The following is a 72,089-nucleotide window of genomic DNA, read 5'->3' on the forward strand; positions in this document are numbered from 1 at the left end:
CCTGTGTCGACGGCTAGGTAGGGGAGCACACGAACGATCAGTTCGCTATTTACGTGTATATCTTAGGACAATCAACACCAGAGGTCATATTGTCTTCATTCCCACTAACATACGCCACGTGCCCAGGAGACAGCTCTCAGATGACGCGCCATCCGCGACCACAATGGACTCTCTCAAGTGGCCAACAGGTCGTGTGTCTATTCGGGTGAAAGGCCATTCTACATAACTTACTCATAAAACCACGGTGGTTGTGCAGGGTTGAAAACAACGGGCCGCAAAGAGATCCGTCTTCAATAAACTTTGCAAGAGCTGCGGCTTCAGGGATGCTACAGCACTTATGCACCATGCGTAGTGACACTGGTGAATAATTTCATCCAGCATATTTAACTAAGTCTGTGCCCGGAGGGTGTCATTGGTGGCAATTCTTGGGAGTCCCGTAATAGAACGCATTGCTGCTTGACTTCAAGCTACTCAACTTCAATACTTGAATAGATTTCAAGCGTTCCGGCACTGCTCGTTTCATGTGATGTAATTGCGCTTAGTACGTATTAATGTTGTCTATTACCCCGAAAGTATGAGCCGGCGGGCGACGCCGGACCTTACTTTTGAGCAATCCCACGTATCAGAATCACCTTTTAGATGCATTAAATGTGATATGCGAAGCCAGAAGCTTGCTCTGCCGAAAACAGCGTAGCTAAACGCACGCTAGTCATGCGCATTCGCGACGAGAAACACAACTGTCTTTTGAAGTGACAGCAATAGTCCTACTGAAGAGCACCCTATATCTGTAATTGTGAGCCATTCGAAGTTTGGAGGAGTGCTATGCAGTAACCACGCAAAAGACAGCACGTCTGAATAACCGCGGAATGTTTTATTTCGACTATTTATTTTCTTCAATTCTTGCAGCGTCACTAAACTGTACAGCTCATTAGTTTCATTTTCACGCATTTAAAACATCGACGTATGCTCGCACTAATCTGTGGACACTTTGTAAGTGCTGACAACAAAGGACTGAAATGCCGCCTTTTCTAGTTTCCTCATTTCTTCCTTCTCCAGTGATACGAGGGTGTTATAGTGGTTAGTCTAGTTCCAACTATAAAGCGTTACTAAATGAACTGTATACTCGAAAGTTGGAATAGAAACCGCTGTGGGGAAAATCGGGAAGAGAAAGACAAGCAAGCCTTCCCCGCAGTTGCTTCTCAACCAGTCGTTTCGGCCGTAATGCGGTTCAGATAGAGATTTTTTTTTTTTAAATCAAGATTGATGACCACATGAGGGAATAGTGCTAACCAAACTAAAGTTGCCTGTCCTCTTCCCTATTGAAGGGAAGGATGGGAGCGACATTGCAATTGCCTCCTGGAAAGCGTGCACATCTGGGCTTTTTGTTGCACTAATCGATGAGAATTTGTGATTTATGCTGTCCTGTATATATACTAACTTATACAGATACGCCCCACACAAGCGCTCTTAATCGCCTCAAAGTACGCTGCGGGTATTAGCTTGCATGATGTGCATAACTGTGCTGTTTCGGCACACGACCCTCGCATGGAGATGGGAGCCTGGACGTATATTTCTTTCCATTTAGTTATTGTCTTAAGCACTGTTCGTGGCCAACATGTATATACCGGAGAGGAAATGTGCCAGCCAGAAATTTAGCAATGTCAGGGACCAGCAAGGGTGGTGTCACTTACAACGCCTTTCTGCTAACTGTACCAATAAATAAGCAACAATTGCATTCTTTGTAAAGCCCATCGATTGAAGTGAGTTGCTTTAACGAATGCGACCCCTCCTCTACTCACTAGTGTCTCTTCCTGTACTCGCTTTTCACGTTTCCTCAACTTGGTCAATATGTTGTAAACAAAATGTTGAAATTATTGATGAAAATGTGATATGAAGCTACCCTAAAGTGTCAGTTACGGCTGTTCAATAGGTCAAAAATTTTCGCTCAGCTGAATAATTGTAGAAATTTTACTGATTACTTTTTACAACTCGACAAAATAAGCACACAGTTCTATTTCGTTCCAAAGACCTATAGCTGATGCAGAGTAAAGCGTTGTGTAGTTCAAGCAGTTATGGAAAGTTACGCCACATGTGGCTGGATCACGCCCAAGAAAGGTGCTTTTCAATGATCACATTTGAGGCAAGATAGTCTTTCCTTCGCACAATGTTAGACTTCTGAAACTGTCCGCTAAGAGAATTACGCAACTCGTCTTGAGAATAGATGGGGTCTGGAGGGGAAATAATACTGGCGGTTGCTGCTACGCCTACGTTTCTCTACTGTTCTAACTAATAACCAAACTAATTTTCGTACTTTTGAGAGTCAAGTTTCGCCTGTGGACATTAGTTGGTATCATTTAAACAGAAAGCAAAGTACTACCGCAGCAGTAAGCGTTTTCGTCTCCGCTCGTTCAGAGGAGAGCTCAGTCGGGAACAGTAATCGTTGGTCCACACAAATGATGACCAGTTGAGGGGAAAATACATCTAGCACTCGCGGTTAAAAAATACTGTCGTGGATATTATTCGACTGAAGAAACAGATAATGACGGATATTTTTTTTTTTCTGTCTTAGATGAAAATTAAGGGATATGGTAGGTCTTGCTTAAAGTTTGCGTTCGTTTTTATTCAGGGATTGCTTTGCGCATTTTTAGTGAAAACTATATTAGTTATCGTCTCTGAGCTACTAGAAGTTAGAAACCCAAGCATAGTCAGCTGCTGGCACGGACACAGTGGCAACTGAAAACATTTCAAAAGCTCAAACACGTGGAAGTTAGTTACAGGCAACTTTATTCAAATCAATTCAGTTCTTGCGTTTCTCAGTTGTAACACTGTAGGTATGGCTAAGACTAAACATCTTGATAATTGTCACTAGCAAAACTTCCTGACGTTACCTGCTCATATTTTGCAAGTTCGTCTGTAATACTGCCAAAGGATATCACGGGATATTTGAGGGTTTCATTTGTTGCTGTTAGAAGGAACATTGCTAATTTCAAGGTAGTGCTACTAATGATTGCTGTAACCTCTGGAGCCTCTTCAATCGCCGTGCTGTTGTGTTCCAATCATGTTTGGCGCAAACACCACGTCTGCATGTCTGTGGAGAAGAAGGGTAAGTACATAGGTTTTGGTAGTTCATAAGTAAGGAATAAAAATCACCTAACACATAGTTTTGAAAGTAAAGCCAGCTACTAGTTAGACTGTAAAGGGTCGTTAAACTTGCCTAACCTTAATATCAGTGTAATAGAAAACATAGGTTTGTATTCTAGCATTGTAGGAAATGTTTCAATAAAGGCGCTGTCGTATGGCCAAAAAGAATAAACACTAGAAGGAGAAAAATGAAGTTTGAATCGGTCCTCCAGTGACATTCACAATCTCCATTAAAGGTCAGGAGGAAGTTTGATGGCGTTCTTATTACTTGTGACTCCTGGAACTCAGATAATGGGAAAAGAAATGAAGTAAATGAGGCTATTATCGCGGCACGTGATTCTGAAAATTGAAGTTTCCTAGTGGCAGCGCACAAGTGAAATGCTTAAGCTGAGCTACTGAAAAAAGTTTCAGAAGCAACAACGCTAGTACTGACGTAGCAAATGACAGTTTGCTCCATTCAGAAACTGCAGCTCGCATGGTAATGCGCAGATTACGAATCATATTCTTCAGCTTATCTTCTTTAAGTCCGTTTTAACAAGTGGCTATTCATAAGCGCCGCATCTTTTTGGCTGAACCATGCGACTGTAAGGATTGGAATCAGCAAGTAAACAAGCCAGAAAAACTTTCCAGTGGAGTCTGATTACAACCACAGAATCTATGTAGCCTGTTTGGCTAGAACTTGCTGATTATCTAACTCCGCCGACTTCATCGGAATTTTTCCTGTTCTGGGGTTGGATAAGAAAAATAATAGTCAGAAGCAGATCAAGAAGGCAAAGGTAATGAACTATGAATGTCTGTTTTAAAGGACGAGGGTATCAAAGACTTCCTATGCCGATGGGCTTCCTGTGTGGGACACGGGTTACAATGTGGACGGATAGGGAAGCCTTTGCGGCTCGTGCTTCCTCACTATAGAATGGGTACGCGTATGCTCCATCGCTTGCTTGTAGAAAAACGCCTTCATCAATGTTTGGTTTCGATCATCATGAGAGGGAAGTAACTGGAAGAATAAGAATGGGGTGGAGCCAATATGGCGGGCTCTCTCAGATCATGAATGGCAGTTTATCAATATCCCTCAAGAGAAAAGTATGCAACACTTGTATCTTAGGAGCACTCAACTATGGGACAGAAACCAGGAGGCTAACAAAAAGTACAGCTTAAGGACTGCACAGCGGGCTGTGGAAATAAAAATGATAAATATAAAATTAAGAGACAGGTAGAGGGCAGAGTGGGTCAGGGAACAAACTCGGCTTAAAGACATCCTAGTCGAAATCACGAGAAAGAAATGGGCCGGGTTACTGCATGTAATCCAAAGGCAAGATGACCACTAGTCCTGAAGGGTAACTGAGTGCATTCCAAGAGAAGGCAAGCGTAGCAGGGGACCACAGAAAGTTTAGGTGGGCACATGAGGTTAGTAAGTTCGTGGGAAAGCGGAGTGCGCAACTGGCAAAGGACAGAATTAATTTGAGAGGCATGGGAGAGGCCTTTGCTTTGCAGTGGGCGTAGCCAGGCTGCTGATGATTATGATCGATTATCTAATAGCGTACTTTGATGGCACAGAACAGGTTCTCGGGGCGTTGCCATAGAAGAATTAGAACATGCAGAATAGCATTAAGCTGGCGGTTCATCCAAAACGATTAAACGCCTAGCTGACTTGTACCCTTCATCCAAGTACCCTTTTTTGCATATGCTACTGCAGAGGCTTTCAATAATACGCATATCAACTGTAAATTCAGGAAATCATCATGCCGAACTGACACACAGTCTTTGAGAAATTTCATTATGAAGGGCCGCGAATTAGTTTAACCAACTGACTGGGGTTCCTTATTATAATCTAAGTACGCTCGTAAAAATACCCATGTATCACAGTTAATCGCAATATAGACAAATTACGAGCAAGTGAAAGAGATGCTCTGTATGAACCCTATGTGATTTTAACAAGATGGCGTCAATCTTCGATATTTCTTGAAGTTGATTAAAGTCGAAGGTTTTAAAAGGATACGCCAAGAGACCTCTGAACAAAATTTGATGATCATGACGTCATAATTGCTCTTGAGGCAGAGTATTGGACTATACGAGAGAGGAATCTTCGTTTCCAAATATCAATTGTTCAAGTAGCCTCTTCGCGCTGTGGTCGATTGTCGATTGATACCACCGCCGATTGTGATCGCCTTTTACCTTCATCATACTTCTTGGGATGATTTGATTTTTTTACATTTGTTCTGGCATTTCAATTACCTGCAAAAATATTCGGTCCAGGCGGTTTTGCAACTGCATAAATTTTCATCAATTTGTTACCATGTGCTAGCGCGTTTATCAACTATCGCGGAGTCGATAGCACAGTTTATGTGATCGCATGTCGCCGTCAATTCTTCCAGGGTCTAATTGTTTACTCGGTCATAGTGCTAGGTTTTCATTAAAGAGTAATAATGAAGATATCCCTCCTGGTTACATCTTTTCATGCAATTAGCGTTCTCAGGTCATGGAATGCGCACCTTCGTACAGCTGTGCAACATGAAATCTGTTTCTGAAAACTGCGCAACGGAGTACGCCAGAGAAACCTGCGACATTGAGGATGAAGCTGCTTTTCGTTTATAGAAAACAAAAACAGGGGGACATTTCTTCCATTTATCGGCGTCACGCTATCATGAATAACGTAGGTAAAAAATGCGCTGGCAACCATGTGTGGACAGCAAAAGGAAAAGCTTTTCTAGAACATATTCAACGCCATTTAGGCCAACCGGTAAAACAATGTCGAATTCATCAGTTTTGCAGCCCCGCTCTCCTTTGCTTCGAAAAGTTCATTTGCAAAGGGGACGACCAGCGTTCCGTTGAGAACCTAAATACAAGTAGCTGATGCAGCCAAAGTGTCATGTTCTGGTGGTGCAAAATGCTCGATGCTTTACATCAACGATATCCTGGACGGACAACAAATTGGCGTTGATTCTAACAAAGACGAACGGGCTAGGTAGGGTCAGGACTTTTTCCTTCGACCCTCCGAAAAAAGTCCCGGGATGCTGGTCAAGACAAGAACGATTTTATATTTCGTCAATTATTGCCAGATCGTCATTATGCGCCTTGTTTGAAAATTTAAATTCAGCACGCGCCCATGTCCGGAAGCACCGCGCTTTGAAGGGCTTGAAATAGGTAAACAGGAACAGCCCTCTGGTGCTCTTGGAGATCCCTCTCTTCAGAAAGACAACGAAACCACATTAAGCAGTTCCCTGACATTTCCCACTTGACGAATCAGCTCATGCCTGGTGAATTTGCGGCCATTTCTTCATCGGTAGCGGCATCAAATATCACAATACGCTTTAGGCGCTCTACCTGCATTCGCAATTTTCTGAGCTTTTATAAACGTGGTGATCTACCTGCACAAACAATGTAGGTCTCTGATCTGGTCTGCTGGGAGTGACGGCTCCGGTCACATTGCGGAAAGCAGAACGTCCTCAGTTAAGGGCCGAAATTAAAATAAACTCGCAAAACGCTGACGGCATAGAAGACGTGTAAAAAAAATTGGCGGTGGTTGTGCTTTGGTTAAACCTGAAGTGACGCGACAGCTACCGCTGCCCGAGTGGAACTTAGTCACGTGACCAACCACGTGACGAACCACGTGATCAGCCACGGCGCCGCGCCGCAGCTGCTCCGCACCACGTGACCAACCACGTGACAGCGTGGCGGCGCAGCCACAGGGTGGCGCCGCACCCGCAGGGTGCCAGCGCAGCGACACGGTGGCGGCGTCGCCACGCTTAAGTCTCAAAATGCTACCGTAATGCTATCGCTACAAAAGAAGGACTTTTGAAAAAGTAGTATCTAAGTTTGGAAGGGTAGATGTGCAGGCCAGTTGGTGAGAAATCAGGAGGCTATACTCCGCAGCAGACACAGGAGACAGGGACTGTGTAGCCACTTCTCTCTGTCCTGTGTCTGCTGCGGTCTGTCGCCTCCTAGTATCTAAGGTCACTCCATACGCCTACGCGCTGATAGGATGTGGTTTAATGCTCGTGTCTGGGACTGTGTGCATGTTTAATCAGAAAAGTGAGAAAAAAATAGTTTTTTTCGCCAAAAAATAATCGAGTTACGTGTAACTGTGCCAGAACAACATGCCAGAGTAATCAATTCAGGCTCACTTTTCCAGGCTCACATCGTAATCCTTCCGCCATATAGCGTATCCGGCAGATTTTGAAGTCCATATCATATTCATCCCATTTCTCTTTAAAGCAGCACTTCATCAAGCATCTCTTATGAAGGTGGTTACGCTTCTGTGGGTATAGAAATAAGATAAGTCATAATGAATATTCAGCTATATACTATGCAGGTGAAAGCAAACACTTTTTTTTACGCGAGAAAAAATTGACTCCTTTCAAGAACAGTGGCGACAAGTATTGAATATTTTTCATCAAGGTAGAAATTTTGTTTTCGTGAAGAGTTCAGCTCATTTCTCGGTGTTCATCTCAGAAGAAAGTTATGGGTTTCAAGTTTACAAACAGCATTATGAAAAAGAGAACCAGTTTTGATTCCAGAAAAAAAGACAAAAACGTTCGCATACATTTTTACAGGCATAAAAATATAGCGCACGAAACACGAAATGTATCACTAGCGGGCATTTCAGCTCACGCCTTCCCAGATGCAACCTCTCAAAAACGAAAATCTCGTGACTCTCTAGCAATTTAATCACTGGGGTTTGCTCGTTGGTGGTGGTGGCATAATCTGCGGGAGGAATTCTAGACAAGCTCAGAAAAACAGCGACCTGTAATTTGACTAGACGAAGTTGTGAACGTGAGTGACAATACCATAATTTCGTTATCTTGCGAAAATATTTATCAGGATAATATTCCTTCGCGCCATACATCACTTCATGTACATCACTTACATGTAGTATATTGCGTTCGTACTTATTTAACAGCGGAACATTTTTCTAAACCAAATACGATTTATTAGCGGTAGCTTGAAATGCGACGTATCTTAACCACCCCTGCTAGCATTGTACGTTCCTTAGTAACGGATTACAACCGCTCATTCGACGAGCCAAAAGAGGTTGCACCGGTGGCATCAGCAGCAAACATCGCAGAGCTGAAGCCTCCTCAGCTCAGAGCTGGAAGCACGAAAAGATTCAAATTTTTCAGAAGGCGCCTGAGCGCGCTGATGTCTTGTATATTTGATTCTTCTTAATTAACAGATTTGGTTTCTATGCTACTTATGGCAAATTCAAGTTGCAGGTTCGATGCACATTTTTTGTAATATTTTTCTTGTGCAAGGCTATCCTAATCGCAGACTGGGCTGGCGGATTGCTGGTCGCTTCTTCCAGTGGCAGATCGGCAGTCACCGAGCCAAGGCCGTTGCATGGAGTACTCACTTCGCGAGGGTCCCCGCCAGAGCTCTGCACTGGCCTGGATCAGGCCAGAAATCACGTAACCAGCACTTCCCGTGGGCCGCGCACATGTCGGTGGGATGCCTTCTGACTCGGTCTCAAGGCATGCCAGGGCTGGAGTACATGCATGATGTTTCAATCCAGACACACCTTTTTGAGGATAAGTCTGTGTTTCAAAATTGTGACCGCGGCAGTTGCAAATGTTAAAAAGAGCTATATGTTCTATGATCTATTTAATAACGGCCGTTAGATGCTTGTTGCTGTCTCGAAATTCGGCGCACATTTGGAATGCCGGCGTGGTGCGGAAGCAATCTCGCCAGCGCGCCTGTACAGAATTCTGGAATATTGGAGGAACGAACCCGGGAGAACCCTTAACACTGTGTGTGTTGCTGCCCCCTCCACTTTGCTTCCCTGCGTGACACGAAAGGAATCACGTCTGTGCGTGCCGCCGATATTTAGAGAAATGAGGAGAAGCGCCCGGTACGAAGATGAGAGCGAAAATGTGCCTTTAATAGCGTTTGTGCGCGCCTGCCTTGGTGCGAAGAAACGAAGAGACGCGGCGGGCGCTCATAAAAGAAGGCCCTTAACTGCTACCACAGCCCGTAACGCCGTTTTAGCTTCAGAGAAGCGCGCTAGCACCATGCCGGGTTTGATGCCAATCGCTCATCACAGATAACATAGGCAACGTGCGCCAGTCTTCGGGACAGCCCCGTCGTGATCCTCCGGTCTACAGACTGTCGCAGTGACGTGTTTGTGTTGTGTTGGGTTTTATGGCACATAGGCAACTGAGGCTATCATGCGCCAAGAACAAGCTATAGGAAAAGTGTTTTGTTGAATATTGTAGAAATGTAAATATCATGCTTGGATATAGGCCCTGAAACGTTAATAATACCCAGTGAACACATACACAAATTTTAGAAAAGGCTACTAGTAAAAGCATTAAAGAGAGCTGGGTAGCTAGAGTAGCTGTCCTTGGCTGCGCAAGGATATCGAGGCTCCCAACGAATCAAAATAAAGGCCTCAGCCTTTTTCTCAGGCATGAGAAAGTGGCTGAAGTGTACTAAAGTTCACACTTACCAGTGGGTAAAAAATTTAGAGTCTCTTGAGAAATCCCGTTTCTTTCAAAAACTAAAAACACATGACATATCAATAATGGCATCATCTCCCAAAAGCAGTGCAGGATGAAAAGGAATGCACTTGTTATAAAACTGAGTAAAGTGCTTTTTTTCTTATTTTTTTCAGTTTCGTAAAATAAATTATAATGTGGTTAATAATAACTTCATCTCTGCATTCTTCGCAGACAGGTAGATCTTGATTTGTCAGCAGGAAGTTCTGTGTGAGGTGCGTGCGTCCTATACGAAGACGGCAGATAGACACTTCCTTAAAACGTTCCTGGTGGGTGCTGGACTTCCATTCACTTATAACTGGTTTTACATGTGTAGTTTGTTTTCATTTCCTTGTTCGACGCGGACTGCCATTTCTGTCTTATGACACGATGTATTGAGTTAATGCAATATTTTAACGAAATATTTACTTTCTTTATTTGCTTGTCACGTGCTGGAGCAGCGCATACGTCTGCTCGCTCATTGCCTTTAATTCCGATATTACTTGGTACCCAGCAGAGTTTTAAGTTTTGTCCTTTAGCTTTGGCTATTACTATGTTGTTATGATATTACCAAGTACAGGAGTGACTGCATTTCTAGAGTAGAAAGTTGTGTGTAAACTTAGCGAGTTGGTGTAAATAAATCTGTTTTTGAGGTTCTCCTTACTATTTGTTCAATGGCTACATAGACGGGTTAACATGTGGCACTGAAGAGTGATGCACACTGTGTAAGCCTTACTATTTGACTGCAGTTTCCTTGTACCAGTGCACTTCCAACGTAAAGATCTATTTTTGAGCGATCGGTATAAAAAGCTGCGCATGTAGTCTAATTCTCCTCGAGTGCAAGAAACTTGTATTATATGCGGTTGTGGAGTTTGCTTTTAGCTGAAATGTGTAAGAGTGAACTCCCAGATTTCCGGGAAATTGTACCATGGCGGCGTGGATCTCGTCTTCCAACAATGCCAGGCAATGTGTCCAGTACTCCGAGATTTTGGCACATCTCTTCGAAACGCAAGGGCAGTGGCCTGGTACATTGTGGTTTGTTGTTAATATGTATTCTGGATGGGCACTTTGTGACTATTTGGTTACAGATGTGTTTAGGTAGTGAACGAATTTTTAGAATTTTGGAACAAGTGAGCATCATTGTTCTGTCTGTAAGTGATGGTTCGTTCGTTTCTACATGCAGACTGTTCATGGGCGACGTCTTGTATGCACCAGTAGAAAGACTCAAGCCAAAATATGGATCGGATCCCGCAGTTTAAGATGCGATGGTCTCGCTGAGCCATAAACTATACTTCCATAATCTAAGGTAAAGCATATTACGGAGCAATAAATTTGTAGAAGACATGCCCTATTGGAACCCCAGCATTTCCGGGAAAGTATTTTGAGTATGCCCAGGGACCGAGTGGCTTTCTTTTTCAAAGCATTAATGTGAGGCAGGAAAGTGAGCTTTCTATCAAATGTCATACCTAGAAATTTATGCTGATTTTTCAAGGGTAACTCTATTTCATTAAGGTTTAGGGTGGGATCTGTATGTATGCCTCCAATTAGTGAGAACAAAATTTCCACCTATTTTTGTGGGGAAAACCGGAACCTATTTTTGTTCACCCATGTTGCCAGTTTATTTATTGTTAATTGTATTTGTCTTTCACATGTTGATACATCGGAGAATGTAAAAGCTATTTGAAGGTCGTCTACATAGACTGGGTACATAATGAACCTTGGGATTATTTTACTAAGAGAGTTCATTTTTACAACAAATAGTGTAGTGCTTAAAATGCACCCCTGACGTACTCTGTTTTCCTGGCTGAAATTCCTCGAAAGGGTTGTACCTTGGCGCACATGAAATGAACGGTTGGATAAGAAGTATTTTAAGCAATTCAACATTCTACCTCGAATGCCAAGCTCGGCAAGGTCACGAAGAATCCCGAACCTCCAGGCGGTGTCGTATGCCCTCTCAAAATAAAAAAAAAACACAGCAAGATAGTGTTGTTTGTGAACAAAAGCCTCTCGGAGAGTATTTTTCAGACCAACTAGGTGATCTGTTGTGGAACATCCCTTATAAAAGCCGCACTGGTGGCTGTGAAGTTCACAGGACTTAAGGAAAAAAGTTAATCTCATATTTAGGACACATTCAAAGGATTGGGCTAGGCAAGTGGTAAGGGCTATGGGTCTTTAACGGCTAGGAGATGCTGGTGGCTTGCCGGATTTAAGAAATGACACAATATTTGCTTTCTTCCAGGCTGCAGGTATTTTCCTTGATACCGATACTTTACTAAAAGAACCTTAAAAGCGCCTCTACAGCAGGCTAGGAAAGGTTTGCCAGCATTTCATAATGTATTTGGTCGAGTCCTGGAGCAGTTTTTTTTTCAGCAGGCAGTACTGTAGGGATATCCTGGGGGTAATTAATCTACTGTACTGTTCGTTTGCTCCTCCACTTGTGGGGAGACTTTGCTTTTCGACCATAGTTTTCTATTTTATGAATGACCCGGTATTATGTGAGGAACTAGAGACTGCAGTGAAGTGATCTCCGAATATGTCTGCCTGTTCCCTTATGCTTGTCTGCGTGCCAGGTGTCGTTAATAGAGGAATTCTGAATGGTGAAAAGCTGCCATGTAATTTCTCACCTGCTCCCACATTTTTTTTCAAATCTGGTTGAGGTGTTTATGGAAGAAACGTAAGCATGTCAAGTTTTCTTGGCCTTGTGTGTAATAGTTCGGGTCAGTGCTCTCGCTTTTTGGTCGTTTTTTTTGTCTCCTTACATTCTCGTGAGTACCACACTCTGTGGTTCGGGCGTACCACTCCTGTGTATTTCGGAATTGATACATGTGCAGCAGAAAGATTGCATGTTGTGAACATTTCATCAATCTCATCTATGCCATTATTTTCTTGAATTATATCCTCTAAACTGGCTTTTTTGTAAACAATGCTCAGTCAGCTAATTGCAATTTCCAATTCCATGTTTTCTCAGAAAAACTGTTGGCGATGATGACACACTTAATATTACAGGGAGTTGATCTCTTCCAAATAAATTATCTAAACTACTCCAGATAAAATCACTGAAAGCAGACGGTGAACTAAAAGATAAATCTAAAAAAATCATTTTACCCAAGATTGCGGAACAGTATGTTGGTTTACCGGACGTTAGCAGACATATATTAGTGGTTAGAATAAGATCCTCTGTAAGCTGCTCTCTAGCGTCAGTTTTCTCGCTTCCCCAAAACAAGAATTTTCATTGAAGTCTCCAATTACCAGGTATGGCTCTGGTAGCTGCTCTAAAAGAACCTCTAAGTCATGGAATGTTACCTTCAGCTGTTGCTCAATGCATACAGAGCACACAGTTATGGTTTTGTGTGCAAGCAGAGTGGCTGCTACAGCTTCAAGTCTTGTTTTAGTTTTAGCTCACCAGCCGTTACACCATTTTTCACTATGATGGCGACACCTCCTGACAGCCTGTTCGCCTCATCTCGGTCACAACGAAAAACAGTATAATTCTTGAAAAAATTATTTTTTGAGGCCCTAACTTTGTCTCTTGTAGACATAAAGCAACAGAAGCGTGTGCTCCAAGGATATCTTTGATGTTGCTGCAGTTGTTCAGAAGTCTTCTACAGTTCGATTGAATTATGAAAGTCATCTTAATTTTGTGTCTCTGTGGAGTGAACAACTCGATAAAATTGTTTATGACCCCGTAACTCGGAGCCTGCCTTTCTTTGGCGCATCTAGAGAGCGCCACGACCACCCGACGTGGACGGAACGGGGCTGCCCTGAGTCTTGTCCATCGCTTCTCCAGAGGCGATGGACGAGCGTGCAGAGGGCACGTGGAGGTTAGAGTTAGACCTCGAAGTGTGGGAGGAGGCCTTGAGGGCCACCGACCCTGTGTTCTTCGAGGCCTTTTTTTGGGTTGGCGGAGTAGTGTTACCTACTCAACCCGGGAGCTCGGATGGCCCGCCACACACACACTGTGAGTCGCCTGGGCAGTTGCCGAAGACTGTTGTGGTGCGCCGCGGCGACGCACCACATCAGCGAAGTTTGTTTTCGCCGTGAAGGAGAATGCGCTTTTTTGTGTTTGAAACAAATGTTTTCAGAAGTTTTGAGTGTGATTGTTTCTTTTTCTTTCTTCCAGGACCCACAGGCCCTGGAGTATGCAGCATGGTCTCCTTCACAGTCTGTGCAGCGTGGGGTGGCGTCGCAGTTATCAGAGGAGTGATCTTTTAAAGCACATTTCGCGAAAACTTTGCGACCGCGGCCACCTTTGAGCCATTGCCGAACTTGTGGCTATTGAAACATCTGCGTTGGGTATATATGGTCGTACATTGATTTTCAGGCATGCCAATTCAATGGTTTCGGGCAATTTTTCTGGTGTTAAAGGTCAGCATCATATGTTTGGTGTCTATTTTCCTTGTCAACCGTCCTTATCTTGATCCGGTGTACATCTATTACATCTTGGTCAGAAAGCCCATTAAGCCTTTCTTCCTCAGAAAGGTGGACAAAATCAAATTGAGAGATACCGACTCGCGCAGTATTCAGAGACCGGTGTGAAGTGATAGAGACGTTGATGTCCCCGATAGATACGATGGTTGAAAGTTTTATGTGTTGTACGCTGTCGCGCAGTTCTAGAAGTAAATCTCCGCTAGCTATTTTTAACACTTCATAGCCAAAGCCCAAAGCATCCGTCAAGGAATTGCGATATAAGTCTAGCTTTTTTATCCTCTGTTTCACTCTGGAAAATATAGAATTTGGGGAAAGGTACTTTTCTTTTCTGAAAACAGTTATCTGCCTCGTTCCGCCCTCTTCTGAGAGAGCGATCTGGTTTTGAAAGGAGGGGAGGCATAAAAAATTTAGTTTTTCGGTCGTGCTGCCAGACACTCACCACGGAGTCCAACAAGGGGACGCGACAAGAACTTGAAAGCAAGTCCTGACCACGCCAGCTGTGCACCTCAACTATTACCAAATATGACGCAACTGAGGGTAGTTGGTCACCCAAGGTTAATCCTCGCCACCAGGAAAAAGCGAAAACCAAGAAGTGAGTAGCATATAGAAGAGTTGTGAGAAAGACATAGGAAAGTGAAGGATGAAGGGGAGGATAGAAAAAGGCGACTGCCGATTCCCCCCAGACGGGTCAGGCCGGAGGTGCAATCTACAGGAAGCTGGGGCCAAAGTGGTGTGCTGCCACCGCCGTGGGGCCTTAAAGGTCCAAACGCTCGGCATCGGCTCAACCGCCAGGAACCCCTTTTCCCCGGACACTGCGATGCCACGCACGGCGAAGCGCGGGTGCTCGGGTCCATGCTGATGCACTGTTCACCATCATCTCCGGCGGTGATGTCCCTGCGGATGCTCCGGAACCCGTGGTGTCGCCATCCGCCAACGCCTGCAAGCTGCAGAGGCCCCCCTGCAGCGCTGTTCCAGTGGCAAGTCACTGAATTGCGTTTTGTTTCTTTGTCTCTCTGCGGTGTTAGTTCACGTTAGGTGTAATATCTCTCTTGTACTGTAGTCTCTCTCTTGTGTTACTTCCGTATGTGTCGCTTTATACTGTCGAAAAAATTGTCTGTGTTATTACGAGTGCTTCGAAAATCTTCTGTATCTTTTTTTTTGCTGTAAGAAGATTGTTTTGTTTCTGCCCTTTTGGCTTCGATTCATTTTCTCTCTTGAAACCGGCGAAACCTCAGACGTATCTCGCGTTTTTTTCTTCGTCTCCAATGATGAGAAGCGGCGTTCCACCGGTCACCGTTTGCAGCAACCTCCTAATCCGCCAAAAAGTGACTTGTCATCTCAAGCGCTTACTTCTGGTGTGACACGCGCTTGCATTGCCCGGAACCAAAACTTTTTGCAGTGTGCTGTAATCATGTCGATGGACATTTTTATAACATGCAACTACCCTTCTCTTTAGCGAGGAAATGGCATTCGACCTCTAAAGATTTTCAACTACTTATAGAGAAAGAGCTTTAACCGTATCATACTAATCTCATAACAAAATATGGCGGTATTCATCCGAATGTCGATGCAGGCATAGCCACTCTCTCCGAATCAGTGCAATTTACAGATAACAATGGTCGTGTGAACGAATCCTCGTAGAAGTTAAGAAAAAAACGATCGAAATACAGGTGGTAAAAAGCAGGGAGGTGACTTACGGTTAAAAGCGAACGATTAGAAATTTTATTTGAACAAGATGGTAAATTTTTAAATCATTTCATCAGCTGACGACACCTGCAAATGAATAAAAATATAAAAAAAATGGGAGCCACATCGCGTTTCTTAGAAGACGTTCCTACATTAAATCCATCGTTGATAAAAAAAGGAAGCGTCTGGGAAAGGACGGTAAGGCTGCGCACAGGGCGGCGCGGTGTTCGCCTTTTCGACGCACATGAATTCGGCAAGGAGCGGCATTCCGGAAACTTTTCGAATAAACAGGGGTATTGCTTCAGGTCTGGTCGTTGACAGAAGTTGGCAACTGGAACAAATCTCCACCACCGCAGTAAAAAAAATTTGCTTGCTTGAAGCAGGGCCTTCTGAAAGAATTAATTTGTTCGACTACCCATTGTCAACATACACCCAATGGAAAGACAGGACCTCTCTTGGCATTCTCGAAAGACGCTTTGCGAAGCACTGAGGGCAAGCTCAGCCTCACCGATTGCCTCTTCGTGACCCTCTATCTGGTTGAAACAAGTAGCTATTCGTTGTCCACAGCAATATTCGGCGCTGTCCAGTGAGAATGTCCGTCGTCAAAGGGCGTACAAGGGTGCCCCTCCACATGAATGAGTCCAAAGAAATGCCGCCGTAGCCTCCTCTGTCGCTGGTTCTTTTCCAGGTGCAGTCACGGTCCTTGCAATCATCATGAGAAGCCCGACTACGACCACTGCAGCTCACAGGCTTCTCGCGTACCCCTCCAACTAACCCTGTTCTGTGGGGTGGCAGAGGGCTAGGTGGGCAAATGAGATTAGGAAGTTTGCAGGCATAGGGTGGGCGCAGCTGGCAAAAGACAGGGTTATTTGGAGAGACATGGAAGATGCCTTTGCCCTGCAGTGGATGTATTCAGACTGATGATGATGATGATGATGATGATGATGATGGTGGTGGTGGTGGTGGTGATGTTGATGATGACCCGTCGGCGAACAAAAGAAGGCACCTCTTTCTCGTAAACAGCCAAAGCTGGAACGCCACCTACCCGCCGTGGTGGCTCTGTGGTTAGCGCGCTCCGCTAGTGAACCGTAGCTCCCTGGTTTGAAACCGACCGAAGCGGCCGCGTTTCGATGAAGGCGAAACACAAAAAGGCATCCGCGTGCTGTGCGACGTCAGTGCACGTCAAAGATCTCCAGCTGGTCGAAATTATTCCGGAGCCCTCAGCCCTCCACTTGAACATCTCTTTCTTCCATCGCTCTCGCGCTCACGTCTTTATTTCTTACTTTATGGCGTGGTTCAGGCGTCCATCGAGATGTGAGACAGACACTATACCATTTATTTTCCACAAAAACTAATTTTACATTTTCCATTCAAAGAGGTCACTGCCACATGAGTATTGGCAGGTGTTCGCACTGTGCTTTGCGATCACTGTTGGCTTGTTTGCTTTGACAGCACAAAATATTCCTCTTGAATGGGTACTCAAACAGACCCCCAGTTGCGGAAATATATCTGAAGCTTAGGAGATCACGCCTCCAGGGGGGTGAAACTTTCTATACCTCTCAGCGGCCACGAAATTCGGACGGTAGCGCCACGCCCTCCTTCAGTTACAGTTCTAGCGAATGGTGTACGGCTTATCTCCATGACAACAGACGACCAAAACACGTGGGCGCGGGGGGGGGGGGGGGAAGGGGAGGTCGCATGTCAGCTGCTTCAGGCACAGACTGATCACAAATCGGGTCAGCTAGAGGATGTTGGAAGATGTACCGCTGCCCGCCTGCTGCACGCGGCCACGCGCCGCGCTTTGTAGATGGCTTTTCTTACACCTTTTTTTTATTGCTGTTGTCGCATGTTAAATTGGCTGCGCTGCTTGCATACAATGATAACTCAGGCGCTGGGAAATTTTTTGGAGAACAGAGCACATAGAACATATTTTTCGTCATTTTATTGACACATACAGGGTGTTGCACCTAAGTCTTTTTTTTTTGAAAAAAAAGGCTTTCTGACTTAGAAGAGCGCTTTTTCCGACATCGCGTAGTCAGTGCGGCATCACATCAGAATACAGCTAAGGCGTGCTAACCAGAAGGTTCTTTAACTAGTACTGAATAGCCATCTTTCTAACTATTATTTTGGGGTAATTAATTTTTTGAAGACCTGTAGTCAACCGCAAGCAAGATTCATATCCTTTTAAAGAATTTCAGAAGCGTGGTTAGCGTCGGCGCTATTGCACAGGAAATTTTGCCTATTTCAACGAACTACGTGAACTGGAGAGGTGGCTTTGCCTGGAAGTCTTTCAAAAGATCTTGTATTTTGGCACGTTGTAACCAACATTTTGTACCCAATTAGTTTTAGCTGACATATTCGTAAGAGTCCAGTCATCAAAATGGTTCATTGTGACGAATATCATGTTCCAAAACTCGAACACCTTTGCATACCCCAAAATACGTCTTTTGAAAAATGCGAAACTTAGTTATTTTGAAAGCTTGTACTCGACCCTTTTCACTTTTCTTCTTGCAGTTCTTGTATTCGAGAGAGACTAACAAGAGTTAAGCAACAGCGTCACCGCAGGAGCTTCTATACGGACCCTAAAACCTTCACCTTAAATTGCAGGAGCCGAATCCGTACGCCTAGCCTGGATGAGCTACCGAAGAATGGCTGGCTATCGGAAACGTGCCATGGAAACTGGCTGCTAGTATCAACGTAGCTTCGGACACAACCACCCAACAGCTATAAAAGTAGCGCGCCACCGAAGACCTGCTTCACAAGCAATGAGCAGCAGCGGCACCGCAGGAGCTGCTATCCGGACCCTAAAACTTTCACCTTACATTTCAGGTTGGTTTTTCTTTTTTGTTGCATTTTTTGCAATTTTTTTCTGGTAGCCGCTGCTGCTGACTGCTCGGTCTGTCGTGATGATAGGAAAAATGACTGACACATGACTTGCAGGCAACAAAGAGCTTTCTGAGGATGAAGTGTTTCTAACGTGATCAGAATGTCATTACATGTATCATATTGGCACATGTTCAGTGGTAAATGAAGCCAGATACAAAAAAAGGCAGAAGGTGCAAGAAAAGCATGGAAATGCCCACATGTAAAACAGCTAAGGCTCGAAGCAACCAGAGTGGTACGAAAACAAGCGAGGAACCGGAAGCAAATCTTGCAAGTGAAATTGCGGATTTTCGTCTCGTGCTCACAGAAGTACTTGAGGTTCAGTCAAAAATCGACACGCAAGGAGAGATAAAAGCCACTGTGGATGGTATTGAGCACTTTATGCAGGAAATGTCCACAAAATACGACAAAGTATTGTCAAAAATGAAACACCAGGATGCAGACATATCTGCCCCCTGAAAGCGAGTGGAAAAACTCGAGGCTCAGGTAGCAGAACAAGAAAACCAGGGATTAAGGTAACAAGCTAACAAGCTAGAGCAGTACGGCGGACGTCAAAATTTAGAAATACTTGGGTTGCCCAACCATGATAATAAAAACCTACTGGAAAAGCTTAAAGTCTTGGTCACTGATCGCGAACTTCCGCTCCTTTCCGAGATGTTGAGGCTGTTCATCGATTGCCCTCACGGTCTATCAATGACAATGAAAATGAGTTCGGGGAAAGTGCTTAAAAGGTTGCACTTGTTCTTGTACGCTTCGTACCGCGTTCAACCAGAGACGCATGTCTTGAAAAAAAGGACAGCTAAAGGAAACGAAATCTAAAATATTCTTCAATTAAAAGCTGACAGCACGCAACAAGACGCTCTTTTGAAGAATGAAGGAAGCGGCAAAAGAAATAGAGTATGAGTTTGCCTGGCTAAATAATGAAAAAATGTTTGTTCGTCGCGGCCCCCGCAACCGCGTTATCAGGATTAGGATGACAAACGATCTGGATAAGATATGTTGAGTAACGGGCGGTACGCGCATCGCGGTAACTGATAGCGCTGGCACCCTTGAAAGTCACAGTCCTGTTCACATATTCTTACCATGATGCTGATTCGTTCAAACATTCAAAGCATCTACGAAAAAAAAATAAATTTCCTTTATTCCATCTCAATGCTCACAGCCTTCGGAATAAACAAGATTATGTGGTAATCGTCCTAAATGCATTAGACATAAATTTGAATTTTTACATCCGACCGCGGCGGCTGCGTTTTTATGGAGGAAAGGCGCCCGTGTGCTGTGCGATGTCAGTGCACGTTAAAGGTACCGAGGTGGTCGAAATTATTCCGGAGCCCTCCACTACGGCACCTATTCTTCCTTTCTTCTTTCACTCCCTCCTTTATCCCTTCCCTTACGGCGCGGTTCAGGTGTCCAAAGATATATGAGACAGATACTGCGCCATTTCCTTTCCCCAAAAAACCAATTATAATTATTATTAGCTTTCATTGAAACTAGGATCACCAACGATTATGATGTTATACAGTTTCCAGGATACATATGTGTATCAGTTTCACGGAGTGATAAGAGAGGGGGAGGTGCGGCTATTTATATAATGAACTAAATAGATTATGGCACCATAGAAGAGTGTTGTGTAAGAAATCAGCACTTTGAGTGCATCATGTTAAAGCATGTTGGTACCATATTTGCCGTTGTTTATAGGCCGCCTTCTGGATCGCAGGTTATTTTTTTAGCATTTCTTGAAAATATGTTAGAGCAGTGCATGCAGTTTAAGTTGCCTGAAGTTGTTGGTGGTGATTTCAATATCGATCTTTTATTGTTTGATTCTGATCAGCAAAGAATGCTTGATATTTTTCTGTCCTTTGGTTGTGAAAATGTAATACATATGCCAACTAGAGTGACAGACTTGTGCCATACTTAACTAGATGCGTGTTTTACAAGCTATAGAAAGGATGATGTGCAAGCAGGCGTATTAATAGCTGATATTAGTGACCATGTACCTATTTTTATGTTCTTTAAACCCTACTGTACACCACTGAGTCATTCCAAAACATATTCACCCATTACATACAGAATCAATAATGAAGCTAAGACCACAATATTTAAAAACTTAGTAGCAGAAACAAGCTGGACAGATGTTCTTCAACTGTCTGACCCCGTCGCAGCATATGACGTCTTTATTAAAACAGTTACCGAGCTCTACAATCGAGCCTTCCAGACAATAGGATTTAAAAAGTGTAAAGAGGCCAGAAAGCCATGGATAAATGCCGACCTTCTGAAAATAATTAGAGAACGTGAGAGATTATTTGCCTCTTTTATCAGAACGAAAAATATGGAGTGTTTGACTGAATATAAACGAATTCGTAATAAGTTAAGCTCTGATATTAAAAAAGCCACGACTAGTTATTACGAACATAAGCTTACTGATATCTGCAATAACCCTAAACAAGTATGGAATACAGTAAACAAGCTAATGTCCAACAACATAGAGACGGAATCTCTGAACTCGTTATAAATTGTGTGTCTTACATAGGGGCGTCGCTTGCTGACGAACTTAATGAACACTTTCTCGCATGAGAAGCATCAAGTAAATCTCAGGCAAGTAACTGGGTTTTTACAATGTATATCACGTCCAACATCCAAAGCTCAATGTTCATATTTCCAACTACACAAATAGAAATCTACGCAGTAATCAAACACCTAAAAATAGCAGTGCATGTGGTGCTGATGACATTACCTTTCAACCTATGAAATCCATTAGTCACATGATTAGTCAGCCACTTACGCATATATGCAACCTGATTTTGAGTACCAGAATATTTTCAGAAAAATTAAAAATTGCTAAAGTCTCCGTCTTACACAAGGGAGGTGATAGAAAGGATATAAATAATTATACGCCAATTTCACTCCTACCAATCCTCACGAAAGTAGCTGAACAAGTTGTAAACATCAGGCTACTAAACTTCTGTAAGCGAAACGATAGCATCGCCAAACAGCAATATAGATTCCAGAAAGAGAAATCTACTAAAATGGTGCTAATAAAATTAAAGACAAGATAATAGACAATTTTGAGAAGAAAATATATACAATATATGTTTTTCTAGACATTAAAAGGCATTAGACTCCATTAAGCGCCCTATTTTGCTGTACTAGGTATATAAATATGGCATTAAATGAACGGCTCTCACAATAAAAAAGAATTACCTCTTAAATCGTCACCAGTACACAAATATTACGAATGCAAAGTCCAGCTTAGGTCACATACAGTACAGAGTTCCACAAGGATCAATCCTTGGCCCGTGTTATTTCTGCTTTATATAAATGATATCATTAACGTGCCGTCTACACCAGAAATAATACTGTACGCAGATGATATCAATGTATTCACCTGCGGACAAGATATAGAAGTCCTCGAAGCATTAACCAACGTATGGCTGGAAAATTTGTCGATGTGGCTCCACGGTAATGAACTAGAGTTAAACACAAAAAAAGGTAACTACATTATATTCCGCGCTCGTAACAAGTGTATAAAAGAAGAAATACTTATCCAATTTCGCGATGAATCTATACAACGTGTAATATCACATAAATTTCTTCTTGTCATATTTCAAGATCATCTAGACATTGAAAAGGTTCGCATTGGTATCTATAGGTCCATTGGTATCATGTATAAAATGAAGGACCTTTTGCCTATCTGGCTAAAAAAACAACTATACTACACAGTGGTACATTCGCGTTGCCACTATTGTCTTCTTGTCTGGGGCACAGCACCTAAAACAAGCATAGAAAACATATGCTTATTACAAAAGAAAGTTTTGTGACTAATAGATAATGCACCATACCTTAGCCACTCGGCCTCATTGTTCAGAAAACACCAACTGCTTACACTGTGGAATGTTATAAACAAGATAGCGTTAGCTACTTACGTACAAATGCATTTGGATCCTACCGCTTTTTGTCATCAACATCTAACGAAAACACACACCTACAACACCCGGCACATATGTTATAATAAGGAAAAAATATGTACAAACTACGGCACCCAGAAACTTAGCTACCGAATTTCCAGCTTTTGAAATGATCACCATAGTGCTGTAAGCATTATTCAGTAAAGTAAATCATTGAGAGCTTTCAAAAATAGCATCCCTACGTATCTGTTGTCACTGAAGGTATGACCCCTCTTTTCGTTTTTATTGTTGTTTCTGTTGTTTCTCACAGCATTTGCCCAAATGCTATACGTAAATGTTGAATATGAAATAACTGGGGTTTAATGCTAACAAACACTCTGTATTTCCTCGTTTAGTGTTTATTTTATGCGCTGAATATCTTCTGCTCTCAGCTGGAAGCCAGAAGGGCGCAGTATCTTTGTCAAGCATTCATTTGCCTTTTGGTCTGCGCCCTAGGCAACTGCACCATGCGTTGTCTGAATAAACTCTTTGACTCTTTTACTCTTTGAAATTCAGACCTGACGCAAATCCTTCCCGCAAGTCCTAAAATGCTGTAGTGATCCTCAGTACATGGATATTGTTATTGTTACCCGCCAAAAATATATATATTATTTAATGCGTTGAGAAGGTTTGACAAAGTACGCACGGATTCTGGCTTCACGCCGGCGACTCCTCTATGCACCATTTCACAAAACCTTTTGCGGGTCATATTCTGTCCAGGGTATATTTCGCTGTCATAGTTTACTTTCTCTTTGACTTCAATGCAAGACCTCGATATCCATCTGCGAGAAGAATTGTCAATCATTGCTGCTGTAAAGAGTGCAAGCAGTGTCTAGAAGAGTGGCTGTAAAGTCCCATTTAAGAAGCAATATAACAGTCCACATTGCGCAATAAACGCTTGCAGTAACGTTGCCTTATTGTGCTTTGAAATGATTCACGCGCCATATATGAACAATTTTCATTGGCTCTCCAAGCAAATCGCTTTTACCCCAATAAACACGACCAAACTGTGTTTGGGGTAGAAGCAAAATTAAATAGCTGCAGTCTAGTTACATCCGCCACTCAATTTGTTTTCTCGGGTTCATTACCGGCATTCAGTATTTCAGTTTATCATAAATTGCAACAGGGACTTACGTGCTCACCCGATGCAGTCTCGGTAGTAGAAAGTGCCACCGAAAACAGCGCACCAGACTATGTCACGTTCGCGGTGAACATGAAACTCGTGACGATGATTGAATGCGCGTCGTATCTAGTTTCCCAAAAGATATAAAGAGCTCGTAACTTAGGAGGTCGCAAGCATCAATTTAAAACTACCATATTTACTGGGAGCTGCCATAGCTGACTAATAGTTTTTTCCTGCAGTATTCTCACCTCAAGAAAAGTTACATTCAGTAACATGAACTAACATCACTACAGCATAATATCAGGTATGCATTAAGGGATTGCACACAATTCAGCAATTCAGGTACTCCATAAGAGAAAGTGCAGCGATGGCGTACAGGTAGAGCATCCGCCTCCCGCGCAAGAGAACCGTGGTTCGAATCTCTGACCTCGCAGCCTGACCTCAGTGACAATAACCGACACCGCACAGCCTCACCAGGACAGAATTTGGCCATCGTGATGCAGAACTCGGACACAACCTTCTATCAACAAACCAATTAACGCACGGCCCTCAGACCCAGCGCCTGCGGAGCAACTGATGAAAGCACCGGTCAGACCAGTGGAGCAGCGGAGGCTGCTCTTGAACAGGTTTTGAACAGGCTCTGAACAGGCATCCTTTGGAAACTGAACCTGGCAACGTTTAATGCTAGAGCATTATCCAGTGATGGTAGTCAGCCTAGCAGGGCTTTTCGAAGAACTACCGGATATTCAGTGGGATGTCTTAGGGCTTAGTGAGGTTAGGAGGACCGATGAGGCGTATACAGCACTAAGGGACGGGCACGTAATGTGCTATCGTGGATTAGCACACAGACGAGAACTAGGTCTGGGATTATTCATCAATCAGGATATAGCTGGCAACATAGAGGAGCTCTATATTGTTAACGAGAGGATGGCAACTGTCGTAATTAGGCTCAATAAGAGGTACAAGCTGAAGGTGGTAGATCCACGCACCTAGATCCAGCCATGATGACCTGATCGTTGCTAGCTTCTATGAGGACGTGAAATGGCCAAAGAACAATGTAAAATCACAGTATACTGTAACGATGAACGACATCAATACGAAGGTCGCCAAAAAGAAGGCTGGAGATCATGCGGGAGGCGAATATGGCATAGGCTCCAGGAATAGTAGGCCGGAGTTAGTAAGGCTTGCAGACAGAAATAAATTACGGTTCATGAACGCCTTCTTCCGGAAACGAGTACTGAAAGTGGCTGGGGAAGATCTCCAGTGAAAAGACTAAAAATGAAATAGGCTTCATATTATGCGCTCATTATGGCATCCTGCAGGGCGTGGAAGTCCTCGGTAAGGTGCGCTGTAGCGACCACAGAATGGTAAGGTCTCGAATTTCCTTAGACTTGAAGAGGAAGCGAAGAAACAAATGAAGCGGAAGACCATAACCGAGTTAACGGTAAGACAGAAAGTAGAGAATTCAGGATATTGCTACAGAACAGGTATTCGACTTTGACTGAGAAAGATTACCTTAAGGCTCAAACTATGAACGCTAATCTTGTAACTAACATTACGCTGAGCAGAGTAGAAGTAGGCGGTCGGATGGCTCGACAGAATACCGACAAATTACCACAGGAGACGCAAAATCTAATTAACAAGCGCCAACGAATGAAAGCGTCTAACCCTACAGAAAGAATAGATCTTGCAGAGCTATCAAAGTTAATAATTAAGTGCAAGTTAGCAGACTTCAGGGGGTTCTATATGGAGGGAGTCGAGCATTCTCTAAGGAGCGGAGGTAGGTGAAAAGCGGTGAAGAGGAAGCAAGGCATAAGTAAACACCAGATGTATGCGTTAAGAGACAAAGAGGACAATGTCAGTAGCGATGTGAATAGGAAGTTAAAGCAGCTAAGAATTCTAGACAAACCTATACAGTAGTCAATGTAATCAGAACATAATAAGAGAGGCAGTAATGCACAGCAAGTTGACATCCCACCAGTAACGAAAGAGGAAAAAAAAGCATTAGAAGCAGTGCTAAAGGGGAAAGCAGTGTCAGGATCACATAGCAGCCAATCTCTTGAAGTACGCAGGATAGATTGTGCTAAAATAATAGCCACCTTACATGCGAATTGCCTTTTTACCTCGAGCGCACCAGAATCTTCAAAGAACGCTAATAATATCTTAGTTCATAAGAATGGAGACGTCAAGGAGTTGAAAATTTAGAGACCGATCCGCGCAGTGTCCGTTGCCTGCAAGGTATTCACAAAGGTAATCGCTAAAAGAGTCGAGACAGCCTTAGATTTCAATCAACCAAATTATCTGGTAGGCTTTGGTATAGGATATCTGACAATAGACAATATTTACATTCTTAGATATGTGGTAGAGAAACGTGCAGAATGTAATCTACCCCATACTGTCACGAAGTGGTGAGTGCAGTCTGTAGAGCAGAAAGGCTGCGAAAATGTGTATAAACAAAGATTTTATTCGGGCTGACTTGCGCCCACAATGAACTGAATCACTCAGTGACGGTGTAGCCATAAGAGTGCTCGTCGGTCGTCGAACAGAATGCCCGCCGCTGTCGGCCGTGCTCAATTTAAAGCCGATAGAGAACTTTCAAAATAAAGGGCGCAAACTTACTAGAACATTCTGGAACACCTTAGAAACAACTCTGCCTGGACGAGATCAATCAAATAAAATCTGGTCGCGTCTTGCATCGCAAACAAAGCGATAAAGTGGCGTGGCGGCAGCTATGAAGAATGAACAAACACTGGAAAGGTTCTCTGCATTACTCCCCTCTCAAAGAAGCGTCGACCCGATGCTTTAATCATGTAAGGCGACTTACAACAAATAAAACGAATCGTGGGAATAATAAACACAGAGTGTGGAAAGCCGGCGTCCTTTAGAGAGCACAATAGGGCTTCAGATGGACTGCATGGATGACTTCTGGTCGTACGCGCCGTCGCTGGGATGCAGTCATTACGTCAGAGATGGCTTGATAATCCAGTTCACCTAGCCGACGATGAACCTTGTACGGGACGAAATAGCGGCACAGAAGCTTTTCACTCAATCCACGGCGGCGAATGGGCGTCCAAACACAAACACTGTCTCCTTACTTGTATTCCGCGTTGCTGGTTTATGGGGGCTTACCGTCCCAAAGCGACTTAGGCTATGAAAGACGCCGTAGTGAAGGGCTCCGTAAATTTCGACCACCTGGGTTTTTTTAACGTGCACTGACATCGCACAGTGCACGGGCCTCTAGAATTTCGCCTCCATCGAAATTCGACCGTCACGTCCAGGATCGAATCCGCGTCTTTCGTGCCGGCAGCCGAGCGCCGTAACCACCCAGCCACCGTGGCGGCCTCTGTATTCCGCGTTGCGTCTTCGTAGGTTGTAGCGTATAGCGTCGGTCCACTGCTTGTCTTTGATCCGTAATCGGGCAAGTCTTCGAGCTTCTGCGGGTTGGAGGTACGCGGTGATGTCGATGTTCTCTTCTTCAATAACTTTTGGCAGCATGGCGTCAAGCGTGGTCGTGGCCGCCCTGCCATGAACGAGCCTAAAAGGTGTCATCTGGGTGGTCTCCTGCACCGCGGTGTTGTAGGCGATGACGACCTCTCAGGTCTTGTGTTCGGTGTCGACAGACATGACGAGTATATCGGCGATAGTTTTTTTCAGGCCCTCAGTCAGTCTGTTGATCTGCGGCTGGCATGCAGTTGTCCTCCAGTGGCTGGTTTGGATCTAACGCAGGATGGTTTACGTTAGTTCCGCCGTGAATTCTGTTCCTCTGTCCGTGATGAGCACATAGGAGGCGCCGTGTCGCAGAAGAATGCACGTCACGAAAAGTTTAGAGACTGCTGCTGCTGTTTGTTCGGTAGGGCTTTTGCAGCGGCGTACCTGGTCAGGTAGTGGGTCGCTATGGTGATCCACTTATTTCCAGACGTTGACTTTGGGAAAGGGCCAAGCAAGTCCCTGGGGAAATGCTGAAAGGGCCTTGAGGAAGGTTCAAAGGGGTTCAAAATCCTGATGGTCGGGTGCTGGTCTTTTGTTGCTGACAATCTCGGCAGGTTTTCGCATAATGTGCGACATCGGCAGACAGTCGGGGCCAGTAATACTTGTCTTGAATGCGGCGGAGGGTGCGGGTAAACCGGCAATGTCCGGATGTCCGGCATTCGGCTCGTTGTGTGAAGCTTGTAGAAACACTTCTCGCAGACAAGCAGGTAAAACAAAGAGGTAGGCTCTTTTGTTCCCTGGGAAGTTCTTCATGTGGACATCATTCTGTACAAAGAAGGAAGACAGTCCTCGCTTGAATGAGGCGGGGGGTGAAGAAACTTTGCCTACCAAGTGCTCGATTTGGCGTTTTAGTTCGGGGTGCGATCGTTGCTGCTATGCAAATGAGCTAGGGCTAATGGGTCCCAGGAAGGCGTCTTTATCATCGTCCGGTGGCGGTGCATCTACTAGGGCTTGTCAGAGGCAATCGGAGTCAGAGTGCTTGCGTCCGGACGTGTAAACGACGGTGACGTCAAACTCCTGGAGGCGCAGACTTCATCGAGCAAGGCGGCCAGAGGGGTCCTTCAAATTGGCATGCCAGTACGGCACGTGGTGATCGCTTACCACCTTGAACGGTCTTCCGTACAGGTAGGGGCGGAATTTCGATGTTGCCCAGATGATGGCAAGGCACTCCTTTTCAGTTGTCGAATGGTTAGTCTCCCCCTTGGAAAGGGAACGGCTATCATATGCGCTGACTCTCCTGCCCTTCGCTTTTCGAACGAGGACGGCGCCTAGGCCCACTCTGCTTGCGTTGGTATGAATTTCAGTATCGGTGGTTTCATCAGAATGCGCGATGATTGGCGGGGACTGTAAACGACGCAGAGTTCTTTGAAGGCTACTGCTTGAGGGCCTTCCCATTTAATGGGCTCGTCTGCCTTCGTAAATTAGGTTAGGGGCTAGCACTGTAACCATTACCCGCTGAAACATCGCTGATGCGGAACAGGGACCAAATGGTATCAACTTGAACTCAAAGAGCCCAACCGGAGTGATGAATACGGTTTTCTCGCGATCTCTTTCATGGACCACAGTTTGCCAGTAGCCATAATTGAGGTCCATCGTCGAGAAATACTTGGCGTTGCAGAGCCGGTCTAGTGTGCCGTCGATGCGGGAGAAGGAGTAGACGTCCTTCTTTGTTGTGTTGTTCAAGCGGCGGCAATCAACAAAGAATCTAAGTGCGCTGTCTTTCTTCCACACTAGAACTACTGGTGCCATCCATGGACTGTTTGATGGCTGGATGACGTCGTTGCGAAGTATTTCTTTCACCTGTTCCCATCTGGCTTGTTCTCGCGACGACACAAGGTAGGGGCTCTGACGGTAGGGGCTTTGATTGCCAGCTGGAGCTTGTCGGACCTTCGGCGATGACGAAAAACATTTGCTGTAGCTTCAAAGCAGGTTGCGGACCTGGTCTGGTCTCTTCCGCGGCACGGATGGGTTAATGTCGAAAGTGGTCGAGTTATCTTGGTCAGGTGAATCTTCTCGGATGGGTCGGAGATAGCAATGGAGTCTCGTACATCGGATATTTCGTCGAAGAAAGCAATCATCGTTCTTCTGTTATTGTGCCCGTATTCTTCGCTGAAGTTTGTCAGCAGTACTTCGGCTTGGGCATTGCAGAAATGTGCGATGCCTTTTGCGATACTGATTCCTCGATATAGAAGCAACAGGATGTTCACCTCGATGATGACTTCAGTCTTAATAGCTTTCGTGGCACCTACGGTCACTATAAGGCTTGAACGGGGTGGCACGCTCACTTCTTCCTCCAGGACACTCATGGCAACATAATTTTCCAGAGTTCTTATTGAATAGATGGTCTCGTCCGTCGAAAGCGTGATGACCTTGGATTGCAAGTCGATGATCGCCTGATGCTCATTAAGGAAATCAATGCCCAATATCACTTCGCTGGAACATTGCCGTAGCACAACGAAGGTCGGCGGATAGGTATGTCCTTTGACAGTCTCTCGAGCTATGCATCGTCCTGATGGTATAAAGAGCCTTGCGGTGCGAATTTGTGGGCGATACCGAGCGGTCGTGACTTTCCTAAGCTGCGCAGCGAATTTTCCATTCATCGCCGAGTAATCGGCTCCTGTGTCGACTAGAGCGTTAACTTTCGGGCTGTAGATAGTCACTTCTAAGTCGAATGTCCTGGCTCTTACATTAAATTTCTCCCTTGGCGTCGGGTCACGGCTTCGTCGCGTATGCGAGTCGCGGGTGGGGCGTGTGATTGAAGCTTTTCTGTGTGGCGGCGTCGTTTTGAAGCCACTTTGCATCGTGGTCAGGGTTGTCATTTTGTGCGCCGTCGGTGCAGCGAGTGTAGGTTATTAATGTGGCGTAGCGAGTGCAGCGTCTTCATGGTGCGTGGTCGGTGTCGCTCGTGAGCAACCTCACCTCCAGAGCTGTCTGTCTATAGTTTCCTTTACAAGGCTGGGAGACCTTCCTCAAACCGCGGCTGCGTAGCTGCAGCGTGGCGACGCAAAGCGCAATGTTGACGGCGATGGCGAGCGCGGAAGGTGGTACGGCGTACGTGTACTCCTCTCTACGCTGGTACTCCTCGATTTCCTGCGGATGTTGTCCGAAGCGTGGTGGGGCTTTAACGGCAGATCTTCGAAGACCGATACGTCGGTACGGGCAGTGCGGAAGAACGCAATAGAACGCACAACGCTCAACGCAATGGAAGCACAACGGCCGGTTGTCGGAAGTCCTCCAGGCGCCGCATTTCCAGGTGCTTGAGCGTCGCTCATAGGCTGTGCTGGTGGGCGCAGGGAGGCGTCGTGGCGTCGTTCTGGAACAAGTGGCTCCTCTCAGAGGGGACGTGAGAGGTGTCGTTGGGGATGCGGAGTGCGTACTGCAGCGGCGTTGGTCATGGCCTGGTGTTCTGTGGCCGTCGGGGTGCCAAGTGCCGGTTGCACTTCTCCCCGTACCACGTCCATTAGCGTCGGTGCTTGCGGCTGTGGGGAGGATGGCAGTAATCGGCGTAGCTCCTCGCGGATAATTTCACGGATAACTTCCCGTAAATTGTCGCTCGTGGTCGTCATCGTAACCGGAAAGATTGCACAGACTGAAGAAGGGCGGTACTGCGGAGCTCGTACGTCGAGGGTCTTCTCGACAGTGTAGGTTTGTTGCATGAATTCGTCGACTGTTTTTGGCGGCTGGCGGACGAGGCCGCCAAAGAGTTGTTCTCTTGCGCCGCGCAAAAAACTGAATTTTTCTTTTCCTCGGATATCTCGGGTTCGGAGCGGCGAAATAGGCGCTTCATCTCCTCGACGTAAACGCGGACGGGCTCATTCAGAAGCTGGATCCTGGACTCGAGGAGTCGTTCGGCCCCTTCTTTTCTCACGACACTGGTGAATACCTTGATAAGTTCCGTCTTGAATAGCTTCCATGTCGTTAGGGACGACTCCTGGTTTTCTTACCACGTACTTGGTTGGGCGCCCGTCTCGGCTGCGGGAGGTGGTTGGTTCGAAACCCACCGCCGGACACCCACCGGTAAAAATGGGTACAAGCGGCCCCCGGCCTGGCGCCCGGCTTCCTTTAGGGGTGTTCGCTTGGGAGAAGCTCCGTAAACCCCGCTGCGGCCCTCGCGGGTCGAGTTCTCGCCCAGCTGCGAACGTACACCTTCGGCCAACGTGGTTAGAAGGTATCATTCATTTTGATGGCGCAGCATGCTGAACTTCTTCGAGCACATTCTCATCTGCTGAACTCCCTAGTGCTAGCTCATTTAAACTCCATCGAACACAAAAGATCAACTCATTGTGTCATCTGAATCATGAACCACATTTGCAAGCTTAGTGTTCGAAACTGGTTTTGCCCCCCGTGGGGTGCAGTGGGGTTTGCGGAGCCTCTTCCAAGCGCACACCCCTGAGGAAGCCGGGCGCCAAGCCGGGGGACGCTTGTGCCCATTTTTGCCAGTGGGTGGCCGGCGGTGGGTTTCGAACCAACCACCTTCCGCAGCCGAGGCGGACGCCCAAGCCACTAGACCACCACTAGACCCTCCAGTGAGAAAAAGCAGTGTCGAATTTATGCCGCATCATCCAACTTGTTGATTGATGCCACGCGCTCAAATTGGTCCGACCATTCTTCGGGGTATTCGCCTAGGGATCCATTGAAATTGGCGGCATCCGCGGCTGCTACAGTATGATCGCTGGCGACACCTTTGGCGAGGTTGCGGTGCTCGTAGCAGCGTCTTTTCCCTTTCTGGTGCGGTCTGGCGTAGTCCCGAACTCAGGCTGCTCTCTCTGGAGACGTGCGCTTGCTCGCTGAGCTGCTGGCTCGTCCTCGGGTGCGAAGTGCAGAGGGCTGGCGTCACGACTCAAGCGGGGTGTCCGGTACATGGAAGAATACCTCGCACCTCCACCAGCGCACCTCCACCAGATGTCACAAAGTGGTGGCTGCAAACCGGAGAGCAGAAAGACTGCAAAAATAGTCTCTAAACAAAACTGTATTTGGGCTGACTTGCGCCCAGAATGGACTGAATCACTCGGCGGCGGTGTAGCAATAAGCGTGCTCGGCGGTCGTCGAACAGAATGCCCGCCGCTGTCTGCCGTGCTCAATTTAAAGCTCACAGCAATCTTTGGAAATAAAGTGCGCAAAGTTACTAGAACATTCTGGAATAACGCACAATCAGCTCTGCCTGGATGGCGATCAACCAACATAAATCTGGTCGCGTCTTGCATCGCAAACAAAGCGATAACGAATCGCGGCGGCAGCTTTCAAGAATGAACAAACACTGCAAAGATTCGCGGCATTATATAGACTTCATTGATTACAAGAAATCATGTGACTAAGTGGAAACACCAGGTGTCATGCATTCACTGCGTAATAAGGCTGTAGAAGAGTCTAATAAAAAACACTGGAAGACTTCTATAACGACTGCACAGCTACCGTAGTGCACCATTAAGTCAGAGATAAAATTCTAAAAATGGAAGGGGCCATGCAAACTAAAACAGTTTTGCCAATTCTGCTCAGCGCCGGTTTAGAGTACGTCTTCAGAGGCCTTGGGAGCTGTTTCCTGAGGATTGGAAATATTACGAGCGTTTCTGGAGAATACCAAAGTAATCTGCGATTAACTGATGACATTACCTTGCTTAGTCACTCAAGATATGAACAGCAAAACATAATCAATGAATTAAACAGGTGGAGCAGAATGGTGCATCTTAAAATTAGCATGCAAAAAACCATAGTAATCATCAGCTACCTTGGAACAGAACAGTAATTCACAAGTGGTAATGAGGTTCTGGAAGTGGTAAGGGAACACGTACTTAGTACAGGTACTGACTGTTGATTCGGGTACTGAGAAGGAAATAAATAGAATAAGAATAGAATGAAGTGCATATGACGGGCTCTCAAATAATAAATGGCAGTTTACCAAAATCCCTCTAGACAAATTATACAACAGCTGTGTCTACCTGCACCCACCTATCGAGCGAAAACATACAAGCTAACGAAGGGGGTCGAGCTTAAGTTAATGGCAGCGAAGCGAGCTATGGAAAAGGAAAATTATAGGTGTAAGATTAAGAGACCGGAAGCGGTCACAGTATTTGAGAGAACAAATGCGAGTTAATGACATCCTAGTCCAAATCAAGAGGAAAAAATTGGCTTGGGCAGGGTATATAATGCGAGGGCAAGATAACCGCTGGTCGTTAAGGGTAACTGAGTGGTTTACAGGAGAAGGCAAACGTGTCAGGGTGCGCCTGAAAGTTAGATAAAGAAGTTTGCAGCGATGCGGTGGCCGCAAAATGCCTTTTAATCTCTCTCCCCACCCGTTAATTGGAGAGACAATCTCTGGTTAATTGGAGAGAAGTGAGAGAGGCCTTTGTCATGCAGTGGGCATAGTCAGGCAAATGATGTTAATGACATGAGAGTTGGAATGCGTAACCGGTTGGTGGTTGCGATTGAAAGTGGAGGTCGAACCTTTCCCTGCCGACTGCGAATCGGATATGCGTTGACAGCAGAACGCCGCGTCTGGTTTCGCGTTGATGGCATCGGCCTGTGTAATGACTTTGGTGTACCACAACTACCGAACTCGTGCTGTGATCTCTGTTGCCCGCCTTCGTTATTGCGGATATTTTCCTCGTTCAATACCACCTAAAGGTCAGGCTACCTACTGCAACGGCGGCGAACGAACTTTGTTCAAAAGGCTCTTGGCGCACGTCGCGCAATGCACTGCGCGTTTTACTGCAAATCCTCAATAATGCTAATATAGCTGCCTGGTTCTAGCAGTCGCATATTGTCAGTTCCCAAGTGATGGCCAGCATTATCTCATTACGCGGCGTACGGTGCTACGCGGCGTACGTCCCCCCCCCCCCCCCTCTTTATTCATTTTACCGGGCGATCATTTCTAGTTTTAATCCCTGACCCAAAAACCAAGTGCAGCTAGCTAGTGAAGGTGACGATTTTTAAAAAATAAATAAGCTCTCTATTCCGAGCTAAAAATCTGGTGGAACCACTCCCTAAAAATGTGTACCCTTACTCTTACGCAGGAAACACAGAAGCAATTGTCTAGGCCCTCAAATGGCATTCGGAATTCATAGACGTTCCTTTTTAATATTACAGCTTGACTCTCGTAATACCACTGATTCCTTCAAAACATTTGTTTTTATTTTGTAAACTATTTTTCATGAACTGACGCAGTTTTATTACTTGGGAAACAGTTGTAGTAAATTTTTCCCCTCTTCAGTCCTCTATTAATTTTTCTGGAAACCAATTGCAAGAATACCTAGAACATGATTTTGTGTGCTGTCAGCCGCGAGCTGAACAGGCAGTAACTATTAGCATACTGATGCTTAAAAAAGTAGCCTAAAGGAAACGTCTCAAAATGACGTGCAGAGATCAGCAGATTCTAAATGCTCTGGTACCAGTGCTGATCGGCACACTGCTGTGTTCAAGTATCTAGGGAATCATTCGAACAATGCTAGCTTCAACAATTATATGGCCTCTGAAGTACACTAAACCACGTTGCTAAAGCCTGCTCACACCATTCCACATAACAAAATGGCATCACAGGGTCTAAACTAGCATCCAGAGCATTATAGTCTCTGAATCCAACACTAAATGTAGCTGTACCATTATCAGTGTAAATAATAAAGTATAATTGGAACACTGCGTAATCATTTTGGCACACGGCATAAAATTAATAGGGAAACTATAAGCAATGTTCAATGACAAGAACACGCTGAAAAGGATGTAAAAAGAATATTTCTTACTTGTACATAAACTGTATTTGTTCCTTAGAGCAGTTTGATAGTCGGTATCTATTTCTGTAGTGGTCGTAGTAGCTCATTAGGAATCCATCTTCCCATGAACACTTCTCCGCTGATGGGTAACCCGAGATATTGGGGGCACCCCTGGCACCGTCATGATCGGCCCCCAATCTAGCAGAAATTATGGGAAAGCAGTCGCATTATATGTTAAACAAAAGAACTTTATAGAGAAAGCAATAGGATTATATTAGTGAAGTGTCTTCACTGTTGCAGCAAAAAGTAGCAGCGCCGCGCGTGTTTAAAATGGTCATTGTGTTAATTTTTTTAATAAAATGACGTCCACATCCTTTCACATTCTGGTAACGTTCTTAAATATGTGGAGCTCCAATACCAACAGAGTTTCGTTTCCATTTCACCGACCCTGCAAATCGTTTTTATAGCTTCACTTGTAGTTATCACAGCGATTGGAATGCGTATACGGGGGTTCAGGGCGGCACCTTGGAACCTGCGAACAGCCTCCCATTAGTAGCACCGATTATCTCTCACAAAGTCAATTCTAGTTTCCATTTGCCGCTACCTGAGGCTAATATATAAAATTGTGCGCTCAATTAGATTTCATTATGTAAAGAAATAAACCTGAAAGGAAGCAGAAAGGAAGTGGTCGTTGCAAAGAAGGATCTAGTCTTCAGCTGAAAAGTGATTTTCCATTTTTAGCTCGTCTCCAGCTTTAGCTACCGCTCACGTATTGATTTTATGTATAAATTTCAATGGTGTTAGAGTCTATTCACCATCGCTCTCAGCAGCTTGAGGCATGTTTTTGATAAAAAGATGGAGAGGGTACCTAAGCTACGCATTAAGAGTATGCCGCGATAGCGTAGTGGGTAAGGCTTTCTATTCTGGGCAGTATGACTCCTTTGAACGCAATTTTCACTTTTAAATTGTTCAATTTCCATAATATTTACATGCTCTAAATTTTCTTACCTACCATCATCAAACACTGAGTTTTCATTCCGAGCATTCTGACACCAGTGAACCCCTTTTATTTTTTTTCGAGTTGCATTTCCTTATATAATCTATTATCCAATTAATTACAATGAGTTAAATACCTCGCCATCAGGTATTACAAACTAATTAATCATCAATCACTAGAACTCAAAATTACCATAATACAATTTTTATACGCAGCCTCCGGTCATTTCCGACACGAGGTGCTGACTATGCCGACGGCTTTCGAACAAACAGGCTGTATACGCTGTCGCGTAAAAGAAGACAACGTCGATGCATTACATATTTTACAGATGCCCTTAGCCGATGCACTTACGATGGAGAGAAAGGCTCTGTTTTTGTCTACCGATCTAAAGAGAACTTTCCCATTACATTAGATTACAAAGATCTCTTAAGTGGTAAATATTTTTTCCAGCTGTACCTTGGTCATTGCTTTCTTCTTTCGTTGTAGGTGTTTGCTGCCCGGGTAGCACACGACGGCCCGCCAAAAATAGAAATCAGTTGGCAAAGCGTCACCCTAAGTAGGCCCAGAGCTCCCAACGAGTATCTGATCTTGGCTTGACCACTCATTAACGCAACCAATGATGAGCCTGATTGCCGGTCGCTTTCTTAGTATTGTCTGTGCTGTCGTGGGCCAGAGTAGCCAGAATTCTCCAATTATATGCTATTCCTGACTGTTCCATCTTGGAATCTTGGCTACCATTGGCCATGTAAGCCATAGTTCGCTATTGTTTTTTAGAATTGGTTGTGCCATTCTAGAAAGCTATCTGTATTGGCCAAGCTTTGCCACCACTCATCCAGTGTTTGGCAAACGCTGGTCACCTTTCTGCCATCTAATAATACTACATGGCAACGTTCCATATTGCTACAACAGAGAGAGACAGTTTGTAATTTCTCGAACTCGTTAAAACCGACTTGAGCTCTCTATAAAAAGTTTGAGACATGTGTAGACATGTCTTAGTTTAACTGTAATTGGAATGTATACGTTGCTAAAGTAGATTTTGATGGTGATCCTTGACATAAACACATGTTCCTGAAGCACATTATGGCATACGAGCCGTATTAAGGCGGGTACACATGCAAGCGACTGAGCGGTTGAGCCGTGCGTCGCAGCGAAATTTTCCAGCTTATTGGAACCTCGCCGCCCATCGCCGTGAAGACTCAAAATAAGTTTCTCAGCGGGGCGGCAGGATTCGGTAGCATTTTTTCTTGCATGCGAAACAGGCTTTACAGCTGTAGCGTTGTGCTATTACTCTACTACTCCTACTGGAATTCTATCATAATACCCGTGCTACGCGGACATTTAGGTGGAATTTGAGTAAAATGGTATTCGACTCTCCGAATAGCATTCGGACCCAATGGAGTGCTGCGATGAATCACAATAATTTTCAAAAGCATTCAAAACAAACTCGCTCACTGTTTAGCAATAAACAGTGCTGCTGCCGTCGAGTTTTGTTGTCCGTTCACTGATTTTGAGTGGTACAGCGGCATGACGATTCACCTCGGTGGTGGCCAGTGGAGTGTGCATATTCCGCCACAGAGGTACCGGTCTGTCGCATAAGACCGACACAACACCATCCAGACCAACGACCACCGATGTCAAATTTATTTTGAAGCGTCCCATAATTTTAGTAATCAACGAATCAGCCCTGGCTTCACCAAGTGTTAATGATTTGTGCAATTATCTATGGCTTGACCAAGCAGCTAATCAACAAAATATATATTTTTTTAGAAGTGCACAGGCAGAGCTCATGGTATTGCCTTAGTCCGATTTTTGTCTATTTCTCATAGAACATTATGCGTTTAAAGCGTTTTTGCGCGTTCTGCTCTCATGAGTATCTGGAAACCAACCGAAAGGCGCGCTTCCTCCTAAAAAATTCATTTTATAATGTTTTTGTAATTAAGAAAGACCTTTTTGTAGCGATAGCTAAAGTACGGTAGCATTTCGAGCCTGCAGCTTGGCGGTGGTGGCGCTGCCACCCTGTGGCGGCGCCGCCACGCCGTAGCTCCGCCGCCACGCAGTCACGTGTTTGGTCATGTGACGCAGAGCAGCTGCCGGCGGCTCGGCACCGTGGCTGATAATATGGTTCATCACGTGCTTGGTCACGTGACCAAGTTCCACTCAGCCAGCAGTAGCTATCGCGTCACTCCAGGTTTAACCAGGTTTAACTAAGCCACTGCCATTTTTTTGCTTCACTATAGAGAATCCACTGCTACACAGCGCACCTGGTGTCTGCTTATTCAAGATCCTCAATCAAACGTCATAACTTAGTGGAAGTAAATTCGTTAAACCGACTTTGTGCGCAGTTTTAGCCGCACACAGAAACGAAACAGCGGCCTCGTAATTTAGAAACGCTGGCGCTTCATAAACGCACGCCGCCACGTGCTAAAAGAATCCTACGCTTCCGTGCGTTGAGTCCAGTGATCTCGCCTTTCCCCGTGTTTGCCAATTTGCTATAGCCTTCATTTTCTGCAAATCGCAATGCTGCAAATTGTTTTTTGCGCTTTTTATTGTTCTATTGAGTAATCGGCATTAAGGGCTATAGCTCTTGCTCACATCTTTGATTATTGGCTAGGAATTTTTTTAGTCCTTTCGGACATCACCTTTATTGATTAAAAGCATCGTAAGTAGTTGCGCATAACAATTTAACCTGTTTTTTGCGTGAAACTTACTCACGAACAATAAATTTGAGTCTTCTACGCACAGTGAATAAATGTGTTGACAATTGGTGTTAGACGCATGTTAATCTAGGTTGTCTATCACATGCATGTATATGAAACTATGAAGGAGCCTGCCCTCTGCTTGCATAATATTTTATTTCTTTTGTGTTTTTGTTATTTTGTGGTAACATTTTAAGCCATGTTCAATTAATAGAAGCCACATAGAATGGCCTTACAAAACACGCGAGTGTCTGAAATTGTTTTGGCGAAATCCATCTCCACATTTTTCGCTTCAATGTTTTCGGGCACCTAACATGATGCTTTTCCTTCGGCTTTGCAACAATATTTGGACGCTTGCGCATCGACCTGCACACCTTGCACACCTCAACTCAGTCGTCCTTTCTATTCAGTTCACAATAGAACGAGAAGTGATCAACACTTTGCCATTCCTGGACGTCTTCATAAGAAGAAAAGTGGCAGATCTAAAGTTCGGTATCTATAGGAAGCCAACTCATACCGGCCGCTACATAAATTTTATTCCGACCATCCTACTAGCCAAATAGCATCCGTCGTCTCCTCTCTCCTAAGAAGAGCAAAGTCTATTTGCTCCTTCGAAGGGGAGAAAAAAGCAGAAGCCACCATTCTCGGCGACCCTCAGAAGAATGGCTACACACGTAAGTTTATTCAACGCGTTGGTGTTCGTAAAGCTCGGAGGACAGGGGGACCAGCCAACAATAAAACAACGAAATGCACGAGCGTTGTGCTTCCATAGGTGAGGAGAAACACCGAGGCAGTTGCACGAATTCTGGGAAAACATGGAATCTTCGTGGCTGAATTACCTGTTTAGACAACAAGCCGCATCTTACCATGACCGAAAGACCGCGTCTCGAGATAAAAACAACCGAATGTCATCTAGAAAATCCCATGCTCAGAGTGCCCGGCTTCATACATCGGCGAAACAAAAAATCTCTACCAAACAATAAGCCAACGCAAAATGCCATCCGGATAATGAATTCACAATCCAACCCCCTCGCCGACCACCGCATAGCCCTCGTGGAGGTGAGCGCCTTGGCCGTGGAGCCAAACCTGTTCAAGAGGCGTTATGTGGAGTCAAGGCACATCCGGCTCTCAAAGGAGCCGATGAATAGGACTCCAGGAACGCTCCCCACCGCGTACGTTAGTGGGCTGCGCCACGTGCTAACAAAGGGAGCGCTAAGGCAGCAGGCACACTTTAGTCACCCCTAAAGAAGGGACCGAGTTGGTTCCAAAACGTTGGGTAAAATTAAAAATATTGGTTGGCGTCAGTTTTCTCTCAACTATCTCAAGAGTCCAACCAGACGGACTTCCGTCGAAGATGCTTTCGTTCAAATATTATTTACTTAGTTCGATAGTCCTGAAACCATTGCTGTGACTTCGTATGTGAGTTTCTAGGAATAATGACTCTACAAATTTCTCAAAAGCATTGTCAGTCAATACACTTTTTCATACGCACTGAATATGAGTAATAACCGTTTCTCCAACAAATTATGTCCGCTTCTGAGGCATTATGAACTGACAATGTGGCCATGTGGGAAAACACGGCAAGTACTTAAAATAAATTAGTCTTTTGTGCAATAACATTCGCAACGGATTGTTTTGGCGCACGCTTCATTTGAAACTTACAAGTGTCCCAGCTCGTGAGCAAGCGTGTGCACTCCATAGAAGGTGTAAGGCTCGTCTTCACCGACTCCGACTTTTGCTTTGGCGCATACTCCACCAATATAGGCGACACCTGGAAATTGTTTCGGCATTGGATGTGTATGAGCCGTACAGATAATTCACACTCTTTGCATATAATAGCATGCTTATATCTCCTTTCTGTTTGAGAACTGACATTGAAGCACAAGCAGAAACTGTTCAACAAATGACGCATGTTGTGAAAAGAAACCTTAATCGAGAGCTGCTTTTGGGAGGAATATGTAAAACAGTAAAATATTGTGCTCTTATTGTCCATTTTAAGCATGGTTTTACTGTAAATTCCTGGTTGCATGCACTTCTATTCATATGATGCGACGTAGCTTTCTCACGAGATGTCCGTAACCTTCTATGTGCCACATAAGCAATGAGTTATGGGTTGTTATTCAAATTCCATAAAGGAACATTTAGGAACGGCTCATATTTGTGAAAGTTTTAACGTGCTGTTGCGGCGCGCTGAATCGCAATAGAAATCCCGGTAGGCAATAGCTACCATACAATGCATGCAATAGAATAGCCGAGATCACTCAATGGCGTTTGCGTTCGGCAGCTGGCGCGTATTCTGCGTGATCAGTCCCGGCCGTGATGCCTGTACGTTTTTTGAAACAGCCCCAATAAAAAAGTGCCCGTGTGCTATGTGTTGTCAGTGCATGTTAAAGAACTCCATCTGGTTAAAATTATTTCCAAGCACTCCAGTATGGCTTTCCTAATTGCCCAAATGTCGCTTAAGGTATTTAGGCCAAACAATTTACAAATTACTGTGAGAGAATATAGGTTTTCAAAATATTTATCCGAGAGTTCTCAGATAGCACACGTAATAAAAACACGCACAGGAATCTAAGAATACATACAATCTGACAAAATAGTTTCAAAATGGCAGCAGCTGTAAAGTAACGCTGAACAAATGATTGGGCACCCACAGCTTCATACAAACAGGTTATCAAGGTAAATAGGTGATTTGCAGACAGAAATAACAAAAAAAATTCTAAGACACTCAACTCCCTCTTCGCGCTCAATTAGCGCAAGCATCCACATCTTAAAATGTTGCCCTCTTGCACGAACACTATATAGGGCAATTGTGTTTCTGGGTTGCAGCCGTTGAAAGCGGGAAGACAGGCGTTTAATTTTACACCTAAGTCGAAAATGTGTGCTCGTTATCGGCGTTCTGTGGCATGCGGATAAATTTTATATTTACATAAGTAATATTATTTCGCAAACCAATATGAAGGCAAATGGGAGGAAACTTTACATTGTATTTGGCTTTGAACATTCTGTAATTGCATGTGGCCATTCGAAAAGACATGGTTGACAGCTGTGGATAAACCTCGACCAACAAAGGTTATTTAGAATGTTTTGTCATCTACAGCGCATTACTGCCTTTGCATATCGATTTTGTCAGAATAGAACAGATCGGGGCCGTGATTTCACCTCAACAACTTATGCTCATATGTAAACGAAACGGCCACCGAGCCACCGCGGTGGATATATGAAGAAAACTGTATTTAAACCCTAAACTCTTTTCACATGCGAGTTATAGAGCTTTTCATGTCAAATGTAAATTATCATTTCCTCTGACCCAGTCAAACCATCAAAAGTCATGCGGGAGTTCAGCAATCAGGGTGAAGAATATTCATACGTAATTGACACATTATCGGAATTAACGTCCTGTGCGACACATGGGCTACTTAAGATGCGGTTTTGGAGAGTTCCCGAATAATTTACAACGCGTGGGGTTCTCCAAGGATCACTTACATTGCACAGCACAGCAATGGTGCGTATCTCCCCTACATCGCAATAGTACGCCTGCCGTGGCTGGGAGTGACCAGCAACCTTAAATTCGTTATCCCAGCACAAAAATAACTTAGCCACCGCAGAGGATAGAGGCACATGTAAACGTACTGGAGAATATGTATAGAGGTTGCACATCGACTTTAGTCGTTCACAGAGAATGCGATGCAATACCATACAGGAACGGTGCCAGGCAAAGGGGCACAATCTCTGCAGTACTGTTCATGGCATCCTTAAACGAAGTATTCAAACAAATGGCTTGAGTAGAGTTCAAGAGAAAGCTAATAGAGAGTGCTTTATTATTCTCGAATTAACTGCCGAGATTGCCTTGCTTAGCAACTCAAGGGCTGAATTGCGATACCTGATCTAGCACATAGGCAGGCAAAACAGAAGATGGAGAAAAATAGTGTGAATAAATTTACTGTAATGTTTGAAGTATCAAAATATAATAATTTACGAAAGTAAGCCAGGCACTGGAAGTGGTAATGGAATATATTGATACGGGAATAAAAGAAGAGGCGGAGAGCGAGCGCGAGCGGCGAGCGCGCGGCTCTAGCACGAGAGAGATAGAACGAAAAAGCTTGGCCGCCGCCGGTCGTGCTTCGCCGGCTCTCCTCCGTACTGCTGCTATATTTCTCTGGGCGGGCCCGTGGCCACCCCGTGGCATCCCACACCGTAACATTTTGGTGGCAGCGGTGGGATCATGCCGCTCACCCGCTCCCAGAGTCAAGCACCCGACGTGCCAGACGGCAGGAGTCCACCACCAGCCGATAGCGCCGACGACGCGGCGGCCGGCGCCGCTAGACCTAGGCGCTCGGAGAGGCTCGGCTCTTCGCAGCAGCCGGACGCCGGTGTTGAGCGCCTCCTGGATACAGTCACCGAAGGGATGGACGCATGGGAGGCCCGTCTGACTGCCCAGGCTGGGGAGATGGAAGCTCTCCGGCGCGAACTCCGTCGCCTGGTGCCAGCCGAGCCGAGCACAGGTCAGGTGCCTTTGGGCGTCCCCGCCGCCGCTGTTTACGGCTCTGCCGTCGCTGGGCCTGCGGTCGTGGCCGCCAATGGCGTGCTCGGCGCGGGTGCGTCCTCGCCGCAGTGTTCGTTGGACGTTGTGGAATTGCCCACATTTGACGGCACCAGCTCGTGGGATGCTTACCGCATACAGCTGGACGGTATTGCGGCGGCGAGAGGCTGGGACGAGCAAATGAAGGCATGGATGCTCGTTGCAAAACTGAGGGGCCGCGCCACCGAGCTGCTGCAGAACGTGCCGCCCGACCAGCTGGGCTCTTACACTGTTCTGGCGGGCCTCCTTGCCGACCACTATGGTGCCTCAGGTCAACCCCGTGTGCAGTACCACCGCCTGCGAGCCCGCCGTCAAGAGCCCGGGGAGACGTACCAGGACCTCGCCGCCGCCATTGAGCGCCTGGCTCTGCAGTCGCTGCCGGGAGCGCCTCAGAACGCCGTGGCCCTGGTCGGCACCGAGGCGTTTGTCGACGCCATCCGACTCCCCGAGGTGCAGCGCTTGGTCCGCTCTGGCCGTCCTGATTCCGTCCGCGCCGCCATGGCGCTCGCCATCGAGGCGGAATTGACCTTGCTGGCCACGCGGGGGTCGCCACCGTCTGCCGAGCGCAGCGTCCGGGTGCAGGCTCCTCGGTCCGCAGCCCCAACCGCGGGCCCGTTCATCACCAACCTCGCCGTGTAGCGCCAGCCGAACGGAGAGTCATCCAGCAGCACGTGTGCGACATGCTTGACCAGGGAATCATTGCCCCTTCTTGTAGCCCTTGGTCCTCCCCTGTCGTCCTTGTGCGCAAGAAGGATGGAACACTCCGCTTCTGCGTTGGCTATCGGAAGCTAAATGCTATTACTAATTGCGACGTGTACCCGCTGCCTCGCCTCGACGATGCGCTTGACCGCCTGAAGGGGGCCCGTTATTTTTCCACGCTAGATCTGCTCTCGGGCTACTGGCAGGTGCCTGTTCACCCCGATGATGCGGAAAAGACGGCTTTCGTGACTCCCGACGGCCTTTACCAGTTCAACCGTATGCCCTTCGGTCTCTCGAACGCTCCAGCCACCTTCCAGCGTCTCATGGAAGAGTCTTAGGCTATTTGAAGTGGACTATGGCGTTGGTCTACCTGGATGACGTAATTGTCTACGCGGCTACATTTGAAGAACACCAGAGACGCCTCAAACTCGTCCTCGAAGCCCTTACCTCTGCTGGGCTTCGCTTAAAACCAAAAAAATGTTTCTTCGGTTTCGCGGAGGTGACGTACTTGGGTCACGTTGTGAGCCGGCATGGCATCCGTCCCGACCCTGAAAAGCTAAAAGCGCTTACACCTTACGAAGCTCCCACCACCGCCAAGGAGCTCAAAAGTTTCCTTGGATTTGCTTCGTATTTCTGCCGTTTCATTCCGGACTTTGCCAAGCTCAGCGCTCCATTGACCGCCCTGCTGAAGAAGAATGCACCGTGGAGTTGGACGCAGGCCCAACAGCTCGCGTTTCTTGACGTCAAGCACGCCCTCCTCGAGCCTCCTACATTGGCCCATTACGACGAATCGGCCCCCATCGTCCTCCACACGGATGCCAGCCAAGATGGGCTCGGCGCTGTCCTCCTGCAAGAAGACGAGTCTGGTGACCACAGAGTCCTAGCTTATGCCAGCCGCCAGCTTTCCGACGTTGAGCGCCGCCGCCACTCTTCAGAACTCGAGTGCCTCGCCGTTGTCTGGGCCGTCGAGAAGTTCCGTCCCTACCTGTACGGCCGTCACTTCACCATAGTCACGGACAATAGCGCTCTCACTTGGCTGCAGTCCGCCAAACATTTGAATGCCAAGATTGCACGCTGGTCCCTGCAACTTCAAGAGTACAATTTCACAATAGTGCATCGGCGCGGCTCTGCCCATCAAGATACCGATTTCCTTTCTCGCCACCCTTGTTCCGTGACGGCTTTGACGGACCTGAGGACTGCACAAACGCAAGATCCCGCCATTGCTGCCATAATCCGCTCCCTTGGCACCGCCGCCGGCTCAGGCCTCCGCCAACTACGCCGGGTCTATCGAATGAAGGACGACCTCTTGTGTCATGCGAAGCGGCTCCGTGGTCGACCACCCGTCTGGTTGCCAGTTGTGCCGGCAACACTGCGGTCGCAAATCTTGCGTGGCTTACACGACGCTCCCACGGCTGGTCACCTTGGTCGCGGCAAGACCTACGCACGAGTGTCGGAGCGGTTTTGGTGGCCTAATATGTCCAGAGATGTCAAGGAACACGTGGTGTCCTGCCAGACATGCCAGTACAGAAAACCGTCCACAGGTGTAACCAAGCCACCCCCGCAGGCTTTTTCGCCACCAAGTTCACCTTTCGAGCTGGTTGGACTGGATCATTTGGGCCCGTTTCCGAAGACGCGTGCCGGCAACCGGTGTGTTCTGGTTGCGATCGACTACTTCTCCAAGTGGGTCGAAGCACTGCCCGTTCCAGACACGTCGTCCGCTCATGCCGTCGCGTTTGTGGAACAGCATCTCGTTCATCGGCACGGTGTTCCCCGGCGCCTCATCACGGACCGTGGGAGCTGCTTTATGTCCCATGAATTCGAGCGAGCCCTCCGCTCCTTCGGCATTGCGCATTCCACTACATCCGTCAATCATCCGCAGTGCAATGGCCTCGTGGAGCGTGCTAACCGTACCCTCACGGATATACTCGCATCCTACGTCGCTCCGTCCCACACAAACTGGGATCGTTTTGTTTCTGCTGCAGCTTTTGCAGTCACCACTGCAGCGCAAGAAACAACGCATGTGACGCCGTTCTCAGTCGTCTATGGCAGAACGCCCTCCACCCCTCTCGACGCGCAGTTGGGCCTTCCCCATCCTACTGCGTCACCAACTGAATCTGCTCAACGACTTCATTCCGCCCGCCTCGACGCCCAGCGCAACCTCCTCACGGCTCACGCGCGTGTGCAAGCGGCCAACGCGGCAGCACCACCACATCCCCCCTTCCGGCCCGGTGACTTGGTCCTCGTTCGCCGCACCATCCGTGCGACTGGCCGTGCCGCAAAGCTCTTGCCCCGATACCGCGGCCCTTACCTTGTCGTTGCCCGACTCGGTCCCGTGACATACCGCCTCGAAGACCTGCCAGAGCATCGACCATGCGGTGTGCACCACATTTTCCCAGAGCATGTTTGAAACATGAAGCGATATGTCTACGGCGCCTGCGGTGACTCCGACTTAGCTACCGGGTCCTCATCAGTGCCGTCGTCGCCTGCTGGCTCCATGCCTTCCCCACGCAATGCAGTCCCATAAACGGATCGCCGCTCAATATGCATAAAACTCCCTGAAGTTAGCCTAACCGGTGTGGGACCTTCTTCGGCGACTGCAGACACCTTCACCCAGCTCACACACTTCGAATTCAACGAAGAGTGTGACCGTTTCCTATCTGCGAGCCCACATTGCATCGCCCCAGGAAACCCTGCATCAAAGCACGGCCTGAGTTCTCCGCCCCTCCCCCCCCCCCCCCCCGCCCCCGGTGGAAAGGTGATACGGGAATAAAAGAAGAGGCGGAGAGCGAGCGCGAGCGGCGAGCGCGCGGCTCTAGCACGAGAGAGATAGAACGAAAAAGCTTGGCCGCCGCCGGTCGTGCTTCGCCGGCTCTCCTCCGTACTGCTGCTATATTTCTCTGGGCGGGCCCGTGGCCACCCCGTGGCATCCCACACCGTAACAATATCTGTCTAGAGCAGGTCGTGGCCGCAGATCCGGACCAAGAGAGCGACACATAAATGAGAATAGGAATGGGGCAGAGTCTATTTGAGAGGAACCCTCGAGTGATAGCATTTCACCAATATCTCTCAGTAGGAATGTCGCAATTCCTGCGACGTCAACAAAACACTGTGGTCCTCTCAGCAATAGCAAGTCTTTGCCGGTGACTCCGGTGTCGTCAGGATTGTGCTAGTCCTGGCTGGCCGGTCTACTCTCATGTTAACGTGCTTTGAACACTGGAGCCCAGAGACAATAAAACTGTAGGCATAAAATAGCATTCAAATTATTTTTCATGCTTCGCACCGGTGTTTCCAGCTCAGCTTGAAAATTACTAGGCGCGTAGTCCTCTTTTAAAGCTAATTAACAGCTACCAAGGCTCTAGGGTAAGTACCACATTTACAGACCGCGAAGAACAGAAAAGGCCATGAAGCCAAGTTGATTCATTGTCAACCTATTCGAAATCTCGAAAAAGAAATGCTCGTAATGGCGAGGCAAGATAGCAGATGGTCCCTTAAAGCAACGGTCTGCATTCCCAGAAGGGAAAAGGTAGTTCAAGCAGTGGAAAGGTCACTCGGGCGGAAGATAGGGAGAAGTTATCTGGAACACGATGGTCACGGCTGGCACATGACAATGTTAACGGGGTCAATATGAGAGAGGCCATTCTATTGCACTGGACGTAGTTATGCAGATGACGATGATACTGTGGTTGTATCACCGATGCTATGCGATATTGCTTCCAGGTTTTATTTTTAGGACAGATCACAGAGTAACATATTTGTACTATTCTATAGAATCCGTATAATCTACAGTGCTTAGTACACTAGAATCGGTGAAACGTCACTTGGAATATTCGTGCTCAGTTTATGCAACTGCTAGTAACTTATGCTTTTTAAGGTTTGCACAGCAGGCTTGAAGCTGAGGTCGAAGTTTATGTATTTAGCACAAAGTACAAAACAATCAACCGTCAGCGGACACTTTGGTAAAAGTGATCAGCAGAATTCACACAAAGAATATGACATCTGCAATGCCAGTTACGAACAATAGATAAAAGATGCAAACTACTACATTTTGTTCAAAATGGAATAAAAAAAGCAGATGTTAACTAGGATTATTCAAAAGGCGCATACAGGTCAGTTTTGGAAATTTCGAGCAATTTCTCTCTTTTGAGGTGGTATTTATTTAAAAAGTGCGGAGCGCTGGAATGAACCACTCAAAGTCGATAGTTAGTGTGAGATCTTCTGCCATGCCAAAGTTGTCAAAAGCTTATTAGCAATAGACGCTTAACTTTCTGGGTGCATCGGAAAGTTTTTAGTTCGTGTGCATACTCGATGTGCTTAAACATAGTTGAGTGAAGCCAGAAATTGACGTCTTTCTTGTGGCTTCTAAAATACAAATGGAATACTCCAACTTACCAGCAATCCTTTTATCCGCTGTACCATTCTCAAACACTACAAAATCGTGGCTTCAGGAATGTACAGAAAACCATAAAAAGATACATTTGAATCAATGAAAACCATCTTATGTCACGTCTCTCTAAATAAGAACAAAAAGTGAAGACTACACGTCTACTTAAAAACTGTCTCTCTCATTTTCCTCTGGCATGATGTATTAAAATATTCACCAATCCATGCAATAATTATAAAGGTGACGGCTTGTTTTAAAAAGTACGTTTGGCAAAACAATGTTGCTTGCTACAAGCCTGATAAAGAATACCACCAATTTCACGCGAGCAGGCATTAAAATTGACACAATGATACGCGTGTTGTCAAACAGGACATACCGAATCTTCACACCTGGCGGAAAAATTACTGACGAGTTTCTTCTTTCGTATTAGGACTGAAAACATTTTTGACCAACAAAACCACACAACTCATCACTTTACCAAGGCCTTCGTAGCCTGCAGCTCTTTTGAGTAGCGTTAACAAATCGGTAACTATTTCACACAACACCCCCATGATAATCTCTACGATAATAATTCTTATTCTATACCTTGAAATGAAGAAAGCAATGTCACAACGATTGAAAGCGCCTTTTTGTGAAAGCTTTTTCATATTGTCTAACGTCGCCATTATGTCCGGTTGGGCTTCGGTACTGTTAAGTATTTCGTCACTCTGAGGAAACAAAGAAAACAAATTCAATGCATCTATATAAATCTTTGAGGAAGGGAAGAGCATTCTTTGCACCTAATTCAGGTGTGATATGTGGGCTACATTGATAAGCCTCCAATGTGAGGCGTCATAAAACGTCGTAATTTTTGTACCACAATGCTCTTATGATATCACAAAAACTACAGACCTGTACAACAATCATTTAACAATGGAGGGGCTACGCTCTTCAGCGTATAACACTAAATTCGCATGAGTGACAGCTTAAATATATTTTCTGCAGAAAAGCAAAGTAGTCTTTTAATATCTCCTTTGGATTGCACTGCAGTAAAATAGGCAATGGGAAAACAAACTAGCCATATTTATTGTCAGGTAATTCTTAAGATAAATCTTAAGTGTATACTAAACAATTTATTCAATAAGATGAAGTTCTCTTGAAGCAGCGAAAAATTTGTGGCCTAAGTAAATTACCTTTTTTTTGCTTTTGGAGAATGCACTTACCATATTTGTGAAGACTTGGTTAAGTTGGAAGCGTATTTTGGGATACTTCAAATCAATGAATCTGAGGGCAGCCTTGGGGCAATAAAAAATGAAGCTTCATTACTAATTTTTAAAGTTGCTGCATGTCGTCGTTTGACGTTTTACCATTATTTAAAAAAACAGTGTAGCGGTAAAGGTGACGCCAGATAACCGATGACTCAATAACCTCAGCGTTTTTTTATAAGTGGAGTAAAATCCAGGTACGATATCTTGAATGCAATAAAATGCCAAAAAATAATTCGATAGTTATTCTTCTCCTTATTTGACTCGCATAACAAAAAAAGAAAAAGAAAAACACCATATATTCTAGTATCTATAAAGGAGCCACTTCTTAATATGAAAAAAGTGTATACCATATAGCGCTATGATAGAGCAATTTTCACCAGTGTGCCAGAAATAAGCACTGCACTTGCCGTTTCTCTCACAGGTAACGTATGTGAGAAAAATACATTTACTTTCAGTTGAGGGTCCCGAAACGATGCCTACGCGCGTAGAACACTGAATGATTCAATTTATAGGGGAGTTTATGCTATCCGAGCAAACTGCAGACCTTGCTTCCTACACACGAAGCAACCTGTTGCTAAACTTTCACCACTGCGGCCATAAAATTGATTTCACTGACATTTTTTACTAACAATTTGTGTATGTAGAGATAAATACCTAGTGCACACGTTCTAGCTACGCCAAGTCTCCAATGAAAGGGCAACGAAATGTAGAAAATTTGTAAAATGCAAGAAATATTCAATTTGTAGGTCATTCTTTAGATTCCAGGAGTTTTCACAAGTTTTTAGTGCACTTTTAGCATCTGAGCTTTCACTGCCTTCAGAACTGGGCTTAGACTTGCATATATTATAAAATCCTGCACATGCAGGATTCAGAATATGGCAGACGCCTTTAAATCATCGAACATTTTAGTCCTTTACAGGCCTTTAAATCGTAAGTGTAGTCGTTTACCTTTGTATAACTTATATGCAAATCGTCTCCTGAGCATAGCTCTTCTCTCTGGTTACTCAGTGACCAATAATAGACTAAGGTAACAACCTTCTTTAAAGAAGACCACATCAATGCCAGCTTTCTCTGGTTTTAAGGACCTTTTCGTGGCCTATTGTGCTAGCATTTGCTGCTCATAATATTGTTTACAAAACTGCCGCCAAAATCTGTAGTAGGTAATGAAAGATACGTACCGCATTCAACATGAGAGCAATGTATTGAACAAGATCTTCACTTGAAATAAATTGATTTGAGTAAACCTTGCTTGTAACCATGCACATCTCTACGACGAACCTGTCTGGACGTTCTTTTCGCGTCTTATTTCGGCAGCCTGAAAAACATTGGCGTTTAGACTAATTGTAAACGCAAAACTATTTATAGCGATGTTTTTGTGGCTGCTGATTAACCATACAGCCCTGCATTCTAGGTTAGGATGTAGAGCGTCATGCATTAGGCATTAATTGCTTAGTTGGTTCTTTCAGTTAGATTTTTAACATATAAAATTATTTAGGTTTAGGTGATGAATCCAAAAAATTTCAAACGCCACCTACTGCTTTATGTAGGTAGCAGAGTGGTCCGAGAGAAATCTCTCGCTCTATGTTTAGGTGAGGGAAGGGAGTTGGAAGTGCTAGATTGAAAGGAAAGAGAGAACGTGGGAGGCAACAGGTAGCCTAGCGGCTTATGAGGTAATTGGGGAGTGAAGGAATGTGCAGCCTGAGGGAGGTCACAAGGCGTACTGCTGGGATATATGGCTACGCGAAAGCTAATAATCTGTTAGCTGTTTAAAGCGCTATTCCGTAACTCAATCTCTAAAATACTTTTTGCTCAGAGCTATATTTCACTCGATCCTTGAAATATGCCAATCCGAAAACTAACTTATGGTACCTGTAAGTCAAACATAATGGATTTCACTATATTGAATGGGGTGTTTTCGAGTGAGTTTTGCCATCTGATTTGGAGGCCACGCCTTTCGCTTGTAGATCCCCTTAAACGGTGTGTATTCTATCACACAGTGTATTTTTTCGATTTGCTGCGTAATTTTCGAAAAAAGCGGAGCTCAATCTTCCTGTGTGGAAGCCTCCGAAAAAAAAAAACGCTTTTTAGAGGCATGCGACTGTAGGGTGAGTAAAAAGATAGCAAAAACGGCTTCAAGACAAAACAGAATATTTGGCATTTCTGCGCCAACAATGAGCTGAATGACTTTTTTTTATTGGTGCCTAATTTGTTCTGTATTTATTGTTTTGTTTACCCGACGTTTTCTACCCAATTTGCTATTCCTATTGATTGTTGATTTAGCTCTTATTTACTCTTTCAAGGGCTTACGTATGACCTTTTCGCATCGTTGTCCTCGCACCCACCCCCAATTTTTATGTATTGTTTGTGATGGGATCTTTAAGAGAACAATAAATGATGATAATGACGATGACACTGCGGCGGTGGCGAAAATACCAAGCGTGCCCAGTGGTCTTGGAACGAAATGCCTGCAGTTCTTGGCTGCGCTCTTTTAGAGCTGGCAAACAACCATCGAAATAAGGAAGAAAGCGCATCTACAACGATCTGGAAAACCCCGAAAGCCTTTAACCTGGGTACGGTCAACAGAAATAATTCTGGTCGCTTTTCGCGTCACGAAATTAAATAATAAAGCCGCCAGACGGAGGCTTTAAGCATGAACAAAAAACATTAAAAAGATGCGCAGTATTACTCCCCTCTCAACTATGCACTGGCTAGATCAGTTACAACAGAAAGAAAGAAATCCAAAAAACAAGAAGTAAACAGAAAGGAGACAAGCACTGCAGCTGCAAATACAGAGCGTTTGTTAGCGCCCACAATAGGGCTACAGGCACAAGACATCCACAAAATCTGGGCGTGAACGGCGCAGCTGCGATGCTGTCGCACCGTCGGGAGACACTTCGTAATCGGCCTTTCCAAGTCGATGATTGATCTTCTATAGGGCGAAGTAGCGGCGCCAAAGCTTTTCACTAAGTATGCGGCGAATGGTAATCCACACTAATATGCGTACATTCGGCTTGTTTTCTGCACCACGTCGGCTGAAGTTGTGCCGTAGATTGTGGTGAACTGCTGAGCTTTGATCTGTAATCGGGCTTCCTCTGCACGCTGAAGGCAGGCGGCAACGTCGATGTTGCCTTCATCTGCGACATTCAGCAGCGTGGCGTCGATCGTGGTGGCCACCTCTCTGCCACGGACGAGCCTATAACACAGCGACGTCACTGGCGAAGACGCCGGTGAGGAAGATGCATCCCAGGTCTTGGGTCTTGCGTCCACATATATGAGAAGAATGCCAGCAATAGTTTTCTTGAGACGCTCGGTAAGACCTTTGGTCTGCGGATGGTACGCAGTAGTTCGCCGATGGCTTGTGTGGTTGTAGTTCAGAATAGCTTGGGTGAGCAAGGCCGTAAATGCGGTTCCTGTATCCGTGATGAGGACGTCTCAGGCGCCGTGATGCAACAGGACCTGCCAGACGAAAAATTGTGCGACTTCAACGGCAGTACCACTCGGCAGGGCTTTCGCTTTAATTAGCCGATCGCTACTATGAACCACTTGTTGCCAGATGCTGGCGTTATGAAGGGGCCGTGATGTTACATTCGAATCTTGAATGGGCTTGCTGAGTGGTGGTATGGGCTTCCAGCTGGCCTGATCACCGGCATCCTTTGTCGCTGACACTCAAGGAATATTTTGACATACCGTAGGACGTCGGCAGATTATCCTGGGCAGTATTTATCTTGACTGCGACGAAGTAACAGGTAAATACGAGGAGTCCAGCTGCGGGTTTGCCGTTCGAAGCCAGCATACTTTTCTCTCGCAGGCTGTTCCGCACGACCAGTAGGTACGTGGTCTTGTTTGCAGCGAATTTCTTCACGAGCATGCGATGTCACAGCCACAAAGAGGACAAACCGCGCTTGAATGCTACTGAGGTTTAGGAAGCCTTGCCTTCGAGATGTTGGATGAGAAGCGGTAGGTGAGGATGCAAGTGTTGACAATGTACGACGTCGATGGTGCTTATCGCTGAGAAAAAGGTGACCTCACCGTCATCTTAGGGAGACACCTCGATATGGACTCGAGATAGGCAGTCCGCATCGCTATGCTTGCGTCCAGATTTGTAGACGACGGTTACGTCGAACTCTTGGAGGCACAGGCTCCACCAATCTAGGGAGCCAGAGCTGTCCCAGAAAAAGTCAAGCGAACACAATGCGGGGTGATCGCTGGCAACATTGAATGATCGCCCTAGAGAATAGGGGCGGAATTTCGACGTTGACCAAGCAATGGCGAGGCGCTTGTTCTCGGTCGTCCAATAATTGTTCTCGACCTTCGAAAGAGGGCGGCTTGCATACGTGATTACTTTCTCCAGTCCATCGCATTTCTGAGCGTTGACGGCGCCAAGGCGCTTCGATGCTTTCGTCGGTATGAATTTCAATCTTGGCGTTTTCATAAAATCGTCCGATGACCAGAGAGGTCTGTAAACAATGCTGAAGTACCTTGAAGGCTTCTGCTTGCGGACCTTCTCATTTGCATGGCACGTCTGGCTTTGTCAGTCGAGTCAGGGGCTCGGCGATGCGTGAAAAGTTCTTGAAAAATAGTCAGTAACACGCGAATAGCCCCTGGGATATGCGCACAGCTTTCTGTCGGTCGATAGCGGCTGTTTTCTCCGGGTCTGCGCGTACTCCACCCTAGGTCACGATGTGCCCTAGGAACATGAAATCTTCATAAGTGAAGTGACACTTCTTTGCTTTCAAGGTCAGGCCGGATTACTTGATTACGTCTAGTACTGTTAAAAATCTTTTCAGGTGCCTTCAAAGTTCGAGACAGAAACGACGTCATTTAAATATACCATACAAATTTGCCACTTCAGGAATGCCAACTGCATATATTACTCTCTGAAACGCCACTCGTGCGCAGCAGAGACCAAATGGCATCACCTTGAACTCGAAGAGGCCATTCGGTGTGATGAACGGTGTTTTCTCTCGGGCCCTTTCATTAACTTGTTTTGGCAAGCGGCCGCTATTGAGGTTCATTGAATTCGGTCGAATGTGTCGTCGATGCGTTGGAAGGGGCAGACATCGCTATTCATGTTGTTCAAGCCGCGGCAATTGATGCAGAACCGAGGTGAACGATCCTTCTCTGTCACCAGAATAATCGGTACCTCCCAGCAGCTCTTCGACCGCTGGTTGACGTCGCCACGAACCGTTTCTTCCATTCGATGCCGGATGGCCTGGATGGTCGGGATAGAGGGAATCTCCAATTTTTTACGGCTGTTGGCCGAAGCGTGGTCGGTGCGCCATAGGCAAAACCACGAAGACCGATAGGGCACTACGGGCAGTGACGAAGAATATGGCCGGCCTCATTGCAATGGAAGCACACCGGGCGATTGTCGCAACTCCTCCAGGCAAAGGATTTCCTGCGGCTTCAGCGTCGCTCGTAGGCTGGGCGGGCTAGGGCAGGTGGGCACTGTTCTGGGAGAGCTGGTTCTCATCGAAGAGGAGGACTTATGGGGTGTCGTTAGTGTATATGACTGCGTGCTGAAGCGGCGTATATGATGGCTTGAGGTTCCGTTTAAGTAGCCGATGACGGGGAGACAAACGCATGCTGCACTTCTTTTTGGACGATTTCCAAAAAGGTTTCTTCTTCATGCAAGTTCGAATATTGTAACAGGCAATGCAAGTCTTCTCGTACAATGTCACGGATGACATCCCGCAGACTGTCTGCGAATGTTGTGCCATCTGAGAGCGTTGCCAAGATCACTTGAAGCTGTCGAGGAAAGTGAAAAGCTCGTATTTCCAAAGTTTTTCTCAATGGTCACTGCTTCGTTAGAGAAATCAACGACGGTCTTTGGTGGATTACGGGTTAGACAACCTAAAAGTGCCCTTTTATAATCCCACATGAACAGCTCCATATTCTCTTGCATCATGTTAACAGCGACAAGTTGAAAAAGGCGCTTCATGTGTTCTACGTACTCAGTCATTGTCTCATTCGGGTGTTGGACGCGTGATTGTAGTAGCAGCTGCACTCTTTCCTTTCTGACGGTGCTTGAGAATACCTTGAGGAACTCTCGCCTGAATGATTCCCACGTCGCCAGAGAAGCCTAGTTGTTGCCGAACCAAATCCTGGCCGAGCCTTTAAGCGAGAAGAAAACGTGCCTCACCTTCGTCGGTTTTCCCAACTGGAATGCGATGACACCCTCCTACTGATCCAGACATTTTTCAGGATCCTCGCCTTGTGAACTGTCGAACATAGGCGGCATTTGGGGCTCATGTAAAATAACGGAGGCTCGTTTTGTTGCAGTGGTTTACGTCGGCGCTGAGGGGTCCTCTACTCGCGTGCGGTCCGCTAGTAACCAGCTGCATTCAGGTGAACGCCCCTGGAGAGGATGGCTGCTTGGCTGTTCGTCTTTCGCTGGGGCGGCTTCTGTGGCTTGCTTCTTATCTGCTTCTTCCGAACCGAACGGCTTGGGCGGCTCTGGCGACTCGCAGGGTGGGAGTGCGACAAGGAAGTCTGATAGCAACTCCACAAGATGCCACTTAGTGATGACGGCTGTCAGGCGAGCAGGAAGACAGCAAAAAAGACTTCCAAGCAAAACTAGTTATTAAGCAGATCTGCTCCAATTAAGAACTGAAAGCCTCGGGCAAAGGCAACAAGCGTGCTTCCCTGTCGTCTAGCAGATTGCCTGCAGCTCTTGGCCACGCTCAATTTAAAGCCGCCAAAGAACCTTTGAGATAAGGAACGAAAAGCAACTTCAACACTCTTGAAAATGTGGAAGCAGATCCGCGCGGCCACGATCAATCGTGTAAGGTCTGGTCGCCTCTCGCGTCAAAACAAACTGATAAAGGTGCCTGCCGACCGCTTTGAGCGCAAACTAACAAAAAGTACAAGCAGGTTATCATGTTTTGACGCCCCAAAGCGGATCAGGATACGAGGGACGCCGTATTGCAGGTTGCGGAAATCTCGACTACCTAGGGCTCTTTAACATGCACAGACGTCGTGCAGTTCACGGACCTTGATAATTTTGCCTCCATGAAAAAGCCACCGCCTCGGCCGGGATCGAACCCGCGTTTTTCGCGTCAGCAGCCGAGCACCATAACCACTGAGCCACCGTACTGGCAACAGTACAAAGTTTACCGACCATATGCAGACGCAGGACGAACACGCGAATATCTGCGTTACGAAACACCGAAATTAAAGTTGGGCTGGGCCGTATCTTTTAGGAGTAGAGAGCTTCGCTGAAAGCTTTAAGTAGATGAGAAACTGTATTCTCTCTCTGATGTGCTTCCTCACTGTGACCGAAGTACAACGATAACTGTGAATTAGATTGCTTCCGAAATGACCACTTGATGTAGGTACCTATGAATACGATGCTAAGTGTACCTAAATTGATACATTTTGCTGGCTGCTGAAACACAATGTTCCACATCACGAGGTTTCAACTATCAAAATGAGACTAGACATAGTCTGCGCTATATACCCTCGCGTGCTGAGGTGAGCAAGAGTCGACACGGTAATGTTGACAACACACTATACAGCGGCTACACATGCGAGAACACAGGCGGGTTCGTAGATGATAGACGTGGGCACGTGATGAGGCTGACTGTTCCACACAATATCGGTGGACGTAGCACACTGTTAGCACGCTTTCCAAACCGCCGTGCGAAACGTCAACAGAAGCGCTGAAATAACTCGGTGTGCAGATGATCTATATCTCGCACGACCAGAGTATCACACACCGACCATGTGTGGGCGAAAATATTACCACGCATCTCACGATCTTATTCAGAGGTTGCGTTGCGTGACGTCGCAAATCGTGGCTTCACTACCGGCACCACCTGCGGCGGCAGCGTGTCGCTGGACCCATAAGCATTCATGGACGGTGCTCATCGCTGGTGCCTTCCATGCTCTCGCTGAAGCGAAGTCTTAGGCCAGGCGCCTATACATCCAAATTTTTCGTGCGCTTTACAAGCGGCTTGATAGACTGTTGATTGTGCAGCAACGGCTATAGCCTCCAACGAAGGCTCCGGGTTTGTCATTCGTCAGTGTAGTGCAGTGACACCTTGCAACTGGTTGCGGTGTCGGGCCTGGCCCCTACGCCTATCAGCATTACGTTCGGCAGCGTGCACGGCGGGGTCATTGCTTGGAGTCTTTTAACGTAAATTTTGAACTCAGTGACGAGGGAGAGCCCCTGGCCTCTTTTCCTTGCGCATGCTGCGGCTGGGCATCTGCCTTGATATTATTTGAAAAAAATGCAGGGCCAGCCATCGCACCTCCCGCTTCCTTCCTAAAAACCGGGTGGAGCCTGTCTTCATATGTGATCACGTGCCCACCAGTGCGCCCCGATTGTTAACCGTGCGATACAGCGTGGTGTGTCCTAATTAGTGGTCGCTTCACCGAATACTTCATATAAAGTGCTATCTCTGTAGTAAACATTAACCCAACAATCCTCTTAAAGGATGCAAACGCATGGAATCACAAAGTGCGTAACGTTGAGGAGGGCTTTCTTGCGGGCTAGTTGGCGTTTCTCATTCATAATTAAACTGCACGATAGAACGATGACAGAGCCAGGAAACCCGTGCACACACAGAGCACAGACTTCCAGCTTTTATTCGGAAACGCTTTGAGAGTTCCTTTCTTTACGCTCCAAAAACCACCAAATGACATCGCAGGAATCAAACAAACCAGATAATTTTAAGTTTCGTGTACAAAAGCGCGCATCAGCTGGAAAGCCAATCTAAAACACCAATGTGTGCATGCCTGCACACCCTTCACAACCTAGATACAAGGAGAAGGGAAGATAAAGAGCCTAAAGGTGCAAATAACAATTCAAAGAAGATGAATCAAACGACAGAACCTTGATTACGAGCGAAACCTTGTTAAGCAGAAGCGGATGAGACGAGGAATCAACAGCAACAAAAGTAGAAGATGAAGGTGAAAAGCATTAAAAACTAATCAGAAAATAACTAAAAGCGAAACCATAAGAATGATGCAAAACAAGAATAAATGTACAAAGTGTCTGGGAATCATTATCAACGAGGCTAAAATCGTGAAACCGAGAGCGAGAGACGTAGACAACAATAAACATAAGGTAAAGAGGACGCGGGATTGAAAAGGCTGAAACCAGGATAAAACCTATGGAGGACGGAAAGAAAAAGTAACAAAAGTAAATCTGTATGGTTAAAATGGGCAGTTTAAAGCGTCACATTCAAGAAACAAGACTTCATTATGAGAAATCATAATGGACGGTGTGATCACAGAATTATTCTCGTTCTTTACGATTAGGAACGCCTCAATTATTTCTCTTTCTGTTTTGATTCTAGCCGTTACAAGCAAATTTGTCCTTTCGAGACACGGGTGGCAATCACTTTTTTCGCACTTCTTGCAACGTAAAGCTAAATTGCCTTCATGAGTTGGTAGAGAGATTGCGAACATGTTCAGCCTCTCTCTCAATGAAACATCGCCCAGTTTGGCCAATGCACATCTTTCCACAGGATAACGGCACCTGATAAATAACTTCTCTGGCACATTCTGTTTACTCCAGGCTGTTATTTAAGGTGCATCTTTGCTCTGTATTGTCTCTGTTCATGATGGCACACACTTTAGCGTGCTTACACGGCGCCGCAAACATGAGTTGGACGCCGTATCTTCCTGCAACATTCTTAATATTATCTGATACTCGGTGCACGTAAGGCATGGCACACACTGGTTTTCGTTCTTCTTCGTTCGCTTGGCGGGTCGTATTTTACATCCTCTGTAGAAGGCTTTCGCAAACACAGGCTATAAGTTGCCGCGATTACCCAGCAGCGTACAACCTCTCAATGTGACGTTTAAGAGTTCAGCTCATTTTGTTCTCACATGACTTTTGTAGGGTAGACCGGCAGGCAAGGTGAATGATCGCTACTTTTATAACTTGGAATGTGCACTGTCATAGGGTAGTAACTGCTTGTTCATTCTGGGGTTGTAGGACCAACAGACAGGTAAGGGCGTAAATTCTAGCTTGATATCCGGAAAATGTATTTGGTTGCCTTTAGGCAATTTGTGCATGAAAGTAAGCTCTTTTCCTTCACAATTGAGAATATTAAGGATGCTACTAACTGAATCAGGCAGTCTAGATGTAGAGAAGAGGTTTAAAATCACGAGTTAATCATAAATATACCGAAAATGTGCAAAATATGTTAGTCGTAGAGACAACATTCCAAGCGCTGGTCTAAAGAAGGGAGAAATATACTACAAAAATACAGGTGCCACAGATAAACCTATGCATATACCATATTCCTGAATGTAAACCTGTCATTTGTGGAAAATTGCGGTTTAGGCAAGGTAAAATTTCATCAGTTCAAGGATTTGTTCCAATGACATGCTAACCGCGTTGCGGAAGCTGACTTCACCATATTCTTCCACTTGCTCCTTGACGGCTGCAAACAATGCTTCATGTAGAGTAGATTACACCAGGTTCTCTATCTCTATCGATAACGCCGTCGTGGCCCATGTTATGTCATCCTGAGTGGCAAGAAGTTCTTTCAAGCTCTGTACTAAAAAGAAATCCGGTTCCACTACTTTGTTCAGGTGCTTCTTTAGAAAACCCCCTACCATACGCTGTTGACTGTCCTTCTCTGATACAGTGATGCGAAGAGGCCAATTCACCTTGTGGGTTTTTTGTGTAAAGAAAAATTTAAGGAACCCACTTTCATTCTTCTTGTCGTCTTTGACCATTGATTAGAGCTGTACATTCTTCAGAAGCTTCCTGGCAGACTTCTTTTGTCTTTCTTTTTCACAAAACTTTATCGGCCTCAAGTTCTTCGTTAACGCCTGCAGAGCCTTTTCTTCATACATTCAAACTGGCATAACAACGAAGCCGCCTTCCATGTCGGCTTGGATGACTGTAAGGTCGTTGTCTTTCAAGTAGTTCACGATTTTCTCTACAGGGTGGTTTTTTCTGCGGTCTGTGTGCACCTGTTTTCGGTCCCTGTGCCCGTTCTATCGCGCAGTTTAATCTTGAACGAGTGCGTAACGTGTCTGTACTTAATTATTTCAGGATATTTTGTTCCCTTTATGAACAACTGGTCGCCTCTGATTCTTAGAACGTATTTGCATACCCAAGAAACTTGCAACTCAGGTTTTGCTAAATATATCATAACCATCGAAGCTGCTAAGGACCGCAATTGGCCGTTGGCACATGTGTCTGTGGTTCTGTGTAAATGTCACGAGTGGGAAAAAGACGAAATTTTCTAAAATTCTCACCAGTAGTTAAGTTTTTATGGTTGTCATGCTCCCCCTCGCTGGAGCTTGGTTCTTCTTTTTCAGGCAGAAATTTTTCAGCTAGGAAAGAATTCAGCATGTATAAATATGCTTGCTCATGCGCGAATGCCCGCGGCTATGAAGAAAACCGATTTCGCTTTCTCTTGATCTTTATTCGTAAATGTATTTCAGTGGTGCCACATGCCGCATTGCTCACTTCATCTTTTATGAAAGTTTCGTTATAAGAACGAGAAAAGAGAAGTACTTCAAGATCTGTTGTGGGCTGATGATAGAAATCAGTCAATGCGGTACTCTGTACAGACTCCACTGCTGCTGCTAATATTACTAATTTTACTGCTACGGCTACAACTACTTCTGCTGCAAAAAATGATCGCCTGTATCAGAAGTCTTCAGACCACCATGTTCCCTCTGGCATTCAGTGCCCTTTGACTATTCAGTGATACGAAGAACTCAAATAAAACATGTACCGCATACGTAGAAAAACAGTTATTGTGGTTTATATTTCCGCAGCGTCTCTGCACGCACAGGCAATAGGCTTTCAGCCATTATTACGGTTACCCTTTGAATACTCTTCAAAAATTGCGGACCTCTTTCAGATCATATTTACACGCCAGTGAACTATAGTGACGCCATTCATTTGCAGGAGGATAAAATAGATTCTTTACACGAGCATAATTCACAAGTTGCATCAGCAAGGTGTTCCACAGCGGAGAAGTTCATTCCATCTTTCTACTAATTCTCGGCAGCTTTCTTTGCATTTGCGATAGTAGCATTTCAGCTTCACCTTTACACCTGCCTTAAAAGGCATATAAACCAGCTGGAGACCACACCTTTGAACGCTGTTTAGAACCTCAGTCTTTAATACAACTTTGGCAGTATGTAAGAGCTTGGCCCAATTAAACAGATTTGTCATCGAAGCTGTCACTTTTAACGAGCTCTGTTGGACATCGAAATGAACTGCAGCCTTCTATTCTGTGAGGTGAGCTGAAATGGGACTAAAAAAGTGAGAATGTCTAGAGCTTGTGTATAAACAAGGTCCAAGAGCTTCATATAGCCGTCTTAATGAGGCGATTTCCTTCTAAACTCGTTTACTTTAATGAAAGATATTGTTTTCTAGACAGTTTCTTGGAGAAAAATCAAGTTTTATCCAGTTTTACAAAACGCTAAGAAGAAAACAAATAAAAAATTGTAACCGTTAAAAGAGTGCGTATCATTTAGACATATTTGCGTGATGAACATCTTCTTCTCAAGAAAAGATGTTTTCCTCGTACTTGTAACAAGAAATTACCCTCTATTCCGCTGCCTGGGTAACAAAGAGGACTGCTGGCCGAAACAAATGAAAAAGGCTCAATGTTCAGGAGAAGTTCAGCAGAGAACCCGCAAGCATTTTTTTGCTAACTTAAAAGTACAGCTTCCTAGAACAATGACGTATTCCACGTGCATTCATGCACCGAACGGAGACAGCTTTGCTTCAATTACGGGGTTTGCGATAAGAACGGCGCTTGATCATGCATGCTCCTAAAGTATAAAGACAGCGCTCGGCTCTGAGAAAAAGCTGGACCAAAGAATTTTTATCACTGAAATTCTCAGCTGGATATTATTGCCAGAGGATATGTTGAACTTAAGAGTTGGTGTGAAACAGCGTATGCAGTATAGCCATAGAGGGTGGGGCTATTCGTTATGATTATACTTGTGCGTTGTGCAGAACAAATGTTAAAATTTCCCAGGCAGTTAAGCCCGACATTACATAGTACTGTATAACAAATTTTCGAAACATCTAAGCATGTAGAATTTTAGCTGAGTAAGGATCAGGTCGAACATTATCTCTCCCTTTGCGCGCTTTAATGAGACGATTTGACTCCTTTATCGTCTAGGGTTGCAGGGCGGGGAGGATTGAATAAAAGGACATGCTGTTTAGACGCTTACCTGGACCTGCAGATGCATCATCTGCACTGGATACATCATCGTCGCCGATTTGTTCGTCTAAATCTGGCAAAAACAGAAACACCAATTTTCATGGCCCTGTACTACTGCACTTCAATAAATATTAATACATCCTGCGAGGGATATCAACGACGGTAGATATTGTAATAATCTTGTTCCGTGAAAGAAAATTCGTCAAATACTTCAATTATTTCAGGCGCTGGTTCCGATAAAGACATTTTAAAGATTTTCTGCTAAAAAATTTGTTTTTAGTGCACACCACTTTCTACTATTTCAAAGCTCTAAATATACATAGACAACTGCCTGGCTTGGTGCAAAATATTCCTAAAAATTTGACAGCAATGCTCCTTTCTTTGATGATTAGGCTAAAATCGTGAAACCGAGAGCGAAAGGTGGAGACAACAATAAATATAAGGTATAGAGGACGCGGGAATGAAAAGGTTGAAACCAGGATAAAACCTATGGAGGACGGAAAGAAAAAGTAACAAAAGTAAATCTGTATGGTTAAAATGAACAGTTTAAAGCGTCACATTCAAGAAACAAGATTTTATTATTAGAAAACATAACGGACGGTGTGATCAAACAATTATTCGCATTCTTTACGATTAGGAAGGCCTCACTTATTTCTCTTTCTGTTTTGGTTATAGCCGTTACAAGCAAATTTGTCCTTTCGAGACACGGGTGGCAATCACTTTTTTTCGCACTTCTTGCAACGTAAAGCTAGATTTCCTTCATGAGTTGGTAGAGAGATTGCGACCATGTTCAGCCTCCCTCTCAATGAAACATCGCCCAGTTTGGCCGCTGTACATCTTCCCACAGCATTATGGAACCCGATAAATAACTTCTCTAGCACATTATGTGTACTGAATGCTTTTGATTTAAGGTGCATCTTTGCTGTCTATCATCTCTGTTCATAGGTGCACACATGTTAGTGAGCTTACACGGCGCCGCAAACATGAGTTGGACGCCGTATCTTCCTGCAACATTCTTAATATTATCTGATACTCGGTGCACGTAAGGCATGGCACACACTGGTTTTTGTTCTTCTTCGTTCGCTTGGCGGGGCGTATTTTTCATCCTCTGTAGAAGGCTTTCGCAAACACAGGCTTTAAGTTGCCGCGGTTACCCAGCAGCGTACAACCTCTCAATGTGACGTTTAAGACTACAGCTCATTTTGTTCTCACATGACTTTTGTAGGGTAGTCCGGCAGGCAAGGTGAATGATCGCTCTTTTTATAACTTGGAATGTGCACAGTCATAGGGTAGTAATTGCTTGTTCATTCTTGGGTTGTAGGACCAACAGATAGGTAAGGGCGTAAATTCTAGCTTGATATCCGGAAAATGTATTTGGTTGCCTTTAAGCAATTCGTTCACGAAATTAACCTCTTTTCCTTCACAACTGAGAATATTAAGGATGCTACTAACTGAATCAGGCAGACTAGATGTAGAGGAGAAGTTTAAAATCACGAGTTATTCATAAATGTACCGAAAATGCGCACAATATGTTAGTCGTAGAGAACATTCCAAGCGCTGGTCTAAAGAAGGGAGAAATATACTACCAAAAAACTTGTGACACAGCTGAACTTATGCATATACCAATTTTATGAATATAAATCTGTCATTTGGGCAAATTGGGTTCAAGGCAAGGTAAAATTTCATCAGTTCAAGGAATTCTTCTAAGAACATGCTAACCACGTTGCGCAAGTTGACTTCACCATATTCTTCCACTTGCTGCTTGACGGCTGCAAACAATGCTTCATGTGGAATAGATTACAACAGGTCCTCAATCTCTATCGATAACGCCGTGGTGGCTGAGGTTATGTCATCCTGAGTGGCAAGAAGTTCTTTCGAGCTCTGCACTAAAAAGAAATGCGGTCCCACTACTTTGTTCAGGTGCTTCTTTAGAAAACCCCCTACCATACGCTGTTAACTGTCCTTCTCTGATACAGTGACCCGAAGAGGCCAATTCCCCTTGTGGGTTTTTCCTGTAAAGAAAGTTTTGAGGAACCCATTTTCATCTTTCTTGACGTCTTTGACCTATGATTAGAGCTGTACTTTCTTCAGAAGCTTCCTGGCAGCCTTCTTTTGTCTTTCTTTTTCACAAAACTTTATCGGCCTGAAGTTCTTCGTTAACGCCTGCAGAGCATTTTCTTCATACATTCAAACTGGCATAACAGATTATATTTACACGCCAGTGAACTATAGTGACACCATTCATTTGCAGGAGAGTAAAATAGATTCTTTACACGAGCATAATTCACAAGCTGCATCAGCAAGGTGTTCCACTGCTGAGAATTTCATTCCATCTTTCTACTAATTCTCGACAGCTTTCTTTGCATTTGCGCCAGTAGTATTTCAGCTTCACCTTTACACCTGCCTTAAAAGGCATATAAACCAGCTGGAGACCACACCTTTGAACGCTGTTTAGAACCTCTGTCTTTAATACAACTTTGGAAATATGTAAGAGCTTGGCCCAATTAAACAGATTTGTCATCGGAGCTGTCACTTTTAACGAGGTCTGTTAGACATCGAAATGAACTGCAGCCTTCTATTCTGTGAGGTGAGCTGAAATGGGACTAAAAAAGTGAGAATGTCTAGAGCTTGTGTATAAACAAGGTCCAAGAGCTTCATATAGCCGTCTTAATGAGGCGATTTTCTTCTAAACTCGTTTACTTTAATGAAAATTATTGTTTTCTAAACAGTTTCTTGGAGAAAAATCAAGTTTTATCCAGTTTTACAAAACGCTAAGAAGAAAACAAATAAAAATTGTAACCGTTAAAAGACTGCGTATAATTTAGAAATATTTGCGTGATGAACACCTTCTTGTCAAGAAAAGATGTTTTCCTCGTACTTGTAACAAGAAATTACCCTCTATTCCGCTGCCTGGGTAACAAAGAGGACTGCTGGCCGAAACAAATGAAAAAGGCTCAATGTTCAGGAGAAGTTCAGCAGAGAACCCGCAAGCATTTTTTTGCCAACTTAAAAGTACAGCTTCCTAGAACAATGACGGTTTCCACGTGCATTGATGCACCGAACGGAGACAGGTTTGCTTGAATTGCGGGGTTTGCGATCAGAACAACCCTTGATCATGCATGCTCCTAAAGTATAAAGACAGCGCTCGGCTCTGAGAAAAAAGCTGGACCAAAGAATTTTTATCACTGAAATCCTCAGCTGGATATTATTGCCAGAGGATAATATGTTGATATTAAAAGTTGGCGTGAAACAGCGTATGCAATATAACCATAGAGGGTGGGGCTATTCGTTATGATTATACTTGTGCGCTGTGCAGAACAAATGTTAAAATCTGACAGGCAGTTAAGCTCGACATTATATAGTACTGTATAACAAATTTTCGACACATCGAAGCATGCAGAAGTTTAGCTGAGTAAGGATCAGGTCGAACATTATCTCTCCCTTTGCGCGCCTTTCATGAGACGATTTGACTCCTTTATCGTCTAGTGTTGCAAGGGGGGAGGATTTGTTAAAAGGACATGCTTTTTAGAGGCTTACCTGAACCTGCAGAAGCATCATCTGCCGTGGATACATCATCGTCGTCGATTTGTTCGTCTAAGTCTGGCAAAAACAGAAAAACCTATTTTCATGGCCCTGTACAACTTCACTTCAATAAATATTAATACATCCTGCGAGGAATATCATCGACGGTAGATATTGTAATAATCTTGTTCCGTGAAAGAAAATTCGTCAAATACTTCAATTATTTCAGGCGCTGGTTCTGACAAAGACATTTTAAACATTTTCCGCTATAAAATTCGTATTTAGTGCACACCACTTTCTACTGTTTCATAGCTCTGAATATATATACAAAAATTCCTAGCTTGTTGCAAAAATCCCAACAAATTTGACCGCAATGCCCCTTTTTTTGATAATTAGCTGCTTGTTCCTCTATACATTTTGCTTCTTTCCTGGTGAAAAAGGTAAGGTTAAAAGCGTAAGAACGAGACGGAGTGATGAGAGAAGGAGATGCGTTTTCGTCGCCAGCAGCCTAGCGCGAACGGTCCTCCTCTCGCCTCTGACCGCTTCGTTGTTTTGTCCTTCGTAGCAGTAAAACCACAGGGTGGTGACAGCAGTCTGTTGAGAAGGCAGACTGGCAACGTTGCTTCAAGGCACAGTTTCTTGGGTTACCTTAGCTAGCAATGGGAAACAACTCAGCGACGGTGATAACAAGTGCCCTCAGCGCATGATGAAGAACACAATCACCACCGCTCTAAACCGCGTTAAATTTAATCTCGTTGACGATAATCTTGAAGATCTTAGATGCAGTTGCCCGCGGCTGAAATCTCGCCAAAAGAATCCTACCGCATTTCGGGTCACAAACAAAGCGAAGAACGCGCACGCTGTCATTTTACATTATGAAAAAAAAACATTAGAAAGCTTCGTGACATTACTAACATTATAATCAAGGCTTAGCCCTATGCTCGAAACAGAACGCAAGGTAGTGAAAAAAAGCACCGAACATAAAAACGCTATCGTTGTAGGGTTTTAAGTTCAGAACTTCTGTGGTTTCTGGGATGTTCTCGCTATGTCGCGAATGACTTCATAGCGTCAGCGAAGGACCATCCATAGCTCTAATGAACACCGCACTTTTCCACTGTTTGGGATGGCGAGAGGGAGGCGAAAACTAGGTTTCATTCACCTGGCGTAGTATTCAATAAGGAGCCATTATCCACTTTCCATTTTTTTGGACTCACGTTGGCATCAAGGCAGTATCAAAGGAAAGCTGGAGCGGCCGTTCTAAAATTCACATGTTAGCGGAACCTATACAATAGCTTTCTTAGATAAAAACACAGGCAGAAAACTTGAGGCAGAAATGTTGAAATGTTGAGGTAGAAATGTTGAGGGCAGCGCAAAATATTCGACGTGAGATAACAACAACGAACCGAGCAATGGAAGGGAAATTTATAGGTGTAACGTTACGAAACAGAAAGAGGGAATAGTGAGTTACGGACCAGAGGCTGGCTAATGATATGCTGGTCAAAATCAAGAGGAAGAATTGGGCATGGGCAGGGCGTGTAATTTGAAGGCAACGTGACCGATAGTCCTTAGTAGTAACGGAGTGGACCCGAGCAGAAATAGTCGGAGGCGGCAGAAAGTTAGGTGGGCGGATGAGAATAAGAAGTTTGCGAGCAAATGCTGTTCACAGCTCGCACGTGTCAGAGTTATTGAAGAGATATGTGTGAAGCCACTTTGCCTGCAATGGGTGCAATACGGCTGTTGATGATGTTGAAGACTGCTGTAGCGCAGTTTCCCACCTTGACTGCGCAGGATAATTCTGACTAGGGTCAGTGCATACAGGCTTTTGAGTGCGTAAGCACGGGCACCACCGTATTTGGTCACGTGACCACTCCGCCGTATTTGGTCACGTGGCAGCCGGCGCGCTGGTGCCCAGCTGCAAAACGCTTTTCCGGCTTTCGCTGTGGATGACGAGCCGGCGGAAGGCACAAAAACGTGGTACGTTTGGGCATAATGCGTGTTGGCGCCGGAAGATGTTCGGTTCAACCACGTTGTTTACTCGAGTGCTGCCGTCTTCTCGCATAGGTTATAATACGTCGACAATGTGCAGCCATTCAAATGCGAGTTTTTATTTCTTTCATCAATTTAACGCCTAAGACTCTTTACTGGCTGCATCATTTTTTGTCAATCTGCGTAGATTAAAAGTAGATCATTGCTTAAATTTGGCGTTCTAGAAATAGATATTTTAGCCAAAGGAGTAATATGTGTTCAGACCTATCAAGAATGTTCAGCGCTCAGCACTGTGCCCAACTTTTACAGCTGAACATGCGTGCGCATGTGATGGCCGGTTGATTGCCAAGGTATTAATCTTTCGTTAACGTTCAGGCTTCCAAAGCATGAATGTTTTTCAAAGGCCGCTTCAAGGGCTCAGGAACGGTCAACCGTGCTCTTAAAGGTGCTCCGGAGTTCAGTACTAGCAGATGTAACCAGCCGGAAAAAGTTGAAATATACAGAGCCTTCTGGCGATAAATTTACCCCCTTTCCAGTGCATTAGCGTACTTCTGTTGAACTTTAGATCGGACGAAGGGGGCTGATGAACCACTTCCTCAGAGGACGGTAGCAAACCGGTCCTGGTGCCGCTTCTTCCGTGCTAGCGCCAAGTGCGCATCACAGTGAAGTGAGCACTATGTACACGCCCTGGAAGCACTTAATGCAACATTGGATCAGTGTTTGTCGAAAGTGAGAAAGGTTAGAGAAATGCAGATTGAGTTTCCTCCATCGCAATATGAATTATGGATGTGGTCACAATAATAGGAATAGCCACAAGATGATATTTTTACACTACGATAATAACACTTCAAATTTCTCCTACATTGGGCTCTTCCCTATGCTGATCTGCCACAGTCAACCTTGTGGTCATCGGTGTCAACCTCATCGCACGAACCACGAGTGAATCCAGAGTACAGTCGTTAGAGCCTCTATTGTCTGTTCCCTGTTGCACTCTTCTGTCTTGCGCTATATATATATATATATATATATATATATATAAATATATATATATATATATATATATATATATATATATATATATATATATATATATATATATATATATATATACGAACTGCGAACTAGCTAGCCCAAACCAAGCTGCTGATGACATAACAACAGCGTAATATATTAACGCTATGAAGATATCATTAGCCAGTTCTGGCATTACCACAGCTGCTGCTCAACCTTCTTAACATCACTCAACGAAAAAAGTTACTGACTCTAACTTATGCACCCTGGACACCCTCGCCTCTCCTGATAAGCCAGCCCATTCCAGTTGTAAATACGAAGACACACATGCCACAGGCAGAGTTACTGCGAGGAGCTCTGATGTTTTTGATGAGAAAGGCTCTCCGCACATCGACTGATTCAAAGATGGCTCGAGTTCGAGGTGTCTTGCTTTTGTGGTTTGATTTTTTTTGTTCGCTTGAGAAGGCAAACGTTTTCCCATCGCATGCAACCGGAGACACCGCCCACGGCAGCTGAGGTCCACGGGATTAAAGACGCTGTCTCCTATCTCTCGCGACGAAGCCCTGGCTACTGACTTGTCTGCACGGACAGCAAAACAGCGCTCAGTCTCTGCCCACCGTATTGAAGGAAAATACTTGAGCGCCAGTTTGTATCGAAATTAGTTATCTACACCACCAGGCCACTTTATCATAATTCAGTGGTGAGTAGCTAACAGCAGAATGAGCGCTAACGAAAACGTGGATGGAGCAGGCCGCCGAGGTCGTGGGCACCGTAAATGCATGTTGACTTATTTCACGAGATCTGAGGCGTATGAACACCTAAAGAAAGCACTCACAAAGAAAAACCGGATGTGGAGCTTGCCGACGCGTAATCACAAATTTCTGCACTTCATCTACGCACAACTCAGATCACGACTGTCACTCTTAATTCTCGGCATCTGGGACCTCTTTGCCAACGACTTCGTCTAAGCGCTGTTCAGTTCAGTTTAGGAGAAGCGAGCTGTCCTTGTTGAGACAAATGCGGCTCACTAGAAACCGTGGAGCATATTTTCTTAGAATGTCCAGGGTATGCTGACTAGTGTGCGCATTGTGAATATCTAATGGAATCACTTACACAAGTGTTCCTAATATTTGACCGCGTATTGCGACCTTTAGCTGGCCATAACCAGCAGAGACGCGCTAAGAACCTTTTATTTTTTCTTTGAATAACATTATTCTTCGAGACAAATTTCAATCCCTTGGTTCAGCACTCTCAGCTCGCATTCCCTATGCATCGATTCTTGTCATGCCATTTCCTACACCTCTCCCGTTTCTTCTTTCTCTCACTGAAAACCTTCCCTACGCAGAGCAGCAAGTCAACAAATTTAAACGCCAGCTGAATCTGTTTTACTAATAAAGAGCTTGTTTCTCTGAATTAGAACAACACATTGAGTTTCCGTTCTCTCAGAAAGTAGCACGAACTCGACAGACAGCTGCGCGAAAAATGGCGGCTTATACCGGGAAGTGCCCCTTTATGTAATAAGCACCTCTATATCCAGCTACTAGACCATACGAACATTAGCATTACAAGAGACCTACAAGAGGTTTACGGTCATGAAACATCTCTGTAACTCAATGGGAGAGCTTCGTTATGTGGCCCAAAGCGGCCGCGCAGTCGTGCTGTAGTTTACCGAGGATTATGTTCTGGCGAGCGGCGGAGCGGACGTGTGGCCGCCTGTGCGTAGACAGCGGCGTTTCGCGATTGCAGCTGCATCGCTTATTTTGTTCCGGCGTTTTATCAGTTGCAGTGTAGGAGTATGTGAATGCATGTGTTGTGAAACGAGCGCTTGGTGTGAAACATGCCTTCACCTAGTTGCTCGACGCGCGGCCATTCCGGCTACATGGGCAATGGCGAAATCGCGTCCGCTTTTTATTTTCCCGTCTGACGCCAAACTGCAGGAGAATTGGAGATGCGCCATCCTTTGAAGAGAAATTTGCGGCTCCTCCCGTAATTCGCCGTGCGTACGCTTTTGTGAGAACCATTTCGATACCACGGATGTCGTTTGGTACTAATAAGTTGTGAACGAGGGCTTTGTTTCGCTTTGAGATGAGCTGCTCGAGTTGAAGACTGACGCTGTTCCAAGAGTATTTATTCAAAGCGCTTCCATTATGCTTTACAAAGTATAACAATTTTGACTACCACCAAAACGACGCCTTATCGTATCGGATGCCTGCACAGCAGCGGACGCTCCGGGTATCCCCTGCCCGAACTACCCGGGAATCGACGGCCCTACAGACACCTTAATATAAACAGAGACCACTAGCTTGTGTCAGTAAGTTAGAGCTTTAAAAGAAAAAAGGAATTGGCTGCCGTTCATATGTGGAAAGGTTGGACAATGTCTGTCAAACAGCAAAGCCCACCTGCAATCCCGAGCTGCACACACTAAAATTGCAGCTTCGCACGACGACGTACCAGCTCTATAAGAGTCAGCAGAAGCTTGCTAAAGTCGCACCACGTGCAAACAAAATGAGCAACAGTACGTGCGAAATTCCCAGCTAGTGCAGGCAAAACGTCGAGCCAATAACAGATTCTGCGTTGGCACTCTGTTGTCTTTCAGCTTTCTTTTGAATATGTGAATAAAAAGTTTATTCTGTTAAGACATTCTTTTTTTCATTTTGAGCTGTAATGCCTACTGCTACAATGCTGTAATGCCTAGCAAAAATGTGCGGAATGGAGAGAAAGAAAAGAAGAAGTTGATCTATATTTGAGCACGAATCTGTAGCCGTTTTTGACTGGAAGCAGTGCTTCCACTCTGGACATGAAGTGTGATATCAAGCGTTGTTTTATTGCCGAAAAAGCGCTCTTTAACTTGCTGTGTAAAGAGCAAATAGCAAAGCCTCTGTACATGGCGAGTGCTAAGCGGCAAGTATTGCAGCGGGAGCGGAGTATTCACTGCGGGACAGCG

At 45.3% G+C, this 72,089-nt stretch overlaps 1 protein-coding gene across 1 annotated transcript; it reads right to left on the reverse strand.

Moving 5' to 3' along the window:
- Positions 1–2,763: 2,763 nt before the first annotated feature.
- On the reverse strand, positions 2,764–50,779 carry LOC144105021 (venom metalloproteinase antarease-like TserMP_B). The gene is made up of 9 exons (XM_077638235.1): positions 50,648–50,779; positions 49,425–49,496; positions 48,808–48,929; positions 48,231–48,280; positions 40,223–40,331; positions 34,898–35,065; positions 23,199–23,334; positions 7,266–7,397; positions 2,764–3,088 (listed from the first exon to the last, which is right to left on the reverse strand). Exons 1-9 carry the CDS (start codon positions 50,732–50,734, stop codon positions 2,987–2,989), a joined length of 978 nt encoding a protein of 325 aa, XP_077494361.1. The 5' UTR covers positions 50,735–50,779; the 3' UTR covers positions 2,764–2,986.
- Positions 50,780–72,089: the final 21,310 nt, after the last annotated feature.

This window comes from Amblyomma americanum, chromosome 9, assembly GCF_052857255.1.
Source record: "Amblyomma americanum isolate KBUSLIRL-KWMA chromosome 9, ASM5285725v1, whole genome shotgun sequence".
Classification (NCBI taxonomy): domain Eukaryota; kingdom Metazoa; phylum Arthropoda; class Arachnida; order Ixodida; family Ixodidae; genus Amblyomma; species Amblyomma americanum.

Coding starts and splice junctions, on each gene's coding strand:
- LOC144105021 (XM_077638235.1), bottom strand. CDS start 50,734: ATGTGCATGGTTACAAGCAAGGTTTACTCAAATCAATTTATTTCAAGT. Junction 48,281..48,807: donor ATTGCTTTCTTCATTTCAAG/GTATAGAATAAG, acceptor ACATTCCTGAAG/CCACGATTTTGTAGTGTTTG. Junction 23,335..34,897: donor CAAATACAGTTTATGTACAA/GTAAGAAATATT, acceptor TTCTTCTCGCAG/ATGGATATCGAGGTCTTGCA.